The 65,498-nt window shown below is 58.3% G+C and overlaps 2 protein-coding genes and 13 non-coding genes across 16 annotated transcripts; 11 read left to right on the top strand and 4 right to left on the bottom strand.

The window, feature by feature from the left end:
* The first annotated feature begins 2,048 nt into the window (after nt 1-2,048).
* Nucleotides 2,049-2,121, top strand: TRNAK-UUU (transfer RNA lysine (anticodon UUU)). The gene has a single exon. It is a non-coding gene; the product is annotated as a tRNA-Lys (tRNA).
* A 3,239-nt stretch (nt 2,122-5,360) lies between these two features.
* On the top strand, nt 5,361-5,433 carry TRNAK-UUU (transfer RNA lysine (anticodon UUU)). The gene has a single exon. It is a non-coding gene; the product is annotated as a tRNA-Lys (tRNA).
* A 3,237-nt stretch (nt 5,434-8,670) lies between these two features.
* Nucleotides 8,671-8,743, top strand: TRNAK-UUU (transfer RNA lysine (anticodon UUU)). The gene has a single exon. It is a non-coding gene; the product is annotated as a tRNA-Lys (tRNA).
* Nucleotides 8,744-11,980: 3,237 nt separating this feature from the next.
* On the top strand, nt 11,981-12,053 carry TRNAK-UUU (transfer RNA lysine (anticodon UUU)). Its single transcript has one exon. It is a non-coding gene; the product is annotated as a tRNA-Lys (tRNA).
* Nucleotides 12,054-15,290: 3,237 nt separating this feature from the next.
* Nucleotides 15,291-15,363, top strand: TRNAK-UUU (transfer RNA lysine (anticodon UUU)). Its single transcript has one exon. It is a non-coding gene; the product is annotated as a tRNA-Lys (tRNA).
* Nucleotides 15,364-18,604: 3,241 nt separating this feature from the next.
* On the top strand, nt 18,605-18,677 carry TRNAK-UUU (transfer RNA lysine (anticodon UUU)). Its single transcript has one exon. It is a non-coding gene; the product is annotated as a tRNA-Lys (tRNA).
* A 3,238-nt stretch (nt 18,678-21,915) lies between these two features.
* TRNAK-UUU (transfer RNA lysine (anticodon UUU)) lies at nt 21,916-21,988 on the top strand. The gene has a single exon. It is a non-coding gene; the product is annotated as a tRNA-Lys (tRNA).
* A 3,238-nt stretch (nt 21,989-25,226) lies between these two features.
* Nucleotides 25,227-25,299, top strand: TRNAK-UUU (transfer RNA lysine (anticodon UUU)). Its single transcript has one exon. It is a non-coding gene; the product is annotated as a tRNA-Lys (tRNA).
* Nucleotides 25,300-28,537: 3,238 nt separating this feature from the next.
* TRNAK-UUU (transfer RNA lysine (anticodon UUU)) lies at nt 28,538-28,610 on the top strand. Its single transcript has one exon. It is a non-coding gene; the product is annotated as a tRNA-Lys (tRNA).
* Nucleotides 28,611-31,849: 3,239 nt separating this feature from the next.
* TRNAK-UUU (transfer RNA lysine (anticodon UUU)) lies at nt 31,850-31,922 on the top strand. Its single transcript has one exon. It is a non-coding gene; the product is annotated as a tRNA-Lys (tRNA).
* A 2,492-nt stretch (nt 31,923-34,414) lies between these two features.
* Nucleotides 34,415-37,036, bottom strand: LOC138067903 (PHD finger protein 7-like). 2 transcript variants are annotated; one of them, XM_068951240.1, is made up of 5 exons: nt 36,838-37,036; nt 36,143-36,249; nt 35,542-35,664; nt 35,014-35,132; nt 34,415-34,835 (listed from the first exon to the last, which is right to left on the bottom strand). In XM_068951240.1, exons 1-5 carry the CDS (start codon nt 36,922-36,924, stop codon nt 34,663-34,665), a joined length of 609 nt encoding a protein of 202 aa, XP_068807341.1. In that variant the 5' UTR covers nt 36,925-37,036; the 3' UTR covers nt 34,415-34,662. The 2 variants fall into 2 exon arrangements, with proteins under 2 accessions (XP_068807341.1, XP_068807340.1); XM_068951239.1 differs by lacking the exon at nt 35,014-35,132.
* Nucleotides 37,037-51,103: 14,067 nt separating this feature from the next.
* LOC138067879 (PHD finger protein 7-like) lies at nt 51,104-55,540 on the top strand. Its single transcript, XM_068951188.1, has 9 exons — nt 51,104-51,137; nt 51,889-51,980; nt 52,242-52,343; nt 52,629-52,753; nt 53,209-53,371; nt 53,960-54,066; nt 54,539-54,661; nt 55,071-55,189; nt 55,368-55,540. The coding sequence occupies exons 1-9, from the start codon at nt 51,104-51,106 to the stop codon at nt 55,538-55,540; spliced, it is 1,038 nt and encodes a 345-aa protein (XP_068807289.1).
* A 2,740-nt stretch (nt 55,541-58,280) lies between these two features.
* Nucleotides 58,281-58,353, bottom strand: TRNAK-UUU (transfer RNA lysine (anticodon UUU)). The gene has a single exon. It is a non-coding gene; the product is annotated as a tRNA-Lys (tRNA).
* A 3,237-nt stretch (nt 58,354-61,590) lies between these two features.
* On the bottom strand, nt 61,591-61,663 carry TRNAK-UUU (transfer RNA lysine (anticodon UUU)). The gene has a single exon. It is a non-coding gene; the product is annotated as a tRNA-Lys (tRNA).
* Nucleotides 61,664-64,899: 3,236 nt separating this feature from the next.
* On the bottom strand, nt 64,900-64,972 carry TRNAK-UUU (transfer RNA lysine (anticodon UUU)). The gene has a single exon. It is a non-coding gene; the product is annotated as a tRNA-Lys (tRNA).
* Nucleotides 64,973-65,498: the final 526 nt, after the last annotated feature.

Below are 65,498 nucleotides of genomic sequence, written 5' to 3'. Positions count from 1 at the left end.
GTGGGTGCCTCTGTCCCCCCTGCAGCAGGGAGTCCCCCACTACTAGCAGTCGCCACTCCCTCCGGCTGTTCCGGCGTGGCGCAGGGTCCCTCGGGCCAGATGCTTCATGTGAAAGCATGCCCAGCTCCAGGTGAGAAGAGACAGCACTAGCATTCTTCCTTGGAAATGTGTGAAGTTGCTCAAAGCTCATGCTGGCGACTTACTCATTAAAGCGAAGAAGCCCATCTGGAAGAGTTCCATTGGCGAAGGCTCCTATAGGCCTTGCATTGCTCAAGGCCACATGCCTGTTGTCGCCTTTTTCGCCCTCCTTTCCCTTGCTCTTGTTGTCGGCCTTTCCGACCTTGCTTTCCTGAGGTACTCGTTGGGTGCTTCTGCTGCAAGACAGCCGCCGCTTTCCTCTAGAGTGACCAATGCCTGCTGAATTTAAAGCCCCATGTCCTAGGGGAGCTCCAGAAGCTGTCAGTTGTGTGTCCGCCAGGTTGGCATTGCCTGGCAATCGATGTTTTCACTGAAGGCATGACAAGATACCAGGGTCCCAGCACTGCCGTATGAAGTTTTCTGTGCACAAAGGCTGTGCGTTGCCTGACGCCTTGCACAGGTGACGCCTGTCTCGCTGTTGCCTTGGCTGACACAAAGTTCTTGTGGCTTTTGTGGCCTCTCAGCACAAATCTTCCACTTGCTCGCCCGGAAAGTAAATTATTGGGTTATTGGGTGAGCGGGGAAGCACTGTGGGATGAGATGAGCATGGGGAAGAGGACCAGGTGGGGAGCGCTGCTGACAAGGGCTGACTGGTCAGTTGTCTGATATGAATCGTGCTTGTGTTTTGTTCCCTTCTGCGTGGGTCCTCTCTTCTCCCGACTTACGGCTTGTGTCCTTCCTTACTGATTTGTCTTGAGCCTTTGCCTGAGTGCTTCCTGCTCGTCCTGCTTCCTTCGTTAGCGGTGTCGTTTGTGCATTTGGGGCCAAAGCGCCCGCATGCGCGATGTTGGCGGGCAGCAGGGGCAGGGCCCGCAGCCCTGCCGCTACTGCTCCCTGGGGACGGGAGGGGGCCTGGGGAAATGGGAGCCCCTTGCCCTGCACCTGGCCCCAGCTGGGCCACCTGCCCTCATGCCTGGGCGACCAAATGCTGCTCATTGGCTGCTTTGGGATTTCTCTGTCTTCCTGAGCTGCTCGTTCTTCTCTGTGTATCCTCAAGAGAGTGCAATTTTTCGTTTACTTTTATTTGTCGTCCTAGTCACTCCTCCGTGTGCAACGCATTCAGAGAGATCCCCTCCAGAACGGAGAGGTGCTATTCCTGAGAGAGCTGTGTGCTGCCAAAGCCTGCACCAGCCCAGTGACCCAGCCTGCCCACTCCGAAGCAGGAGGCCCTGGGCCGGGGGAGGAGGGGGTGGGGGTGATCCCTGCCCCAGGGCAGACAGTTGATACAGAGGTGCCTGAGTCTCTGCCATGGTGCTGCCCAGGGTGGAGATGCTCAGGGCTGTGGAGAGACCTGGGAGCTACCTGTCCTGGGTGAGCTGTGTGTGAAGGAGGGCCTGCTTGTGTTGCCTGCCCCACTGAAAAGGCGCTACAGCACGCACAGATGGTGGTGCTGCAGGGCCGCAGCAGCATCACTGCAGGCACCAGGAGGGGCTCAGGAGGCACCCGGTCTCCCTGGACCTGGTATGGGAGCAGAGGAAAGCGGCAAGAGACCCCCCCCCACCACCCCCAGGGCTGGCATCGGGATTAGTGGTTTGTTAACAGCCGAGCAGCCCAGGGTTTCGCCTTGAAAGAGCCACAGCATTCCTACTTCTTGTCGTGCACTGCTGAGTGCGAGCAAACTCCTCCTGAGACTGCAGGGCTCACGCCCAGCCTGGCGGCAAGCAGGTGCTTCGGAACAAAAGTGCCAAAGGGCAATGTTAACCCAGTCGGTCCGGCAAGGTGTTAATGAATTGCTGATCTCAGGAGTTGCCTCTCTCTCTCTCTCTCTCTCCGTAGACCTTCTTAGAAAGCCCTTGGTCTGCTAATTAGGGCTGCGCTCTGGAGCTGGGCTCTGTTTTTCCCCTCAGGGAGCCTGGGTAGCTCAGCTGGGAGAGCATCAGACTTTTAATCTGAGGGTCCAGGGTTCAAGCCCCTGTTCAGGCGGCGCGCGTTCCTATTTACTCAGTGCTTTCACCTTTGCACAAGAAGTGGCACTGCCAAAACGGAGGAAAGGCAGGGGGATCTGCAGAGCCACGGGGAAGCTCTTTGCATCCAACTCCTGTCTCCCACAAAAGAGGCAATCTCTCGCCTTCCTCCTAGGCAGAGCCTCAGAGAGTTACTCTCGCAGGACGCGAGCCTAACAAACTCAGGACGCCCCAAGGAAGGCATTCCGTAGCTCTGCCTTTCTGGTACCCTGAACAAGCAGGGCCCCTGCCCCATTCCGCAGCGGGCCCGCTTTTGCCCTACTCTTCCTTTTGCGACTGATTTCGTTAAAGAAGCTGTCCTTGTTGTCCTTGACATCTCCCACCAGATTAAACTCCAGAGGGGGCGGAGCCCTTCCCAGCCCCTCGGATTGCTGGTGCCTTGCTAAGGTGGCCCGCCAGCAGCTGTCGGGGTGGTTCAAGTCCCTCGTGAGGCCCAAGGCCTGTGACTGTGAGGCTACTTCCAGCTGTCCGTAGAAGGCCTCATCCACTTCTCCTTCCTCATCAGGTGGCCTGTAGCAAACACCCACAACAGTGTCACCCATGTTAGTCTGCCCTTCGATCCTTACCCGTAAGCTCTGGGTAAGGACCCATTCCAGCCGCCCTGTCACAGAAAGGACGACCCCCCTCCTCCTCCCCCCCGGCCATCCTGGTCTGTCCTTCCTCAAGAGCAGTTTAAAGCCCTCCTTACAAGGTTGGCCAGCCTGTTGGCAAAGACGCCTGTGCCTCGCTTAGCGAGGGCGGGTGCGGGGGGGGAATCCCACCTCTCCCGAGCAGATGTTGTTCTTCAAACAGGGTCCCTTGGTCACAGAAGGCAAAACCCTGTTGCCCACACCAGCTGCGCAGCCAACTGCTGACTTGCAGCATCCGTCTACTCCGCGGCACATCCTTCGCCCTCGCTGGCAGGACCAAGGAGAAAAGCGCCTGGGCCCTCGTAGTCCTGCCAGCTGTCCGCCGAGCTCTGCGGTCACCTTTGATAGGTTCCAAGTTGCCCCTGGCAGTGTGGTTGGTGCCCACATGGAGGAGCAGCTGGGGCGGGGGTGGGGCATAGTCAGAGGAGCGGACAAGCTTTGGCAGTCTCTCCGCACCATCCTAGACCTGAGCCCCTCCCCCGTCCCAGCAAGCCTCTCTGCCCAGGAGGTCAGGTCGGCAGGTGGGTGCCTCTGTCCCCCCTGCAGCAGGGAGTCCCCCACTACTAGCAGTCGCCACTCCCTCCGGCTGTTCCGGCGTGGCGCAGGGTCCCTCGGGCCAGATGCTTCATGTGAAAGCATGCCCAGCTCCAGGTGAGAAGAGACAGCACTAGCATTCTTCCTTGGAAATGTGTGAAGTTGCTCAAAGCTCATGCTGGCGACTTACTCATTAAAGCGAAGAAGCCCATCTGGAAGAGTTCCATTGGCGAAGGCTCCTATAGGCCTTGCATTGCTCAAGGCCACATGCCTGTTGTCGCCTTTTTCGCCCTCCTTTCCCTTGCTCTTGTTGTCGGCCTTTCCGACCTTGCTTTCCTGAGGTACTCGTTGGGTGCTTCTGCTGCAAGACAGCCGCCGCTTTCCTCTAGAGTGACCAATGCCTGCTGAATTTAAAGCCCCATGTCCTAGGGGAGCTCCAGAAGCTGTCAGTTGTGTGTCCGCCAGGTTGGCATTGCCTGGCAATCGATGTTTTCACTGAAGGCATGACAAGATACCAGGGTCCCAGCACTGCCGTATGAAGTTTTCTGTGCACAAAGGCTGTGCGTTGCCTGACGCCTTGCACAGGTGACGCCTGTCTCGCTGTTGCCTTGGCTGACACAAAGTTCTTGTGGCTTTTGTGGCCTCTCAGCACAAATCTTCCACTTGCTCGCCCGGAAAGTAAATTATTGGGTTATTGGGTGAGCGGGGAAGCACTGTGGGATGAGATGAGCATGGGGAAGAGGACCAGGTGGGGAGCGCTGCTGACAAGGGCTGACTGGTCAGTTGTCTGATATGAATCGTGCTTGTGTTTTGTTCCCTTCTGCGTGGGTCCTCTCTTCTCCCGACTTACGGCTTGTGTCCTTCCTTACTGATTTGTCTTGAGCCTTTGCCTGAGTGCTTCCTGCTCGTCCTGCTTCCTTCGTTAGCGGTGTCGTTTGTGCATTTGGGGCCAAAGCGCCCGCATGCGCGATGTTGGCGGGCAGCAGGGGCAGGGCCCGCAGCCCTGCCGCTACTGCTCCCTGGGGACGGGAGGGGGCCTGGGGAAATGGGAGCCCCTTGCCCTGCACCTGGCCCCAGCTGGGCCACCTGCCCTCATGCCTGGGCGACCAAATGCTGCTCATTGGCTGCTTTGGGATTTCTCTGTCTTCCTGAGCTGCTCGTTCTTCTCTGTGTATCCTCAAGAGAGTGCAATTTTTCGTTTACTTTTATTTGTCGTCCTAGTCACTCCTCCGTGTGCAACGCATTCAGAGAGATCCCCTCCAGAACGGAGAGGTGCTATTCCTGAGAGAGCTGTGTGCTGCCAAAGCCTGCACCAGCCCAGTGACCCAGCCTGCCCACTCCGAAGCAGGAGGCCCTGGGCCGGGGGAGGAGGGGGTGGGGGTGATCCCTGCCCCAGGGCAGACAGTTGATACAGAGGTGCCTGAGTCTCTGCCATGGTGCTGCCCAGGGTGGAGATGCTCAGGGCTGTGGAGAGACCTGGGAGCTACCTGTCCTGGGTGAGCTGTGTGTGAAGGAGGGCCTGCTTGTGTTGCCTGCCCCACTGAAAAGGCGCTACAGCACGCACAGATGGTGGTGCTGCAGGGCCGCAGCAGCATCACTGCAGGCACCAGGAGGGGCTCAGGAGGCACCCGGTCTCCCTGGACCTGGTATGGGAGCAGAGGAAAGCGGCAAGAGACCCCCCCCCACCACCCCCAGGGCTGGCATCGGGATTAGTGGTTTGTTAACAGCCGAGCAGCCCAGGGTTTCGCCTTGAAAGAGCCACAGCATTCCTACTTCTTGTCGTGCACTGCTGAGTGCGAGCAAACTCCTCCTGAGACTGCAGGGCTCACGCCCAGCCTGGCGGCAAGCAGGTGCTTCGGAACAAAAGTGCCAAAGGGCAATGTTAACCCAGTCGGTCCGGCAAGGTGTTAATGAATTGCTGATCTCAGGAGTTGCCTCTCTCTCTCTCTCTCTCTCCGTAGACCTTCTTAGAAAGCCCTTGGTCTGCTAATTAGGGCTGCGCTCTGGAGCTGGGCTCTGTTTTTCCCCTCAGGGAGCCTGGGTAGCTCAGCTGGGAGAGCATCAGACTTTTAATCTGAGGGTCCAGGGTTCAAGCCCCTGTTCAGGCGGCGCGCGTTCCTATTTACTCAGTGCTTTCACCTTTGCACAAGAAGTGGCACTGCCAAAACGGAGGAAAGGCAGGGGGATCTGCAGAGCCACGGGGAAGCTCTTTGCATCCAACTCCTGTCTCCCACAAAAGAGGCAATCTCTCGCCTTCCTCCTAGGCAGAGCCTCAGAGAGTTACTCTCGCAGGACGCGAGCCTAACAAACTCAGGACGCCCCAAGGAAGGCATTCCGTAGCTCTGCCTTTCTGGTACCCTGAACAAGCAGGGCCCCTGCCCCATTCCGCAGCGGGCCCGCTTTTGCCCTACTCTTCCTTTTGCGACTGATTTCGTTAAAGAAGCTGTCCTTGTTGTCCTTGACATCTCCCACCAGATTAAACTCCAGAGGGGGCGGAGCCCTTCCCAGCCCCTCGGATTGCTGGTGCCTTGCTAAGGTGGCCCGCCAGCAGCTGTCGGGGTGGTTCAAGTCCCTCGTGAGGCCCAAGGCCTGTGACTGTGAGGCTACTTCCAGCTGTCCGTAGAAGGCCTCATCCACTTCTCCTTCCTCATCAGGTGGCCTGTAGCAAACACCCACAACAGTGTCACCCATGTTAGTCTGCCCTTCGATCCTTACCCGTAAGCTCTGGGTAAGGACCCATTCCAGCCGCCCTGTCACAGAAAGGACGACCCCCCTCCTCCTCCCCCCCGGCCATCCTGGTCTGTCCTTCCTCAAGAGCAGTTTAAAGCCCTCCTTACAAGGTTGGCCAGCCTGTTGGCAAAGACGCCTGTGCCTCGCTTAGCGAGGGCGGGTGCGGGGGGGGAATCCCACCTCTCCCGAGCAGATGTTGTTCTTCAAACAGGGTCCCTTGGTCACAGAAGGCAAAACCCTGTTGCCCACACCAGCTGCGCAGCCAACTGCTGACTTGCAGCATCCGTCTACTCCGCGGCACATCCTTCGCCCTCGCTGGCAGGACCAAGGAGAAAAGCGCCTGGGCCCTCGTAGTCCTGCCAGCTGTCCGCCGAGCTCTGCGGTCACCTTTGATAGGTTCCAAGTTGCCCCTGGCAGTGTGGTTGGTGCCCACATGGAGGAGCAGCTGGGGCGGGGGTGGGGCATAGTCAGAGGAGCGGACAAGCTTTGGCAGTCTCTCCGCACCATCCTAGACCTGAGCCCCTCCCCCGTCCCAGCAAGCCTCTCTGCCCAGGAGGTCAGGTCGGCAGGTGGGTGCCTCTGTCCCCCCTGCAGCAGGGAGTCCCCCACTACTAGCAGTCGCCACTCCCTCCGGCTGTTCCGGCGTGGCGCAGGGTCCCTCGGGCCAGATGCTTCATGTGAAAGCATGCCCAGCTCCAGGTGAGAAGAGACAGCACTAGCATTCTTCCTTGGAAATGTGTGAAGTTGCTCAAAGCTCATGCTGGCGACTTACTCATTAAAGCGAAGAAGCCCATCTGGAAGAGTTCCATTGGCGAAGGCTCCTATAGGCCTTGCATTGCTCAAGGCCACATGCCTGTTGTCGCCTTTTTCGCCCTCCTTTCCCTTGCTCTTGTTGTCGGCCTTTCCGACCTTGCTTTCCTGAGGTACTCGTTGGGTGCTTCTGCTGCAAGACAGCCGCCGCTTTCCTCTAGAGTGACCAATGCCTGCTGAATTTAAAGCCCCATGTCCTAGGGGAGCTCCAGAAGCTGTCAGTTGTGTGTCCGCCAGGTTGGCATTGCCTGGCAATCGATGTTTTCACTGAAGGCATGACAAGATACCAGGGTCCCAGCACTGCCGTATGAAGTTTTCTGTGCACAAAGGCTGTGCGTTGCCTGACGCCTTGCACAGGTGACGCCTGTCTCGCTGTTGCCTTGGCTGACACAAAGTTCTTGTGGCTTTTGTGGCCTCTCAGCACAAATCTTCCACTTGCTCGCCCGGAAAGTAAATTATTGGGTTATTGGGTGAGCGGGGAAGCACTGTGGGATGAGATGAGCATGGGGAAGAGGACCAGGTGGGGAGCGCTGCTGACAAGGGCTGACTGGTCAGTTGTCTGATATGAATCGTGCTTGTGTTTTGTTCCCTTCTGCGTGGGTCCTCTCTTCTCCCGACTTACGGCTTGTGTCCTTCCTTACTGATTTGTCTTGAGCCTTTGCCTGAGTGCTTCCTGCTCGTCCTGCTTCCTTCGTTAGCGGTGTCGTTTGTGCATTTGGGGCCAAAGCGCCCGCATGCGCGATGTTGGCGGGCAGCAGGGGCAGGGCCCGCAGCCCTGCCGCTACTGCTCCCTGGGGACGGGAGGGGGCCTGGGGAAATGGGAGCCCCTTGCCCTGCACCTGGCCCCAGCTGGGCCACCTGCCCTCATGCCTGGGCGACCAAATGCTGCTCATTGGCTGCTTTGGGATTTCTCTGTCTTCCTGAGCTGCTCGTTCTTCTCTGTGTATCCTCAAGAGAGTGCAATTTTTCGTTTACTTTTATTTGTCGTCCTAGTCACTCCTCCGTGTGCAACGCATTCAGAGAGATCCCCTCCAGAACGGAGAGGTGCTATTCCTGAGAGAGCTGTGTGCTGCCAAAGCCTGCACCAGCCCAGTGACCCAGCCTGCCCACTCCGAAGCAGGAGGCCCTGGGCCGGGGGAGGAGGGGGTGGGGGTGATCCCTGCCCCAGGGCAGACAGTTGATACAGAGGTGCCTGAGTCTCTGCCATGGTGCTGCCCAGGGTGGAGATGCTCAGGGCTGTGGAGAGACCTGGGAGCTACCTGTCCTGGGTGAGCTGTGTGTGAAGGAGGGCCTGCTTGTGTTGCCTGCCCCACTGAAAAGGCGCTACAGCACGCACAGATGGTGGTGCTGCAGGGCCGCAGCAGCATCACTGCAGGCACCAGGAGGGGCTCAGGAGGCACCCGGTCTCCCTGGACCTGGTATGGGAGCAGAGGAAAGCGGCAAGAGACCCCCCCACCACCCCCAGGGCTGGCATCGGGATTAGTGGTTTGTTAACAGCCGAGCAGCCCAGGGTTTCGCCTTGAAAGAGCCACAGCATTCCTACTTCTTGTCGTGCACTGCTGAGTGCGAGCAAACTCCTCCTGAGACTGCAGGGCTCACGCCCAGCCTGGCGGCAAGCAGGTGCTTCGGAACAAAAGTGCCAAAGGGCAATGTTAACCCAGTCGGTCCGGCAAGGTGTTAATGAATTGCTGATCTCAGGAGTTGCCTCTCTCTCTCTCTCTCTCTCCGTAGACCTTCTTAGAAAGCCCTTGGTCTGCTAATTAGGGCTGCGCTCTGGAGCTGGGCTCTGTTTTTCCCCTCAGGGAGCCTGGGTAGCTCAGCTGGGAGAGCATCAGACTTTTAATCTGAGGGTCCAGGGTTCAAGCCCCTGTTCAGGCGGCGCGCGTTCCTATTTACTCAGTGCTTTCACCTTTGCACAAGAAGTGGCACTGCCAAAACGGAGGAAAGGCAGGGGGATCTGCAGAGCCACGGGGAAGCTCTTTGCATCCAACTCCTGTCTCCCACAAAAGAGGCAATCTCTCGCCTTCCTCCTAGGCAGAGCCTCAGAGAGTTACTCTCGCAGGACGCGAGCCTAACAAACTCAGGACGCCCCAAGGAAGGCATTCCGTAGCTCTGCCTTTCTGGTACCCTGAACAAGCAGGGCCCCTGCCCCATTCCGCAGCGGGCCCGCTTTTGCCCTACTCTTCCTTTTGCGACTGATTTCGTTAAAGAAGCTGTCCTTGTTGTCCTTGACATCTCCCACCAGATTAAACTCCAGAGGGGGCGGAGCCCTTCCCAGCCCCTCGGATTGCTGGTGCCTTGCTAAGGTGGCCCGCCAGCAGCTGTCGGGGTGGTTCAAGTCCCTCGTGAGGCCCAAGGCCTGTGACTGTGAGGCTACTTCCAGCTGTCCGTAGAAGGCCTCATCCACTTCTCCTTCCTCATCAGGTGGCCTGTAGCAAACACCCACAACAGTGTCACCCATGTTAGTCTGCCCTTCGATCCTTACCCGTAAGCTCTGGGTAAGGACCCATTCCAGCCGCCCTGTCACAGAAAGGACGACCCCCCTCCTCCTCCCCCCCGGCCATCCTGGTCTGTCCTTCCTCAAGAGCAGTTTAAAGCCCTCCTTACAAGGTTGGCCAGCCTGTTGGCAAAGACGCCTGTGCCTCGCTTAGCGAGGGCGGGTGCGGGGGGGGAATCCCACCTCTCCCGAGCAGATGTTGTTCTTCAAACAGGGTCCCTTGGTCACAGAAGGCAAAACCCTGTTGCCCACACCAGCTGCGCAGCCAACTGCTGACTTGCAGCATCCGTCTACTCCGCGGCACATCCTTCGCCCTCGCTGGCAGGACCAAGGAGAAAAGCGCCTGGGCCCTCGTAGTCCTGCCAGCTGTCCGCCGAGCTCTGCGGTCACCTTTGATAGGTTCCAAGTTGCCCCTGGCAGTGTGGTTGGTGCCCACATGGAGGAGCAGCTGGGGCGGGGGTGGGGCATAGTCAGAGGAGCGGACAAGCTTTGGCAGTCTCTCCGCACCATCCTAGACCTGAGCCCCTCCCCCGTCCCAGCAAGCCTCTCTGCCCAGGAGGTCAGGTCGGCAGGTGGGTGCCTCTGTCCCCCCTGCAGCAGGGAGTCCCCCACTACTAGCAGTCGCCACTCCCTCCGGCTGTTCCGGCGTGGCGCAGGGTCCCTCGGGCCAGATGCTTCATGTGAAAGCATGCCCAGCTCCAGGTGAGAAGAGACAGCACTAGCATTCTTCCTTGGAAATGTGTGAAGTTGCTCAAAGCTCATGCTGGCGACTTACTCATTAAAGCGAAGAAGCCCATCTGGAAGAGTTCCATTGGCGAAGGCTCCTATAGGCCTTGCATTGCTCAAGGCCACATGCCTGTTGTCGCCTTTTTCGCCCTCCTTTCCCTTGCTCTTGTTGTCGGCCTTTCCGACCTTGCTTTCCTGAGGTACTCGTTGGGTGCTTCTGCTGCAAGACAGCCGCCGCTTTCCTCTAGAGTGACCAATGCCTGCTGAATTTAAAGCCCCATGTCCTAGGGGAGCTCCAGAAGCTGTCAGTTGTGTGTCCGCCAGGTTGGCATTGCCTGGCAATCGATGTTTTCACTGAAGGCATGACAAGATACCAGGGTCCCAGCACTGCCGTATGAAGTTTTCTGTGCACAAAGGCTGTGCGTTGCCTGACGCCTTGCACAGGTGACGCCTGTCTCGCTGTTGCCTTGGCTGACACAAAGTTCTTGTGGCTTTTGTGGCCTCTCAGCACAAATCTTCCACTTGCTCGCCCGGAAAGTAAATTATTGGGTTATTGGGTGAGCGGGGAAGCACTGTGGGATGAGATGAGCATGGGGAAGAGGACCAGGTGGGGAGCGCTGCTGACAAGGGCTGACTGGTCAGTTGTCTGATATGAATCGTGCTTGTGTTTTGTTCCCTTCTGCGTGGGTCCTCTCTTCTCCCGACTTACGGCTTGTGTCCTTCCTTACTGATTTGTCTTGAGCCTTTGCCTGAGTGCTTCCTGCTCGTCCTGCTTCCTTCGTTAGCGGTGTCGTTTGTGCATTTGGGGCCAAAGCGCCCGCATGCGCGATGTTGGCGGGCAGCAGGGGCAGGGCCCGCAGCCCTGCCGCTACTGCTCCCTGGGGACGGGAGGGGGCCTGGGGAAATGGGAGCCCCTTGCCCTGCACCTGGCCCCAGCTGGGCCACCTGCCCTCATGCCTGGGCGACCAAATGCTGCTCATTGGCTGCTTTGGGATTTCTCTGTCTTCCTGAGCTGCTCGTTCTTCTCTGTGTATCCTCAAGAGAGTGCAATTTTTCGTTTACTTTTATTTGTCGTCCTAGTCACTCCTCCGTGTGCAACGCATTCAGAGAGATCCCCTCCAGAACGGAGAGGTGCTATTCCTGAGAGAGCTGTGTGCTGCCAAAGCCTGCACCAGCCCAGTGACCCAGCCTGCCCACTCCGAAGCAGGAGGCCCTGGGCCGGGGGAGGAGGGGGTGGGGGTGATCCCTGCCCCAGGGCAGACAGTTGATACAGAGGTGCCTGAGTCTCTGCCATGGTGCTGCCCAGGGTGGAGATGCTCAGGGCTGTGGAGAGACCTGGGAGCTACCTGTCCTGGGTGAGCTGTGTGTGAAGGAGGGCCTGCTTGTGTTGCCTGCCCCACTGAAAAGGCGCTACAGCACGCACAGATGGTGGTGCTGCAGGGCCGCAGCAGCATCACTGCAGGCACCAGGAGGGGCTCAGGAGGCACCCGGTCTCCCTGGACCTGGTATGGGAGCAGAGGAAAGCGGCAAGAGACCCCCCCACCACCCCCAGGGCTGGCATCGGGATTAGTGGTTTGTTAACAGCCGAGCAGCCCAGGGTTTCGCCTTGAAAGAGCCACAGCATTCCTACTTCTTGTCGTGCACTGCTGAGTGCGAGCAAACTCCTCCTGAGACTGCAGGGCTCACGCCCAGCCTGGCGGCAAGCAGGTGCTTCGGAACAAAAGTGCCAAAGGGCAATGTTAACCCAGTCGGTCCGGCAAGGTGTTAATGAATTGCTGATCTCAGGAGTTGCCTCTCTCTCTCTCTCTCTCTCCGTAGACCTTCTTAGAAAGCCCTTGGTCTGCTAATTAGGGCTGCGCTCTGGAGCTGGGCTCTGTTTTTCCCCTCAGGGAGCCTGGGTAGCTCAGCTGGGAGAGCATCAGACTTTTAATCTGAGGGTCCAGGGTTCAAGCCCCTGTTCAGGCGGCGCGCGTTCCTATTTACTCAGTGCTTTCACCTTTGCACAAGAAGTGGCACTGCCAAAACGGAGGAAAGGCAGGGGGATCTGCAGAGCCACGGGGAAGCTCTTTGCATCCAACTCCTGTCTCCCACAAAAGAGGCAATCTCTCGCCTTCCTCCTAGGCAGAGCCTCAGAGAGTTACTCTCGCAGGACGCGAGCCTAACAAACTCAGGACGCCCCAAGGAAGGCATTCCGTAGCTCTGCCTTTCTGGTACCCTGAACAAGCAGGGCCCCTGCCCCATTCCGCAGCGGGCCCGCTTTTGCCCTACTCTTCCTTTTGCGACTGATTTCGTTAAAGAAGCTGTCCTTGTTGTCCTTGACATCTCCCACCAGATTAAACTCCAGAGGGGGCGGAGCCCTTCCCAGCCCCTCGGATTGCTGGTGCCTTGCTAAGGTGGCCCGCCAGCAGCTGTCGGGGTGGTTCAAGTCCCTCGTGAGGCCCAAGGCCTGTGACTGTGAGGCTACTTCCAGCTGTCCGTAGAAGGCCTCATCCACTTCTCCTTCCTCATCAGGTGGCCTGTAGCAAACACCCACAACAGTGTCACCCATGTTAGTCTGCCCTTCGATCCTTACCCGTAAGCTCTGGGTAAGGACCCATTCCAGCCGCCCTGTCACAGAAAGGACGACCCCCCTCCTCCTCCCCCCCGGCCATCCTGGTCTGTCCTTCCTCAAGAGCAGTTTAAAGCCCTCCTTACAAGGTTGGCCAGCCTGTTGGCAAAGACGCCTGTGCCTCGCTTAGCGAGGGCGGGTGCGGGGGGGGAATCCCACCTCTCCCGAGCAGATGTTGTTCTTCAAACAGGGTCCCTTGGTCACAGAAGGCAAAACCCTGTTGCCCACACCAGCTGCGCAGCCAACTGCTGACTTGCAGCATCCGTCTACTCCGCGGCACATCCTTCGCCCTCGCTGGCAGGACCAAGGAGAAAAGCGCCTGGGCCCTCGTAGTCCTGCCAGCTGTCCGCCGAGCTCTGCGGTCACCTTTGATAGGTTCCAAGTTGCCCCTGGCAGTGTGGTTGGTGCCCACATGGAGGAGCAGCTGGGGCGGGGGTGGGGCATAGTCAGAGGAGCGGACAAGCTTTGGCAGTCTCTCCGCACCATCCTAGACCTGAGCCCCTCCCCCGTCCCAGCAAGCCTCTCTGCCCAGGAGGTCAGGTCGGCAGGTGGGTGCCTCTGTCCCCCCTGCAGCAGGGAGTCCCCCACTACTAGCAGTCGCCACTCCCTCCGGCTGTTCCGGCGTGGCGCAGGGTCCCTCGGGCCAGATGCTTCATGTGAAAGCATGCCCAGCTCCAGGTGAGAAGAGACAGCACTAGCATTCTTCCTTGGAAATGTGTGAAGTTGCTCAAAGCTCATGCTGGCGACTTACTCATTAAAGCGAAGAAGCCCATCTGGAAGAGTTCCATTGGCGAAGGCTCCTATAGGCCTTGCATTGCTCAAGGCCACATGCCTGTTGTCGCCTTTTTCGCCCTCCTTTCCCTTGCTCTTGTTGTCGGCCTTTCCGACCTTGCTTTCCTGAGGTACTCGTTGGGTGCTTCTGCTGCAAGACAGCCGCCGCTTTCCTCTAGAGTGACCAATGCCTGCTGAATTTAAAGCCCCATGTCCTAGGGGAGCTCCAGAAGCTGTCAGTTGTGTGTCCGCCAGGTTGGCATTGCCTGGCAATCGATGTTTTCACTGAAGGCATGACAAGATACCAGGGTCCCAGCACTGCCGTATGAAGTTTTCTGTGCACAAAGGCTGTGCGTTGCCTGACGCCTTGCACAGGTGACGCCTGTCTCGCTGTTGCCTTGGCTGACACAAAGTTCTTGTGGCTTTTGTGGCCTCTCAGCACAAATCTTCCACTTGCTCGCCCGGAAAGTAAATTATTGGGTTATTGGGTGAGCGGGGAAGCACTGTGGGATGAGATGAGCATGGGGAAGAGGACCAGGTGGGGAGCGCTGCTGACAAGGGCTGACTGGTCAGTTGTCTGATATGAATCGTGCTTGTGTTTTGTTCCCTTCTGCGTGGGTCCTCTCTTCTCCCGACTTACGGCTTGTGTCCTTCCTTACTGATTTGTCTTGAGCCTTTGCCTGAGTGCTTCCTGCTCGTCCTGCTTCCTTCGTTAGCGGTGTCGTTTGTGCATTTGGGGCCAAAGCGCCCGCATGCGCGATGTTGGCGGGCAGCAGGGGCAGGGCCCGCAGCCCTGCCGCTACTGCTCCCTGGGGACGGGAGGGGGCCTGGGGAAATGGGAGCCCCTTGCCCTGCACCTGGCCCCAGCTGGGCCACCTGCCCTCATGCCTGGGCGACCAAATGCTGCTCATTGGCTGCTTTGGGATTTCTCTGTCTTCCTGAGCTGCTCGTTCTTCTCTGTGTATCCTCAAGAGAGTGCAATTTTTCGTTTACTTTTATTTGTCGTCCTAGTCACTCCTCCGTGTGCAACGCATTCAGAGAGATCCCCTCCAGAACGGAGAGGTGCTATTCCTGAGAGAGCTGTGTGCTGCCAAAGCCTGCACCAGCCCAGTGACCCAGCCTGCCCACTCCGAAGCAGGAGGCCCTGGGCCGGGGGAGGAGGGGGTGGGGGTGATCCCTGCCCCAGGGCAGACAGTTGATACAGAGGTGCCTGAGTCTCTGCCATGGTGCTGCCCAGGGTGGAGATGCTCAGGGCTGTGGAGAGACCTGGGAGCTACCTGTCCTGGGTGAGCTGTGTGTGAAGGAGGGCCTGCTTGTGTTGCCTGCCCCACTGAAAAGGCGCTACAGCACGCACAGATGGTGGTGCTGCAGGGCCGCAGCAGCATCACTGCAGGCACCAGGAGGGGCTCAGGAGGCACCCGGTCTCCCTGGACCTGGTATGGGAGCAGAGGAAAGCGGCAAGAGACCCCCCCACCACCCCCAGGGCTGGCATCGGGATTAGTGGTTTGTTAACAGCCGAGCAGCCCAGGGTTTCGCCTTGAAAGAGCCACAGCATTCCTACTTCTTGTCGTGCACTGCTGAGTGCGAGCAAACTCCTCCTGAGACTGCAGGGCTCACGCCCAGCCTGGCGGCAAGCAGGTGCTTCGGAACAAAAGTGCCAAAGGGCAATGTTAACCCAGTCGGTCCGGCAAGGTGTTAATGAATTGCTGATCTCAGGAGTTGCCTCTCTCTCTCTCTCTCTCTCCGTAGACCTTCTTAGAAAGCCCTTGGTCTGCTAATTAGGGCTGCGCTCTGGAGCTGGGCTCTGTTTTTCCCCTCAGGGAGCCTGGGTAGCTCAGCTGGGAGAGCATCAGACTTTTAATCTGAGGGTCCAGGGTTCAAGCCCCTGTTCAGGCGGCGCGCGTTCCTATTTACTCAGTGCTTTCACCTTTGCACAAGAAGTGGCACTGCCAAAACGGAGGAAAGGCAGGGGGATCTGCAGAGCCACGGGGAAGCTCTTTGCATCCAACTCCTGTCTCCCACAAAAGAGGCAATCTCTCGCCTTCCTCCTAGGCAGAGCCTCAGAGAGTTACTCTCGCAGGACGCGAGCCTAACAAACTCAGGACGCCCCAAGGAAGGCATTCTGTAGCTCTGCCTTTCTGGTACCCTGAACAAGCAGGGCCCCTGCCCCATTCCGCAGCGGGCCCGCTTTTGCCCTACTCTTCCTTTTGCGACTGATTTCGTTAAAGAAGCTGTCCTTGTTGTCCTTGACATCTCCCACCAGATTAAACTCCAGAGGGGGCGGAGCCCTTCCCAGCCCCTCGGATTGCTGGTGCCTTGCTAAGGTGGCCCGCCAGCAGCTGTCGGGGTGGTTCAAGTCCCTCGTGAGGCCCAAGGCCTGTGACTGTGAGGCTACTTCCAGCTGTCCGTAGAAGGCCTCATCCACTTCTCCTTCCTCATCAGGTGGCCTGTAGCAAACACCCACAACAGTGTCACCCATGTTAGTCTGCCCTTCGATCCTTACCCGTAAGCTCTGGGTAAGGACCCATTCCAGCCGCCCTGTCACAGAAAGGACGACCCCCCTCCTCCTCCCCCCCGGCCATCCTGGTCTGTCCTTCCTCAAGAGCAGTTTAAAGCCCTCCTTACAAGGTTGGCCAGCCTGTTGGCAAAGACGCCTGTGCCTCGCTTAGCGAGGGCGGGTGCGGGGGGGGAATCCCACCTCTCCCGAGCAGATGTTGTTCTTCAAACAGGGTCCCTTGGTCACAGAAGGCAAAACCCTGTTGCCCACACCAGCTGCGCAGCCAACTGCTGACTTGCAGCATCCGTCTACTCCGCGGCACATCCTTCGCCCTCGCTGGCAGGACCAAGGAGAAAAGCGCCTGGGCCCTCGTAGTCCTGCCAGCTGTCCGCCGAGCTCTGCGGTCACCTTTGATAGGTTCCAAGTTGCCCCTGGCAGTGTGGTTGGTGCCCACATGGAGGAGCAGCTGGGGCGGGGGTGGGGCATAGTCAGAGGAGCGGACAAGCTTTGGCAGTCTCTCCGCACCATCCTAGACCTGAGCCCCTCCCCCGTCCCAGCAAGCCTCTCTGCCCAGGAGGTCAGGTCGGCAGGTGGGTGCCTCTGTCCCCCCTGCAGCAGGGAGTCCCCCACTACTAGCAGTCGCCACTCCCTCCGGCTGTTCCGGCGTGGCGCAGGGTCCCTCGGGCCAGATGCTTCATGTGAAAGCATGCCCAGCTCCAGGTGAGAAGAGACAGCACTAGCATTCTTCCTTGGAAATGTGTGAAGTTGCTCAAAGCTCATGCTGGCGACTTACTCATTAAAGCGAAGAAGCCCATCTGGAAGAGTTCCATTGGTGAAGGCTCCTATAGGCCTTGCATTGCTCAAGGCCACATGCCTGTTGTCGCCTTTTTCGCCCTCCTTTCCCTTGCTCTTGTTGTCGGCCTTTCCGACCTTGCTTTCCTGAGGTACTCGTTGGGTGCTTCTGCTGCAAGACAGCCGCCGCTTTCCTCTAGAGTGACCAATGCCTGCTGAATTTAAAGCCCCATGTCCTAGGGGAGCTCCAGAAGCTGTCAGTTGTGTGTCCGCCAGGTTGGCATTGCCTGGCAATCGATGTTTTCACTGAAGGCATGACAAGATACCAGGGTCCCAGCACTGCCGTATGAAGTTTTCTGTGCACAAAGGCTGTGCGTTGCCTGACGCCTTGCACAGGTGACGCCTGTCTCGCTGTTGCCTTGGCTGACACAAAGTTCTTGTGGCTTTTGTGGCCTCTCAGCACAAATCTTCCACTTGCTCGCCCGGAAAGTAAATTATTGGGTTATTGGGTGAGCGGGGAAGCACTGTGGGATGAGATGAGCATGGGGAAGAGGACCAGGTGGGGAGCGCTGCTGACAAGGGCTGACTGGTCAGTTGTCTGATATGAATCGTGCTTGTGTTTTGTTCCCTTCTGCGTGGGTCCTCTCTTCTCCCGACTTACGGCTTGTGTCCTTCCTTACTGATTTGTCTTGAGCCTTTGCCTGAGTGCTTCCTGCTCGTCCTGCTTCCTTCGTTAGCGGTGTCGTTTGTGCATTTGGGGCCAAAGCGCCCGCATGCGCGATGTTGGCGGGCAGCAGGGGCAGGGCCCGCAGCCCTGCCGCTACTGCTCCCTGGGGACGGGAGGGGGCCTGGGGAAATGGGAGCCCCTTGCCCTGCACCTGGCCCCAGCTGGGCCACCTGCCCTCATGCCTGGGCGACCAAATGCTGCTCATTGGCTGCTTTGGGATTTCTCTGTCTTCCTGAGCTGCTCGTTCTTCTCTGTGTATCCTCAAGAGAGTGCAATTTTTCGTTTACTTTTATTTGTCGTCCTAGTCACTCCTCCGTGTGCAACGCATTCAGAGAGATCCCCTCCAGAACGGAGAGGTGCTATTCCTGAGAGAGCTGTGTGCTGCCAAAGCCTGCACCAGCCCAGTGACCCAGCCTGCCCACTCCGAAGCAGGAGGCCCTGGGCCGGGGGAGGAGGGGGTGGGGGTGATCCCTGCCCCAGGGCAGACAGTTGATACAGAGGTGCCTGAGTCTCTGCCATGGTGCTGCCCAGGGTGGAGATGCTCAGGGCTGTGGAGAGACCTGGGAGCTACCTGTCCTGGGTGAGCTGTGTGTGAAGGAGGGCCTGCTTGTGTTGCCTGCCCCACTGAAAAGGCGCTACAGCACGCACAGATGGTGGTGCTGCAGGGCCGCAGCAGCATCACTGCAGGCACCAGGAGGGGCTCAGGAGGCACCCGGTCTCCCTGGACCTGGTATGGGAGCAGAGGAAAGCGGCAAGAGACCCCCCCACCACCCCCAGGGCTGGCATCGGGATTAGTGGTTTGTTAACAGCCGAGCAGCCCAGGGTTTCGCCTTGAAAGAGCCACAGCATTCCTACTTCTTGTCGTGCACTGCTGAGTGCGAGCAAACTCCTCCTGAGACTGCAGGGCTCACGCCCAGCCTGGCGGCAAGCAGGTGCTTCGGAACAAAAGTGCCAAAGGGCAATGTTAACCCAGTCGGTCCGGCAAGGTGTTAATGAATTGCTGATCTCAGGAGTTGCCTCTCTCTCTCTCTCTCTCTCTCTCCGTAGACCTTCTTAGAAAGCCCTTGGTCTGCTAATTAGGGCTGCGCTCTGGAGCTGGGCTCTGTTTTTCCCCTCAGGGAGCCTGGGTAGCTCAGCTGGGAGAGCATCAGACTTTTAATCTGAGGGTCCAGGGTTCAAGCCCCTGTTCAGGCGGCGCGCGTTCCTATTTACTCAGTGCTTTCACCTTTGCACAAGAAGTGGCACTGCCAAAACGGAGGAAAGGCAGGGGGATCTGCAGAGCCACGGGGAAGCTCTTTGCATCCAACTCCTGTCTCCCACAAAAGAGGCAATCTCTCGCCTTCCTCCTAGGCAGAGCCTCAGAGAGTTACTCTCGCAGGACGCGAGCCTAACAAACTCAGGACGCCCCAAGGAAGGCATTCCGTAGCTCTGCCTTTCTGGTACCCTGAACAAGCAGGGCCCCTGCCCCATTCCGCAGCGGGCCCGCTTTTGCCCTACTCTTCCTTTTGCGACTGATTTCGTTAAAGAAGCTGTCCTTGTTGTCCTTGACATCTCCCACCAGATTAAACTCCAGAGGGGGCGGAGCCCTTCCCAGCCCCTCGGATTGCTGGTGCCTTGCTAAGGTGGCCCGCCAGCAGCTGTCGGGGTGGTTCAAGTCCCTCGTGAGGCCCAAGGCCTGTGACTGTGAGGCTACTTCCAGCTGTCCGTAGAAGGCCTCATCCACTTCTCCTTCCTCATCAGGTGGCCTGTAGCAAACACCCACAACAGTGTCACCCATGTTAGTCTGCCCTTCGATCCTTACCCGTAAGCTCTGGGTAAGGACCCATTCCAGCCGCCCTGTCACAGAAAGGACGACCCCCCTCCTCCTCCCCCCCGGCCATCCTGGTCTGTCCTTCCTCAAGAGCAGTTTAAAGCCCTCCTTACAAGGTTGGCCAGCCTGTTGGCAAAGACGCCTGTGCCTCGCTTAGCGAGGGCGGGTGCGGGGGGGGAATCCCACCTCTCCCGAGCAGATGTTGTTCTTCAAACAGGGTCCCTTGGTCACAGAAGGCAAAACCCTGTTGCCCACACCAGCTGCGCAGCCAACTGCTGACTTGCAGCATCCGTCTACTCCGCGGCACATCCTTCGCCCTCGCTGGCAGGACCAAGGAGAAAAGCGCCTGGGCCCTCGTAGTCCTGCCAGCTGTCCGCCGAGCTCTGCGGTCACCTTTGATAGGTTCCAAGTTGCCCCTGGCAGTGTGGTTGGTGCCCACATGGAGGAGCAGCTGGGGCGGGGGTGGGGCATAGTCAGAGGAGCGGACAAGCTTTGGCAGTCTCTCCGCACCATCCTAGACCTGAGCCCCTCCCCCGTCCCAGCAAGCCTCTCTGCCCAGGAGGTCAGGTCGGCAGGTGGGTGCCTCTGTCCCCCCTGCAGCAGGGAGTCCCCCACTACTAGCAGTCGCCACTCCCTCCGGCTGTTCCGGCGTGGCGCAGGGTCCCTCGGGCCAGATGCTTCATGTGAAAGCATGCCCAGCTCCAGGTGAGAAGAGACAGCACTAGCATTCTTCCTTGGAAATGTGTGAAGTTGCTCAAAGCTCATGCTGGCGACTTACTCATTAAAGCGAAGAAGCCCATCTGGAAGAGTTCCATTGGCGAAGGCTCCTATAGGCCTTGCATTGCTCAAGGCCACATGCCTGTTGTCGCCTTTTTCGCCCTCCTTTCCCTTGCTCTTGTTGTCGGCCTTTCCGACCTTGCTTTCCTGAGGTACTCGTTGGGTGCTTCTGCTGCAAGACAGCCGCCGCTTTCCTCTAGAGTGACCAATGCCTGCTGAATTTAAAGCCCCATGTCCTAGGGGAGCTCCAGAAGCTGTCAGTTGTGTGTCCGCCAGGTTGGCATTGCCTGGCAATCGATGTTTTCACTGAAGGCATGACAAGATACCAGGGTCCCAGCACTGCCGTATGAAGTTTTCTGTGCACAAAGGCTGTGCGTTGCCTGACGCCTTGCACAGGTGACGCCTGTCTCGCTGTTGCCTTGGCTGACACAAAGTTCTTGTGGCTTTTGTGGCCTCTCAGCACAAATCTTCCACTTGCTCGCCCGGAAAGTAAATTATTGGGTTATTGGGTGAGCGGGGAAGCACTGTGGGATGAGATGAGCATGGGGAAGAGGACCAGGTGGGGAGCGCTGCTGACAAGGGCTGACTGGTCAGTTGTCTGATATGAATCGTGCTTGTGTTTTGTTCCCTTCTGCGTGGGTCCTCTCTTCTCCCGACTTACGGCTTGTGTCCTTCCTTACTGATTTGTCTTGAGCCTTTGCCTGAGTGCTTCCTGCTCGTCCTGCTTCCTTCGTTAGCGGTGTCGTTTGTGCATTTGGGGCCAAAGCGCCCGCATGCGCGATGTTGGCGGGCAGCAGGGGCAGGGCCCGCAGCCCTGCCGCTACTGCTCCCTGGGGACGGGAGGGGGCCTGGGGAAATGGGAGCCCCTTGCCCTGCACCTGGCCCCAGCTGGGCCACCTGCCCTCATGCCTGGGCGACCAAATGCTGCTCATTGGCTGCTTTGGGATTTCTCTGTCTTCCTGAGCTGCTCGTTCTTCTCTGTGTATCCTCAAGAGAGTGCAATTTTTCGTTTACTTTTATTTGTCGTCCTAGTCACTCCTCCGTGTGCAACGCATTCAGAGAGATCCCCTCCAGAACGGAGAGGTGCTATTCCTGAGAGAGCTGTGTGCTGCCAAAGCCTGCACCAGCCCAGTGACCCAGCCTGCCCACTCCGAAGCAGGAGGCCCTGGGCCGGGGGAGGAGGGGGTGGGGGTGATCCCTGCCCCAGGGCAGACAGTTGATACAGAGGTGCCTGAGTCTCTGCCATGGTGCTGCCCAGGGTGGAGATGCTCAGGGCTGTGGAGAGACCTGGGAGCTACCTGTCCTGGGTGAGCTGTGTGTGAAGGAGGGCCTGCTTGTGTTGCCTGCCCCACTGAAAAGGCGCTACAGCACGCACAGATGGTGGTGCTGCAGGGCCGCAGCAGCATCACTGCAGGCACCAGGAGGGGCTCAGGAGGCACCCGGTCTCCCTGGACCTGGTATGGGAGCAGAGGAAAGCGGCAAGAGACCCCCCCCACCACCCCCAGGGCTGGCATCGGGATTAGTGGTTTGTTAACAGCCGAGCAGCCCAGGGTTTCGCCTTGAAAGAGCCACAGCATTCCTACTTCTTGTCGTGCACTGCTGAGTGCGAGCAAACTCCTCCTGAGACTGCAGGGCTCACGCCCAGCCTGGCGGCAAGCAGGTGCTTCGGAACAAAAGTGCCAAAGGGCAATGTTAACCCAGTCGGTCCGGCAAGGTGTTAATGAATTGCTGATCTCAGGAGTTGCCTCTCTCTCTCTCTCTCTCTCCGTAGACCTTCTTAGAAAGCCCTTGGTCTGCTAATTAGGGCTGCGCTCTGGAGCTGGGCTCTGTTTTTCCCCTCAGGGAGCCTGGGTAGCTCAGCTGGGAGAGCATCAGACTTTTAATCTGAGGGTCCAGGGTTCAAGCCCCTGTTCAGGCGGCGCGCGTTCCTATTTACTCAGTGCTTTCACCTTTGCACAAGAAGTGGCACTGCCAAAACGGAGGAAAGGCAGGGGGATCTGCAGAGCCACGGGGAAGCTCTTTGCATCCAACTCCTGTCTCCCACAAAAGAGGCAATCTCTCGCCTTCCTCCTAGGCAGAGCCTCAGAGAGTTACTCTCGCAGGACGCGAGCCTAACAAACTCAGGACGCCCCAAGGAAGGCATTCCGTAGCTCTGCCTTTCTGGTACCCTGAACAAGCAGGGCCCCTGCCCCATTCCGCAGCGGGCCCGCTTTTGCCCTACTCTTCCTTTTGCGACTGATTTCGTTAAAGAAGCTGTCCTTGTTGTCCTTGACATCTCCCACCAGATTAAACTCCAGAGGGGGCGGAGCCCTTCCCAGCCCCTCGGATTGCTGGTGCCTTGCTAAGGTGGCCCGCCAGCAGCTGTCGGGGTGGTTCAAGTCCCTCGTGAGGCCCAAGGCCTGTGACTGTGAGGCTACTTCCAGCTGTCCGTAGAAGGCCTCATCCACTTCTCCTTCCTCATCAGGTGGCCTGTAGCAAACACCCACAACAGTGTCACCCATGTTAGTCTGCCCTTCGATCCTTACCCGTAAGCTCTGGGTAAGGACCCATTCCAGCCGCCCTGTCACAGAAAGGACGACCCCCCTCCTCCTCCCCCCCGGCCATCCTGGTCTGTCCTTCCTCAAGAGCAGTTTAAAGCCCTCCTTACAAGGTTGGCCAGCCTGTTGGCAAAGACGCCTGTGCCTCGCTTAGCGAGGGCGGGTGCGGGGGGGGAATCCCACCTCTCCCGAGCAGATGTTGTTCTTCAAACAGGGTCCCTTGGTCACAGAAGGCAAAACCCTGTTGCCCACACCAGCTGCGCAGCCAACTGCTGACTTGCAGCATCCGTCTACTCCGCGGCACATCCTTCGCCCTCGCTGGCAGGACCAAGGAGAAAAGCGCCTGGGCCCTCGTAGTCCTGCCAGCTGTCCGCCGAGCTCTGCGGTCACCTTTGATAGGTTCCAAGTTGCCCCTGGCAGTGTGGTTGGTGCCCACATGGAGGAGCAGCTGGGGCGGGGGTGGGGCATAGTCAGAGGAGCGGACAAGCTTTGGCAGTCTCTCCGCACCATCCTAGACCTGAGCCCCTCCCCCGTCCCAGCAAGCCTCTCTGCCCAGGAGGTCAGGTCGGCAGGTGGGTGCCTCTGTCCCCCCTGCAGCAGGGAGTCCCCCACTACTAGCAGTCGCCACTCCCTCCGGCTGTTCCGGCGTGGCGCAGGGTCCCTCGGGCCAGATGCTTCATGTGAAAGCATGCCCAGCTCCAGGTGAGAAGAGACAGCACTAGCATTCTTCCTTGGAAATGTGTGAAGTTGCTCAAAGCTCATGCTGGCGACTTACTCATTAAAGCGAAGAAGCCCATCTGGAAGAGTTCCATTGGCGAAGGCTCCTATAGGCCTTGCATTGCTCAAGGCCACATGCCTGTTGTCGCCTTTTTCGCCCTCCTTTCCCTTGCTCTTGTTGTCGGCCTTTCCGACCTTGCTTTCCTGAGGTACTCGTTGGGTGCTTCTGCTGCAAGACAGCCGCCGCTTTCCTCTAGAGTGACCAATGCCTGCTGAATTTAAAGCCCCATGTCCTAGGGGAGCTCCAGAAGCTGTCAGTTGTGTGTCCGCCAGGTTGGCATTGCCTGGCAATCGATGTTTTCACTGAAGGCATGACAAGATACCAGGGTCCCAGCACTGCCGTATGAAGTTTTCTGTGCACAAAGGCTGTGCGTTGCCTGACGCCTTGCACAGGTGACGCCTGTCTCGCTGTTGCCTTGGCTGACACAAAGTTCTTGTGGCTTTTGTGGCCTCTCAGCACAAATCTTCCACTTGCTCGCCCGGAAAGTAAATTATTGGGTTATTGGGTGAGCGGGGAAGCACTGTGGGATGAGATGAGCATGGGGAAGAGGACCAGGTGGGGAGCGCTGCTGACAAGGGCTGACTGGTCAGTTGTCTGATATGAATCGTGCTTGTGTTTTGTTCCCTTCTGCGTGGGTCCTCTCTTCTCCCGACTTACGGCTTGTGTCCTTCCTTACTGATTTGTCTTGAGCCTTTGCCTGAGTGCTTCCTGCTCGTCCTGCTTCCTTCGTTAGCGGTGTCGTTTGTGCATTTGGGGCCAAAGCGCCCGCATGCGCGATGTTGGCGGGCAGCAGGGGCAGGGCCCGCAGCCCTGCCGCTACTGCTCCCTGGGGACGGGAGGGGGCCTGGGGAAATGGGAGCCCCTTGCCCTGCACCTGGCCCCAGCTGGGCCACCTGCCCTCATGCCTGGGCGACCAAATGCTGCTCATTGGCTGCTTTGGGATTTCTCTGTCTTCCTGAGCTGCTCGTTCTTCTCTGTGTATCCTCAAGAGAGTGCAATTTTTCGTTTACTTTTATTTGTCGTCCTAGTCACTCCTCCGTGTGCAACGCATTCAGAGAGATCCCCTCCAGAACGGAGAGGTGCTATTCCTGAGAGAGCTGTGTGCTGCCAAAGCCTGCACCAGCCCAGTGACCCAGCCTGCCCACTCCGAAGCAGGAGGCCCTGGGCCGGGGGAGGAGGGGGTGGGGGTGATCCCTGCCCCAGGGCAGACAGTTGATACAGAGGTGCCTGAGTCTCTGCCATGGTGCTGCCCAGGGTGGAGATGCTCAGGGCTGTGGAGAGACCTGGGAGCTACCTGTCCTGGGTGAGCTGTGTGTGAAGGAGGGCCTGCTTGTGTTGCCTGCCCCACTGAAAAGGCGCTACAGCACGCACAGATGGTGGTGCTGCAGGGCCGCAGCAGCATCACTGCAGGCACCAGGAGGGGCTCAGGAGGCACCCGGTCTCCCTGGACCTGGTATGGGAGCAGAGGAAAGCGGCAAGAGACCCCCCCCACCACCCCCAGGGCTGGCATCGGGATTAGTGGTTTGTTAACAGCCGAGCAGCCCAGGGTTTCGCCTTGAAAGAGCCACAGCATTCCTACTTCTTGTCGTGCACTGCTGAGTGCGAGCAAACTCCTCCTGAGACTGCAGGGCTCACGCCCAGCCTGGCGGCAAGCAGGTGCTTCGGAACAAAAGTGCCAAAGGGCAATGTTAACCCAGTCGGTCCGGCAAGGTGTTAATGAATTGCTGATCTCAGGAGTTGCCTCTCTCTCTCTCTCTCTCTCCGTAGACCTTCTTAGAAAGCCCTTGGTCTGCTAATTAGGGCTGCGCTCTGGAGCTGGGCTCTGTTTTTCCCCTCAGGGAGCCTGGGTAGCTCAGCTGGGAGAGCATCAGACTTTTAATCTGAGGGTCCAGGGTTCAAGCCCCTGTTCAGGCGGCGCGCGTTCCTATTTACTCAGTGCTTTCACCTTTGCACAAGAAGTGGCACTGCCAAAACGGAGGAAAGGCAGGGGGATCTGCAGAGCCACGGGGAAGCTCTTTGCATCCAACTCCTGTCTCCCACAAAAGAGGCAATCTCTCGCCTTCCTCCTAGGCAGAGCCTCAGAGAGTTACTCTCGCAGGACGCGAGCCTAACAAACTCAGGACGCCCCAAGGAAGGCATTCCGTAGCTCTGCCTTTCTGGTACCCTGAACAAGCAGGGCCCCTGCCCCATTCCGCAGCGGGCCCGCTTTTGCCCTACTCTTCCTTTTGCGACTGATTTCGTTAAAGAAGCTGTCCTTGTTGTCCTTGACATCTCCCACCAGATTAAACTCCAGAGGGGGCGGAGCCCTTCCCAGCCCCTCGGATTGCTGGTGCCTTGCTAAGGTGGCCCGCCAGCAGCTGTCGGGGTGGTTCAAGTCCCTCGTGAGGCCCAAGGCCTGTGACTGTGAGGCTACTTCCAGCTGTCCGTAGAAGGCCTCATCCACTTCTCCTTCCTCATCAGGTGGCCTGTAGCAAACACCCACAACAGTGTCACCCATGTTAGTCTGCCCTTCGATCCTTACCCGTAAGCTCTGGGTAAGGACCCATTCCAGCCGCCCTGTCACAGAAAGGACGACCCCCCTCCTCCTCCCCCCCGGCCATCCTGGTCTGTCCTTCCTCAAGAGCAGTTTAAAGCCCTCCTTACAAGGTTGGCCAGCCTGTTGGCAAAGACGCCTGTGCCTCGCTTAGCGAGGGCGGGTGCGGGGGGGGAATCCCACCTCTCCCGAGCAGATGTTGTTCTTCAAACAGGGTCCCTTGGTCACAGAAGGCAAAACCCTGTTGCCCACACCAGCTGCGCAGCCAACTGCTGACTTGCAGCATCCGTCTACTCCGCGGCACATCCTTCGCCCTCGCTGGCAGGACCAAGGAGAAAAGCGCCTGGGCCCTCGTAGTCCTGCCAGCTGTCCGCCGAGCTCTGCGGTCACCTTTGATAGGTTCCAAGTTGCCCCTGGCAGTGTGGTTGGTGCCCACATGGAGGAGCAGCTGGGGCGGGGGTGGGGCATAGTCAGAGGAGCGGACAAGCTTTGGCAGTCTCTCCGCACCATCCTAGACCTGAGCCCCTCCCCCGTCCCAGCAAGCCTCTCTGCCCAGGAGGTCAGGTCGGCAGGTGGGTGCCTCTGTCCCCCCTGCAGCAGGGAGTCCCCCACTACTAGCAGTCGCCACTCCCTCCGGCTGTTCCGGCGTGGCGCAGGGTCCCTCGGGCCAGATGCTTCATGTGAAAGCATGCCCAGCTCCAGGTGAGAAGAGACAGCACTAGCATTCTTCCTTGGAAATGTGTGAAGTTGCTCAAAGCTCATGCTGGCGACTTACTCATTAAAGCGAAGAAGCCCATCTGGAAGAGTTCCATTGGCGAAGGCTCCTATAGGCCTTGCATTGCTCAAGGCCACATGCCTGTTGTCGCCTTTTTCGCCCTCCTTTCCCTTGCTCTTGTTGTCGGCCTTTCCGACCTTGCTTTCCTGAGGTACTCGTTGGGTGCTTCTGCTGCAAGACAGCCGCCGCTTTCCTCTAGAGTGACCAATGCCTGCTGAATTTAAAGCCCCATGTCCTAGGGGAGCTCCAGAAGCTGTCAGTTGTGTGTCCGCCAGGTTGGCATTGCCTGGCAATCGATGTTTTCACTGAAGGCATGACAAGATACCAGGGTCCCAGCACTGCCGTATGAAGTTTTCTGTGCACAAAGGCTGTGCGTTGCCTGACGCCTTGCACAGGTGACGCCTGTCTCGCTGTTGCCTTGGCTGACACAAAGTTCTTGTGGCTTTTGTGGCCTCTCAGCACAAATCTTCCACTTGCTCGCCCGGAAAGTAAATTATTGGGTTATTGGGTGAGCGGGGAAGCACTGTGGGATGAGATGAGCATGGGGAAGAGGACCAGGTGGGGAGCGCTGCTGACAAGGGCTGACTGGTCAGTTGTCTGATATGAATCGTGCTTGTGTTTTGTTCCCTTCTGCGTGGGTCCTCTCTTCTCCCGACTTACGGCTTGTGTCCTTCCTTACTGATTTGTCTTGAGCCTTTGCCTGAGTGCTTCCTGCTCGTCCTGCTTCCTTCGTTAGCGGTGTCGTTTGTGCATTTGGGGCCAAAGCGCCCGCATGCGCGATGTTGGCGGGCAGCAGGGGCAGGGCCCGCAGCCCTGCCGCTACTGCTCCCTGGGGACGGGAGGGGGCCTGGGGAAATGGGAGCCCCTTGCCCTGCACCTGGCCCCAGCTGGGCCACCTGCCCTCATGCCTGGGCGACCAAATGCTGCTCATTGGCTGCTTTGGGATTTCTCTGTCTTCCTGAGCTGCTCGTTCTTCTCTGTGTATCCTCAAGAGAGTGCAATTTTTCGTTTACTTTTATTTGTCGTCCTAGTCACTCCTCCGTGTGCAACGCATTCAGAGAGATCCCCTCCAGAACGGAGAGGTGCTATTCCTGAGAGAGCTGTGTGCTGCCAAAGCCTGCACCAGCCCAGTGACCCAGCCTGCCCACTCCGAAGCAGGAGGCCCTGGGCCGGGGGAGGAGGGGGTGGGGGTGATCCCTGCCCCAGGGCAGACAGTTGATACAGAGGTGCCTGAGTCTCTGCCATGGTGCTGCCCAGGGTGGAGATGCTCAGGGCTGTGGAGAGACCTGGGAGCTACCTGTCCTGGGTGAGCTGTGTGTGAAGGAGGGCCTGCTTGTGTTGCCTGCCCCACTGAAAAGGCGCTACAGCACGCACAGATGGTGGTGCTGCAGGGCCGCAGCAGCATCACTGCAGGCACCAGGAGGGGCTCAGGAGGCACCCGGTCTCCCTGGACCTGGTATGGGAGCAGAGGAAAGCGGCAAGAGACCCCCCCCACCACCCCCAGGGCTGGCATCGGGATTAGTGGTTTGTTAACAGCCGAGCAGCCCAGGGTTTCGCCTTGAAAGAGCCACAGCATTCCTACTTCTTGTCGTGCACTGCTGAGTGCGAGCAAACTCCTCCTGAGACTGCAGGGCTCACGCCCAGCCTGGCGGCAAGCAGGTGCTTCGGAACAAAAGTGCCAAAGGGCAATGTTAACCCAGTCGGTCCGGCAAGGTGTTAATGAATTGCTGATCTCAGGAGTTGCCTCTCTCTCTCTCTCTCTCTCCGTAGACCTTCTTAGAAAGCCCTTGGTCTGCTAATTAGGGCTGCGCTCTGGAGCTGGGCTCTGTTTTTCCCCTCAGGGAGCCTGGGTAGCTCAGCTGGGAGAGCATCAGACTTTTAATCTGAGGGTCCAGGGTTCAAGCCCCTGTTCAGGCGGCGCGCGTTCCTATTTACTCAGTGCTTTCACCTTTGCACAAGAAGTGGCACTGCCAAAACGGAGGAAAGGCAGGGGGATCTGCAGAGCCACGGGGAAGCTCTTTGCATCCAACTCCTGTCTCCCACAAAAGAGGCAATCTCTCGCCTTCCTCCTAGGCAGAGCCTCAGAGAGTTACTCTCGCAGGACGCGAGCCTAACAAACTCAGGACGCCCCAAGGAAGGCATTCCGTAGCTCTGCCTTTCTGGTACCCTGAACAAGCAGGGCCCCTGCCCCATTCCGCAGCGGGCCCGCTTTTGCCCTACTCTTCCTTTTGCGACTGATTTCGTTAAAGAAGCTGTCCTTGTTGTCCTTGACATCTCCCACCAGATTAAACTCCAGAGGGGGCGGAGCCCTTCCCAGCCCCTCGGATTGCTGGTGCCTTGCTAAGGTGGCCCGCCAGCAGCTGTCGGGGTGGTTCAAGTCCCTCGTGAGGCCCAAGGCCTGTGACTGTGAGGCTACTTCCAGCTGTCCGTAGAAGGCCTCATCCACTTCTCCTTCCTCATCAGGTGGCCTGTAGCAAACACCCACAACAGTGTCACCCATGTTAGTCTGCCCTTCGATCCTTACCCGTAAGCTCTGGGTAAGGACCCATTCCAGCCGCCCTGTCACAGAAAGGACGACCCCCCTCCTCCTCCCCCCCGGCCATCCTGGTCTGTCCTTCCTCAAGAGCAGTTTAAAGCCCTCCTTACAAGGTTGGCCAGCCTGTTGGCAAAGACGCCTGTGCCTCGCTTAGCGAGGGCGGGTGCGGGGGGGGAATCCCACCTCTCCCGAGCAGATGTTGTTCTTCAAACAGGGTCCCTTGGTCACAGAAGGCAAAACCCTGTTGCCCACACCAGCTGCGCAGCCAACTGCTGACTTGCAGCATCCGTCTACTCCGCGGCACATCCTTCGCCCTCGCTGGCAGGACCAAGGAGAAAAGCGCCTGGGCCCTCGTAGTCCTGCCAGCTGTCCGCCGAGCTCTGCGGTCACCTTTGATAGGTTCCAAGTTGCCCCTGGCAGTGTGGTTGGTGCCCACATGGAGGAGCAGCTGGGGCGGGGGTGGGGCATAGTCAGAGGAGCGGACAAGCTTTGGCAGTCTCTCCGCACCATCCTAGACCTGAGCCCCTCCCCCGTCCCAGCAAGCCTCTCTGCCCAGGAGGTCAGGTCGGCAGGTGGGTGCCTCTGTCCCCCCTGCAGCAGGGAGTCCCCCACTACTAGCAGTCGCCACTCCCTCCGGCTGTTCCGGCGTGGCGCAGGGTCCCTCGGGCCAGATGCTTCATGTGAAAGCATGCCCAGCTCCAGGTGAGAAGAGACAGCACTAGCATTCTTCCTTGGAAATGTGTGAAGTTGCTCAAAGCTCATGCTGGCGACTTACTCATTAAAGCGAAGAAGCCCATCTGGAAGAGTTCCATTGGCGAAGGCTCCTATAGGCCTTGCATTGCTCAAGGCCACATGCCTGTTGTCGCCTTTTTCGCCCTCCTTTCCCTTGCTCTTGTTGTCGGCCTTTCCGACCTTGCTTTCCTGAGGTACTCGTTGGGTGCTTCTGCTGCAAGACAGCCGCCGCTTTCCTCTAGAGTGACCAATGCCTGCTGAATTTAAAGCCCCATGTCCTAGGGGAGCTCCAGAAGCTGTCAGTTGTGTGTCCGCCAGGTTGGCATTGCCTGGCAATCGATGTTTTCACTGAAGGCATGACAAGATACCAGGGTCCCAGCACTGCCGTATGAAGTTTTCTGTGCACAAAGGCTGTGCGTTGCCTGACGCCTTGCACAGGTGACGCCTGTCTCGCTGTTGCCTTGGCTGACACAAAGTTCTTGTGGCTTTTGTGGCCTCTCAGCACAAATCTTCCACTTGCTCGCCCGGAAAGTAAATTATTGGGTTATTGGGTGAGCGGGGAAGCACTGTGGGATGAGATGAGCATGGGGAAGAGGACCAGGTGGGGAGCGCTGCTGACAAGGGCTGACTGGTCAGTTGTCTGATATGAATCGTGCTTGTGTTTTGTTCCCTTCTGCGTGGGTCCTCTCTTCTCCCGACTTACGGCTTGTGTCCTTCCTTACTGATTTGTCTTGAGCCTTTGCCTGAGTGCTTCCTGCTCGTCCTGCTTCCTTCGTTAGCGGTGTCGTTTGTGCATTTGGGGCCAAAGCGCCCGCATGCGCGATGTTGGCGGGCAGCAGGGGCAGGGCCCGCAGCCCTGCCGCTACTGCTCCCTGGGGACGGGAGGGGGCCTGGGGAAATGGGAGCCCCTTGCCCTGCACCTGGCCCCAGCTGGGCCACCTGCCCTCATGCCTGGGCGACCAAATGCTGCTCATTGGCTGCTTTGGGATTTCTCTGTCTTCCTGAGCTGCTCGTTCTTCTCTGTGTATCCTCAAGAGAGTGCAATTTTTCGTTTACTTTTATTTGTCGTCCTAGTCACTCCTCCGTGTGCAACGCATTCAGAGAGATCCCCTCCAGAACGGAGAGGTGCTATTCCTGAGAGAGCTGTGTGCTGCCAAAGCCTGCACCAGCCCAGTGACCCAGCCTGCCCACTCCGAAGCAGGAGGCCCTGGGCCGGGGGAGGAGGGGGTGGGGGTGATCCCTGCCCCAGGGCAGACAGTTGATACAGAGGTGCCTGAGTCTCTGCCATGGTGCTGCCCAGGGTGGAGATGCTCAGGGCTGTGGAGAGACCTGGGAGCTACCTGTCCTGGGTGAGCTGTGTGTGAAGGAGGGCCTGCTTGTGTTGCCTGCCCCACTGAAAAGGCGCTACAGCACGCACAGATGGTGGTGCTGCAGGGCCGCAGCAGCATCACTGCAGGCACCAGGAGGGGCTCAGGAGGCACCCGGTCTCCCTGGACCTGGTATGGGAGCAGAGGAAAGCGGCAAGAGACCCCCCCACCACCCCCAGGGCTGGCATCGGGATTAGTGGTTTGTTAACAGCCGAGCAGCCCAGGGTTTCGCCTTGAAAGAGCCACAGCATTCCTACTTCTTGTCGTGCACTGCTGAGTGCGAGCAAACTCCTCCTGAGACTGCAGGGCTCACGCCCAGCCTGGCGGCAAGCAGGTGCTTCGGAACAAAAGTGCCAAAGGGCAATGTTAACCCAGTCGGTCCGGCAAGGTGTTAATGAATTGCTGATCTCAGGAGTTGCCTCTCTCTCTCTCTCTCTCTCTCCGTAGACCTTCTTAGAAAGCCCTTGGTCTGCTAATTAGGGCTGCGCTCTGGAGCTGGGCTCTGTTTTTCCCCTCAGGGAGCCTGGGTAGCTCAGCTGGGAGAGCATCAGACTTTTAATCTGAGGGTCCAGGGTTCAAGCCCCTGTTCAGGCGGCGCGCGTTCCTATTTACTCAGTGCTTTCACCTTTGCACAAGAAGTGGCACTGCCAAAACGGAGGAAAGGCAGGGGGATCTGCAGAGCCACGGGGAAGCTCTTTGCATCCAACTCCTGTCTCCCACAAAAGAGGCAATCTCTCGCCTTCCTCCTAGGCAGAGCCTCAGAGAGTTACTCTCGCAGGACGCGAGCCTAACAAACTCAGGACGCCCCAAGGAAGGCATTCCGTAGCTCTGCCTTTCTGGTACCCTGAACAAGCAGGGCCCCTGCCCCATTCCGCAGCGGGCCCGCTTTTGCCCTACTCTTCCTTTTGCGACTGATTTCGTTAAAGAAGCTGTCCTTGTTGTCCTTGACATCTCCCACCAGATTAAACTCCAGAGGGGGCGGAGCCCTTCCCAGCCCCTCGGATTGCTGGTGCCTTGCTAAGGTGGCCCGCCAGCAGCTGTCGGGGTGGTTCAAGTCCCTCGTGAGGCCCAAGGCCTGTGACTGTGAGGCTACTTCCAGCTGTCCGTAGAAGGCCTCATCCACTTCTCCTTCCTCATCAGGTGGCCTGTAGCAAACACCCACAACAGTGTCACCCATGTTAGTCTGCCCTTCGATCCTTACCCGTAAGCTCTGGGTAAGGACCCATTCCAGCCGCCCTGTCACAGAAAGGACGACCCCCCTCCTCCTCCCCCCCGGCCATCCTGGTCTGTCCTTCCTCAAGAGCAGTTTAAAGCCCTCCTTACAAGGTTGGCCAGCCTGTTGGCAAAGACGCCTGTGCCTCGCTTAGCGAGGGCGGGTGCGGGGGGGGAATCCCACCTCTCCCGAGCAGATGTTGTTCTTCAAACAGGGTCCCTTGGTCACAGAAGGCAAAACCCTGTTGCCCACACCAGCTGCGCAGCCAACTGCTGACTTGCAGCATCCGTCTACTCCGCGGCACATCCTTCGCCCTCGCTGGCAGGACCAAGGAGAAAAGCGCCTGGGCCCTCGTAGTCCTGCCAGCTGTCCGCCGAGCTCTGCGGTCACCTTTGATAGGTTCCAAGTTGCCCCTGGCAGTGTGGTTGGTGCCCACATGGAGGAGCAGCTGGGGCGGGGGTGGGGCATAGTCAGAGGAGCGGACAAGCTTTGGCAGTCTCTCCGCACCATCCTAGACCTGAGCCCCTCCCCCGTCCCAGCAAGCCTCTCTGCCCAGGAGGTCAGGTCGGCAGGTGGGTGCCTCTGTCCCCCCTGCAGCAGGGAGTCCCCCACTACTAGCAGTCGCCACTCCCTCCGGCTGTTCCGGCGTGGCGCAGGGTCCCTCGGGCCAGATGCTTCATGTGAAAGCATGCCCAGCTCCAGGTGAGAAGAGACAGCACTAGCATTCTTCCTTGGAAATGTGTGAAGTTGCTCAAAGCTCATGCTGGCGACTTACTCATTAAAGCGAAGAAGCCCATCTGGAAGAGTTCCATTGGCGAAGGCTCCTATAGGCCTTGCATTGCTCAAGGCCACATGCCTGTTGTCGCCTTTTTCGCCCTCCTTTCCCTTGCTCTTGTTGTCGGCCTTTCCGACCTTGCTTTCCTGAGGTACTCGTTGGGTGCTTCTGCTGCAAGACAGCCGCCGCTTTCCTCTAGAGTGACCAATGCCTGTTGAATTTAAAGCCCCATGTCCTAGGGGAGCTCCAGAAGCTGTCAGTTGTGTGTCCGCCAGTGGAGGACAGGTTACTTGTGTGAGTATGTTTCTGAGCCTTTCTTCCTGGGGTGCATACAGAAGGGGCCCTTCTTCCTGGGGTGCATACTGTCTCAGCAGAGGGAAAAGCCAAGTCCTGCAGCTGGCCCCATGCCAAGGGAGCTGGAGGATGCGACCTGTGAGCAGCAAGGAGTGGGCAGATGTGCTGGAGCCCCAGCAGGACCCACCAAAGCAGCTGTGGCCAGCACAGCCTGAATTTCAGAGGCCTCCACCTGCAGCCCTGCATTGGGCAGCAGGTCGAAGGATGGGAAAGGCAGTCGTCGGCAGCAAAGCCAAACTTGTCCTCCCTGACAGTCAAGAGACTTCTGAGGAGACGTCTCTGCCCGTGCCTTTTCTCCGGCCTACTGACCAAGCCTGGGGCTACTGCCCCAGCAGGGCCTCCCCCAAGCCTGGCTCCTCGCCCAGCTGCCAGGGCCTTGCGCAGCCGCCCGCGCACCTGCAAGCTGCCCTCCTCTCGTCATCCAAGGGAAGCCCAAGGCTCCCCTGGCTTTGGCTCCCACAGTCTGCTTTGCCTGCCCTCTGGCTCAGCCCACACTGGCTCAGCCCACGCCGCCTCCTGAGAGACAGCAAGGCCACAGGCACATAGAGGAGCGCCTCGCCAAAGCCTGGCCTTAGCCAGAAAGCTCTCGGGAAGCTCCTGGCAGCAACGGTCAAAGAGAGCAGAGGCCCGCAGCTCCCAACCCCCAAACCAGACCCCCAACAGAAAGGCTAAGCAGGAACGAGGCCATTATCAGAGCACAGGACAATCCACACAGCCCCTCGCAGAGCGTCCTTTTCTTTAGCGGCTGACTTTATTGCCCGGCTGCATGCCCTTGGATGAGCCTGGGGGAGGCTCGAGAGCACGGGGTGGTCTCCAAGTCTCCCCTTGCTGGCACAGCGTGGTGCCCTGTCACTGGGAAGGCAGCGTCCCTCTCAGGGTAGGCAGTGCAGCAGGGCTGTAGCATGCAAGCAGCTCCTGCACAGCCAGCCCCGAGGTGTTCCCATCGACTCCCCCTGCCAGGGGCTGGGTGTCAGTGCCATGGCCAGCGGTCCTCAGGGCCGGCTGTAGGGATTTAGGGGCCGGTGCAGGAACCTGGAGTGGCCTGCTCTCCTGTCTCGCCGGGATAGCACTGAGCTGCTGCCCCCAGCATCCGGGGAGCCCTGGGAGGATGCCAACGCTGCCTGGCTGGTGCCAGGGCAGACCAGCTCCGACTGCGCGCTGGATGCTGTAAGGGGAGGCAGAAAGGTCAGCAGATCCACCCCACCCCTCTTGGTGTCAGAGCAGTGCCCCCCCCAACTCTCACCGGGGCGCAGAGGCTGTGCCACCCCCACCCTGACCACCCCCTGCCAGGGCCTGCCTGGCATCCGCCTCTAGCCCTGGCACCCAGGGCCTCGGCCTCTTACCAGTGCTGCGGCCAGCACAGCCGTCACACTCCCACAGGCCCGTGGTATGCCCCATGGCAGAGCATCGGCGGTGGGTCCCGCTGGCAGCGCACGAGGAGCACAGCAGCAGTTGCCATGGGCTGGGGAAGCAAACAGGCTGCTGCCCATGGAAACTATGGAAGCCCCAGCAGGGAGCGATGCCCGGAAGGCAACCAAGGACAGCGTGGCTGGAGAGAGGCAGCGCCCACAGAGCTTCCTGGCCTGGCCTCACCTGGCTGTCAAGTGGCCTGGCTGCCCAAGTTCTTGCTGAGCTCAAAGAGCCTGGGCAGAGCCCAGCAGCATCCTCCACACCTTGGGGGAGCCCTTGGTGCCAACAGTGTTAACAGGAGCGTCCCTCCTCTGGAAGCTCAGCATCCCCATGGGCGAGGTCTGTCCTGCTCCCTCACCCCCCAGCCCTTGGAGGCGGTCCCTCCACCTTTCTGCAAGCCCTTCAGACATCTGGCCACACTGCTCTGAGGAGGCTGCGAAACTGCTCCTGCACAGACTTACCCCTCCTCTTCTGCCTGCTCCCTGCCTCCCCGGTAAAGGCACTGGCTGGCATCGCAGCGGCTATACGTTTCGTATAGCTCTTCAAAGGTCTCCTCCTCCTCCTCCTGCTCCCAAGCCAGCCTTCTGCAGCAGAAGGAAGGAAAGGACATGAGCCTGCCCACCCCCAGCACCCCTGGTCAGGTCCAGGATGTTCCTGGTCTTCTGAACCTCCTCCTTTTCATCACCTCAGTGAAGCAGGGGACAAGACTAACGCACTAGGTCTTCGTTCTGTGCCCACTCCACGCCTAACGTTGTCTGGCTGCAAAATGGGAACCTGATCTCTGCCCTCTGCTCTCAACTGCCTGAGCAGCTTGCCTGAGAAGAGCTTTGCGGGCGAGAAGCTGACCCCAGTTGCCTTCTTGCAAGTCCCACTCCTGGGGCTGGGGCTGGGGCTGGGGCTGGGGCTGGGGCACCCTTGCAGGCAGGCCTGAATCCGCCTCTCCTGCAGGCAGCTGCTCTTGCTGGAAACACAGCCTGCCTGCAGGACTGTGGGCTGGCCTGGCACAGCTCCCTGGGCATTCCTCTCTCTCCCAGGCATGGCGGAAGGGAGAAAGGGACCTACCTGATGGGGATTCGGATGCCCAAGCGCAACAGCTCTGTTAGGAAACGGTCCCCGTCTTTGCACTGAGGGCACCTGAAGTTGCTGAAGCCAGCCCGGAGAGCCTGTCCCTGCAGAGGAGACACAACCAGCCTGAACAGGACACTGCTGCTGGGCACCTCCCGTCCCTAAGCCTAAGGGAGGAGATAATACCCTGGTGGGCCCTGCAATCTGGGCTGGAGTGAATGAGAAGGGAAGGCAGAAGGCCTACTGTGGAGGATTTGGCACAGCTGGGCAACAAGGGAGTAAGAGGCCCTGGGATTCCCTTCAGCTCTGGGCCACAGGCCCCAGGCACAGGAGCAGAGGAGCAGGCAGGCTGCTGGGCCCCGAGCCCCTCAGAGGACTGAGAACATCCAGGGAGGTCTGCTGAGGGGAACCTCTGCAGAAGGCCATGAGGCTGGGGGGATGAGGGGGAGAGGGGCTCCACCCTCCTCATGCCCCCAGAGTGGGCCCTGCACATATGTTCCCATGCCAAGAAAGGTGGGAGGAGAGCGCCCAGGCTGCCTTCCTTTGGCCTCTGGGTGGACATGCCTCAGGAGAAGCTTTGCATGATCACGAGCCGTCTCCACAGTCACAGCAACATCACCTTTGGGTGCCTTCAGCTGTGTCTTGCGCAGAGCAGACAGCCCGGAGAGGCGGGTGAGGGAAGGCTCTCCTACCTGGATGCAGCCACGGTGGAACCAGGCGTGCTTGCAGACGGGGCACACCATGGTGCTGTAGGAGGTCCTGTCCTCCACGGGCTCCATGCAGATGATGCACGTGGTGTCCCCATCCTGGTGCGTCTCCACTCTCTGCTCTGGGCGATGCTCCCAGCAAAACGACCTGGGTGAAGGCGGAAGAGGTGAGCGTGGAGGAACTGCGAGAGTCCTTCCGTGTCTCTGGATGAGGCTCACCTTGGCTGTAAAGTCCCTTTTCCCCTCCGCAGGGCACTGAGCAAAAGTCCCTTTTCCCGTCCCTTTCCTCCCAGCATGCTCCCCACCCAAAAGGGCTCGGCGTGTGCTGGCTGAGGCCTGGGCTCCACCCTGCCTTGAGAGGCCCTGGGGCACTCATGCCAAGCTGGGGGCTTTGCCTGCAGGGTGGAGGCCCTGACAGAGCCCGGTCTTTGCCAGCTGTCAGCCCTTAGGCATTCAGGGCAAGCTGAATTTGTCAGCCTGAATCCCCCCAGGGGGCTGAGACCAAGACAGAGCCCACCGGTTCTGACAGGGCTTGGCCAGTGCTGGCAGCAGGACGGGAATTTAGGCACGGCAGGCTCCAGCCCGAGCAACGGCAGCCCTTACCTGTGGCCCTCTTCCTTCTACAGACACAGCAGGACTGCAAAGAGCACAGCAGCCCCCCCCACTGTTGGAAGGGCCCTTTGGGGCCTTGGAGAGGAAGGGGGCATTGTTGGGTTGTGTGACACAACAGGCACCCAGGGCTGTGATGGGCATGAGGTAGCAGAGCTCCTCCAACCTCGGAGGCTCCCGCTCTCTCCCTGCCCTTGCCTTCCCCTTGCCTCCCTGGCCTCCTGGAGCACAGTGACCTCTGGGCAACCCCTGCCCTCCCCACACAGCCCTCCCTCCCTACACTTCCTTCCCCACACTACAAGCCTCCCTTGCTGAGGACAAGATGGGCCCTGCAATGGGGCGCCTCAGGACTTCCTGCATCCCATTGCCTCTCTCACAGCTCCACACAAAAGCCATCCCCCACCCCCCACCCCCCACAACGCCTTTGCCTGGCCTCTGGTTTCTGGGAGCTGCTGGGATACTTTGTTCTCACCATCCTCCCTGGACTTGCGGGCCTTCCGCTTCATGGCGGAATCCACAGTGCCGATCGGTCCCGAGAGCTCTGAAAAGTCCCTGCCTCAGCTGGGCTGGGCTTTCCCCTCCAGAGGCTGCTCTGCCGACCCTGGGGGACAAGCAGCACAAGAGTGTGACTCCAGCACCACCCCAGGAGCTCAGAGGCATGGGGACCTGCTCCCTCCCTCAGCAGCACCCACCAAGCCTCTCCGATCTCCTGACCCTGGCCTCTCCCCTTTTCTTGAGTAATAAGGACACTGACAGCAGCAGTGGGAGTCCCACACCAGTATGCCTCCCCTCAGCCCTGGACGTGCCATCCCTCGCGTCTGGCCATTCTGGAGCTTCATGCAGTCTTTAGTCCTCTGCGAGCAGGGCCAGGAACAAGCCCAAGAGTGGCAGCCATCTGTCCCCCAGAGCCCGCCCAGAGGGGAGGCCCAGGCATTTCTGACCAGGGGGCTGGTAAGGTAAAGGACTCCAGAGCCCAGCACACAGCTTTGGCCGAGTCAAGGTACTTCAGTCCAATTGTTCCTTGCCTCCCCTGGAGAGCCCTCTCCTCTGACCGAGGAGCTCCCAAAATCACCTGGGGCTGCGTTGCTGGACGAGGTTGTTCCCTGGCAGTGGCAGTGCTTGGCCAGCGCTGGGGACCCCTGGCCGTGCTGGCCTGTGCACCCAGGAGCAGCCTGGCTGTGCCAACCCCTGGCTGATAGGCCCTGCTGCTCCCCTGTGAAAGGATGCAGTGCCCCGCAGCTCTGCTCTGTGAGTGCCCAGTGCTGCCCGGAGCTGATTTTCCACCTTGGGCTATTGGGATCCACGTCTTCCCCGTCACGCCGCCCCAAAAGGCCCAGCGCTCCAGCAAAACAAACGCACGCACGGGAGATTGTGGTCGCCTCCCACAATGCAGCCAGGGTTGGGCCTCAGGCAGTGAGCCTTGGGCTCAATCCCTCCCCACAGAGGCCCCCCTCATCACTAGGGGATGTGCTGGCCACAGCAGGACCCCTCCGTTCCTCTGCCAGTGACCAACACAGACCGGGGAGGTCCCTGGGTCGCAACAACCAGCGCTGCAGCTGAACAGTTATGGCATGACCTTTGGAGACAGCTGCCCTGGCAGCAGGGACTGACAGGCAACCCTGACTCAGAGCTGTCCTCTTCCTGCTCCTCCAAAGCTCACACGCTGCTAAAGGCAGGGTTTCCGCCCCACCAAGGAAAGAGTCACACCAGTTTGGGGCCTTGGTTTAATTCAAGAGAACAAAACTCGGAGCGTGCTGGCACAGCTGGCAGTCACTGGTACCACTCTTCTGGCGTAGTTCGTACTGGTCCTAGTACTGGGGCTTCCCCCGAGTCCTAAGGAGTGAATAGGGAGGGTTCAGTGTGACGCACAGGGAGAAGGCACAGAAAAAGCGCGTGGTGACCTGGACAAGCATGTGCTGGAGTTTCAGTGCCCTCTGTGAGGCGATACCAACCCTCGTGTGCAAAGCCTATTACTGAGTCAGGCAGGCATGACATGTTGGACTGACCAGGTACTGACCCTCAGGGCAAAGTGCCTCAGTCTTGAGACTCTGGGAGGGAAGGATAGACTCTCTGGTTTGAAAAGGGAGAGCCAAACATCTTCTGCTACCCTGGACTTTCATGTCCCTTCTTTCCATCTCATTCTCTGTGCCCAGCAAACACTCTCTGAATATAGGGGTGTCGGATCCACAGCCCTAGGGCTTGTTCGTGGTGAAGCGTGGCTACAGCAGCAATGACAACTTGTCTTTCTCTCTCTCTGGCTGAGACCCTGCCCCAGCCCTGCGTGCATGCTCCCGTTTGTGCCCACAGCCTCTGCAATTCAGGATGAGTTGCAGGCATTTGCTTGGGGCCTCAGAGAGGCCCCTGGCATCGCGGTCGAACCCAGGTCAATTCCATGCTGCAAGAAGCCAGGGGACGCTGTATCCAGCCCCAGGGCTCTGGGATTTGGATCCCTGACACCTCTGTGGGCCACACCACTTGACAGGCCCTGGCCTTTCCTGTGCCTGGCACGCACTTACTTGGCCTTTGGTCTTCCGCCTCCGCCTTTTTCTCTGTTACAGAACTGAAGAGTGAAGTCGTCGTCTTCTCCTCTGCTCATTTCTTCTAGCAGAGGAGGGGTTCCCTGCTTGCCAGCTGTGCTTCCTGGCAGCCCCTCATTGGTCAGGCATCCTCAGTTGGGAACCAGAGGAAGTCGGCGTCAATATCTGGGAGCATTCCAGGACTCGGCTCAAGCTGAAGCACCAAGAGGACAAAACATTTTGCCTTGCCTCTAGCCTCACTCCAACACACTGGAAATTCAGTGCTAGACAAGCCAGGAACTACAGGACCCGTGCAGCCCCACAGACCGTTTTGCTGCCCTGGCCTCCGACACCCCAGTGACAGCAGCTCCCCTGGGGCAGAAACGCTGCAGCACTAACTGGAGAACCAGGAGAACTGCTTCAACATGCCGCAGGGCTACGTCTGTGTCTGAGCAAGGCTTTGCAGCAGTTGCCCTCCAGCACTTCCCACTCAGTCTGAGATCACTCCAGGCCTCACAAACAAGGGGAAGGAACAGCCCTTCGCGGAGCAGGAGCTCTGCTGTGCCACCTTGCCGGGGGCTCAGCAGGCCAGACCGAGCAACCCAAAGCACCCTTTCTGCCCTCAGGCTTCACCCTCAGCATCAGTGCTCACTGCCACTCTCGCTGCTCTTCCAGCAGTGGTTATCCTAGAAATGTGTACTTAATCACACAGGGTCTTTTCTTGACCCAGGGACCCCGTTCCGCATGTTTCTTGGCCTGTTCCCCACACTGCTAGAAAGCAGCGCCACAGCTTTGACAAAGAAGTTGCCAGCATGGGAAGTACGTTTTCCTTTCCTAGAAGAGTTCTTACTTCATCCACTCTGATCCATTTAACGTTCTTCTTTCTTTCCAGTTCAAGAGCCGCCACATCAATGACAGAATCTCCCAGGCATCTTGCCTCATTTCCCAACTGTTAAGCAAGGGAAGCAAAGAGAATGCATTTAGTTGGAGAGGCCACCAGAGGCAGTACCACTAAGCAGCCTGGAAGGCATCTGCTGACTCCACAGCCATCGTCAGGACATGCAGCCCGAAGTCTTTTTCCAACCAATTGAACATTTAAGGCTGCTTCTCTCCAACCACAGAAAGCCAACAGAAACCCTTTTCTTCTTCTTCCTTTTTGTTCTTTTGTTTTGGTTTTTTTAGAAGACTGTGGAGGAAGTCCTCCCAAACATTAGACTCACAAAACCAGACCTTATTATTAAGAACACTACTACTGACCATGCTCATAGAGGTAGAGTAACAAAAAAGACACACACCCCCCCCCCAACCCCCGCCCCAGACTCTGCACTGAAGGCAGCGGTTGCCTAAGTGCACGGAAGGGATGATGAATTCGTGCCCTCCCCACAGCAGATAACCTTTTTTGTCCTGCAGGTTTTACTGGCAGCTTCTGCCTCGTAGTAATGAGCAGGCAAGCAAGCCAAACAACAGTCACACGCCTCGCTGTTTTCTGGCAGCAATGCTCCTATGACTCGGAGACTTGAGCCACCTTTTACACTCAGCTCCTCCACAGGAGGAGAAGACTGTTTGCTCCCAACATTTTACAGTCTTTCCAGTACCTGCGCCCTTTGGAGCTCTTGCCTCTCTCTTCTAGCTTTCAGAGCTGCCGATTCCGATCGCTCTTTCTTACGCTTCTCTTCATGCCGGGAGGCCCAGCGATTGCGTTGGTCCCTTTGCAGGATCAGGTCGTGTATCTCCTGGAGGACCCCAGGAATGCAAGAGCATGCAGAATTCAGCTGGTGGTTTTTCTTCTGGCAGGGGGCGGTATTCTTACTGTAGTTTCTGCCCCTTGCCTGGAGGCTTTCTGTTAGCAGTGCTTTGCTCTAAAGCTCATCACAGCACACCTGAAAAGCCCTTCTCTTCTGACCAATGATCCAAACAACCCACGAACTGAAAAGGACCTCTCCCTTTTCTATCCTGTAAAAGCCTAACAGTTACCTTTTCCACTACAAGTAATGCCTGGCAAAGTGCTCTTCCATGTTTCCTGAGGCCACAGAAGTGAAGAGTTTACTCTAAAAATACCGACTCCCCTGCCCCTCGTAAGGATCCAAAAGCCATACTCCAATGTTAGAATGAACCCACATCAAGGGGGTCTTTTCAGAGTCAATGCTTGCGTAACTGGGCTTCTCTGCAATTAAATGTGACGCAATAATTACACACATCCATACCATGTACCTGTCTGGCTCTCTGATACCCTTCGCAAAGGGGAAGTTTGGTTTTGCGTTTGACTTGAGGTGTTGGTTCCTGCTTGCCTTTCTCTTTCTTCAAGGTGCGCCCTGGGATTGCTGGCAGCAGGCTGAAATACACAGCAGGAAGCGTTGGTATGAGCTCAGCAGTAGCTTGCTCTCCAGTTTGGGCTCACAAGCTCTGCACCAGCTTCTGCAGCAGAAGGCAACTGCGCAGCACAGTTAGGTGTAATCTCTTAATTGTGCTCAAATGAAAACAGAAGAAGAGGGCTAGTCCTGTGCTGTAACACTCAGGCGTGGCGTGACGTTCACAAAGGAAAGGCCAGCATGCCCGGATCTATGCTTTCCCTTGACGTGACAGGACACACCATTCCCCTCAGATAAACACTTGCACCACTCAAGAGCTATCTGAGAGCTTTTGGATCCCTCCCCGCTCTCATGAAAATGTCTATAGACCCTGAACTAGTTTCATCAAACAGAAAGATCCTTTCATATACCTCTGAGGGGAACAAGAAAAAGATCCTGAACTTGTGGAGTCACAACTTGCCTTGAGCTGCCAGAAAGAGCTGTGCCCCGGAAGCAGAGCCAGGAGAGCAATGAAAGCAACACGAGCGTCTCACAAACACCCGCTCTGCATTTGCCATGCAGCAGGAAATCGTGCGTCCTCGTGACCTGTGGTCATGGCCCTTCAAAGCTGACGCGTCAAAGGACACCTCTCACTCGCACCAGAACAACAGCACAGCCTCACCCTCATCCCTTTTGACAAGAGACTCACCCCACAGAGGGCTTTGCTCTCTGCTCTCTTTCTTCCCTCACTTGCTCTCCGGGGAATTGCTTTTGTACCGCTTTGCCTGGTCCATACTCTGAAAAAGACAGCTTGCTGGGAGGAGATGGTGACCTAAGAAAGTCTCTTTGGGGGCAGTAATTTCACACGAGGGGAGCAGAATCTCCGATCTCTGTAACTGGTCTCAGAGGCGTGACTTTGCTGCGGCCAGCCTGAAGATGCTCGTTTTGAAATTCCCAGTTTTGAAAGGGAAATGAAGCTTTGGCGCAGGCCAGCAGCCGCTTGACAGTCATCGCTAGATCATTTTTCTCCTCCAATTAAAACACAGTAGTTCTGTGGGGAGCTACGGCGTTCTTTTTGCCAGTACTTACAACTGAAGGTAAATTTGTTGTTCACGATGCCAATGGATTTTTCCTTATTATTGTGTGCCTACCACACAAACTCCTAAAGCAGAAGAGCAGCTTGCAACACAGGCTTGGGAATGGCGTGCAGTGAGAAAGCGTCCTTGCCCAGCGTCAGCCGCAACCTGTGGGGCGAGCACCACTCTCAGCTGCAATTGGTGGTGCAAGGCTGTTTGGGGCTCCTGGTCCATAACAAGACACCAGAGATTTGCCATGCTGGGGGAAATAAAGTCACAGGAAGGCCATTAGACCATCCCGTACATCCCATTGTGACCTTGGCTCTACTTCCCTCGAGATACAGACAACAGGAGAACCTACGCAGCTCGGAAAGGAGTCCGCTGTTACGTTACCTTTTGGGACCCTCTGATCACTGAGCTCTTCTCTCTTCACCTTTTTCGCTTGAATAGGCTTTGCACTGTCTTTCACAGCAGGTTTCATGGTTCCTCTCTGGGGCTCAATCTGAAGCTGAAACCTGGAAAGAAGGCGACGGCACCAGGTTGAAGTAGGAACGCGCACATTCCCTCTGCACTTTGCATTAGCGATCTAGTCCCAGAGGTATTTCAGAGGTACTGTCAGGTCCATAGTGTTCCAAAGCAGATGATGCAACACGCTTGCAGATTATTTGAGCAAACTGGGTGGCGCAGTAAAATAAAAGTCCAGCGCCTGGAGGGGCATTAGTCTGCCTTCCTGCCGTTGGATACCACCTCTAATCTCTTCTTTGTAGTGTACATGGAGAACGGACGGGTCTCTTTTCCATCGTGAACGCCAGACTTGCCGTCCAGCTCACCCGCAGACCCTCCCTGCCAAATGGCAGTGCCCCTGTAAGGAGTGAACTCCACCCTCTCGGTCGTTAATGGAGTTGCTTTGCAGCAGCTCCTGGGCACATGACAGAGCTCTGCAGAGCCCCGCTACGCAGCAGCTACCCTGAGGTCAAGAAAACACTCCTTCTGCACCCCAGGTCTGTAGCCCGGAAGGAGGCAGTCGGGAGACATTCTACTCCCTCGAGACTCACAGGACACAGGAAAAGGGCACCAAGGGAGGACTTGAATGGATTTGCTCTTTGATCCACTTTCTAAGAGCTGCTTTCCAGGTAAAACGCAACCCACAGGAAATACCAGAATTGATTTTCACGTCTTTTTTCCAATCTCAGCCCTACAGAAAGAGAATGAACGTTGGCGGAAAGTGTTGCTCTTCCATGTTGCTCCTTGTAAAGGCACACATAGTCCAAAGTAAGGAAAAGCATGCATGGGATGCAGGCACTTGAAAGAGTTAGTCTCAGGTAACTTTGTGAGTAGAGAAGCTCTTGCAAGTCAGCCGGGGGCTGCGGAGCCAAACCTACTCACTGTGGAAAGATGATGACGCGGCCACAACGTGTCTGAGAAGCAGCAGTCTCGGTGCCCAACAGCAAAGAGTCCCTCATCCCTGGCATCTGCAGCAGGGACAGAGACAAGTGAGAGGACGCCAAGGAAATGACTGCCTCGCCCACAAAGGCAGCAACCCTCTCTTCTGCTCACACTACGAGCTGGCTCTCAGACAACTCTCAGAAATTTTGCTTTCACTCCCAGTACTCCTCGCTTATAGAGAAGAGAAGTGGCACAGAAAAGTGAGATCAGCTAATAATGCTGCCGGGCTTCTACGAGGGCAAGAAGCACCAGGCTCCGTCCACGAGACCAGCTCTTTCCTGGCGGAAAGGATCAGGCAGGAGCTTTCACATGGACACACAGAAATAGTGTGTGCCACTTGCATTGAACCTGCTGGATTCCCTGCCCCACAGTCCCAGATGGGACCAAAGTGGAAGCAGCGTCAAAAAGCAGTGGGACCCCCCCGTGCTCTGAACGTCAAGGGACACCTTAGCGGGGAGAGGGGGCAGGCAAGTAGGTAGGCAGTACCGGGGACACCTGCCCCGTTCTTGCCCTATTTCCCAAAGGATTCAAGGTTGGGAGGCCAGGCTAGAGGGATCTTTGCCTGCACCCAGCACAGCTCTTCTGAGGTTCCTCTGTGTTGCCAAGACACTGAATGTGAGCCAAGGACACCACAGAGCGCTGGCCTTGCTGCAGACCGCGTCTAGCTCTAGCACCCAGGCAGGCTGTGGCAGGCCAGCAGAAATCCGCTCACTCGTCCTGTGAGAGAACTCCCACATGACTAGAAGCAGCACTGGGAAATGAAACACTTACTTACACTGAGAAGAGCTTTTGGCAGCTTATCAGGCCCATTCAGCCTTTTCAGAAGATCCTTGTAAAATCTCATGTTCACATCTTTCCCCTGGATGATGAGCATGCCAATGTCCTTCAAAACAAAGGCGACGTTCTCGCCTTTCTCCACGTAGTGACAGAAAAGATGCACGGTCTCTTGTATGCAAACCTTCACTGTCCTCTTTGAAGCCATGACGTCCAAGGCTAAGTCAGCATACTTCAGTGGCTCAATTAGTTTCTGGTCTAGCAAGCAACAACAACAGGCAAAAGAACTCACAGGAGATGGACCGTTCAAGAAACTGAAGCCAAGCTTCAGGTGCCCCCAGGCCCCCAGGCAATACCCAGCTTCGGAGCTGTCCTCTTGCAGCCTCTGGCAGATTTCAGACACAAGCTGATTTCCTGCCTTCTGGGAATAAGTTCAAAGCACCATGCACGCTGATGTGCCACACGTGCAGCAGGGACAGAGGAAGAAAGAATCCTAGCTGGCTGCTCTAAACACAAGAGCGGATTTCAGCACAAGCTGGGGACCATGGCCCAGGCCCCATGGCAAGGGGGAGGTGGCTAGGCCGTTGCAGCTGTGCCCCCGCTCTGTGCCCCCTGGGCTCAAAGAGACTCAGCTGTGCCACGTCAGAGGGGTGTCATGAAGAAGGAAAGCACAAGGACTGCACAACACATCTTAGGGTTATTCTGGTCATCGCCCCACAGACCCTCAGAAATGCAGCAGCAGCAGATGCCTGAGCGTTTGGTGCCAGAGTCCTGTCCCTGGGCGGTGCCAGACTGTCCTTCCCAACAAAGAGACGACGGGGTCAAGCCAGGGGAACAGATCACTCCAAACGCGGCCCCGAGCTCTCAGTGCCCCCGCCCACCAGCAATGATGTCACACTGCAGCCACCCTGCTGACAGCACTGGCCAGAAATTATGATAAACACGGTCATCGAACAACCTGCTGTTTCCATTTCTGCCTCAAGCTTGACTACAGAGGACTTAACCCACCTTCAATGGGAACAAGGCTGTAAGAGTAAGCAGGAACCCTGGCATTTGCTTTGACAAGGGCTGCTGCAGCTTAAATGCAGAGCGCCCGCTGATTAGAATAACCAGCGCCTCTCCCCCCCCCCCCCCCCCCAAAACACCAGGGATGTGGCCAGGCGTCAAGCAGGCCAAAGACAAAGAGTCTCATGTTAGGCAGGATTATGATCGGAGGAGTATTAAAAGACGAAGGCAGAAAGGGCCCATTTTAGAAAGTGCTACTTGGTTGGTTGTTTAGGGCGAGCTGATGCTGTTCTTGGGACCTTTTGAAGAAATCCTCATGACTTCTAAACAGCACTTGAGCGCACAGCCCCACTATGGCACAAAGGGAAGGAAAGGTTTTCATCTGTCCCCTTACCAAAATCATATGCTTTATCATCTGCGAGGCCGTGAGCTTCTGCAGTAGTTTTCGCAAGATGAAACCTGGGTCTCCAAACAGTCAAAAGGGCATTCTCTCCACTATCTACTTGCTCTCGAACGACATCAAATGTCCCCAGTCTGGGAATTTTGACACCCTGCAAGCAAAAGAGAAGCCAAAGGAGCAATAGTGAGAGATCTGTAGAGGGGAACATTAACTTAGGATTCGTCGGAGCACAGTGACAGGGCTTTGCGACCGGGCCACTCGCGAGGGGCAAGTCGGGCACTTCAGCAAGCTTTGGAGAAGACCTAGAGATTCCAGGTTTTTTCTCCTTACTCTTCTCTCTCAAAGGAAGATTTGATGAAGTAAAAGCCGAGCAAGCTTCCCCAGCTGGATAAGATCCAAGGGATTGCCAGCAATCAAACGACCCTGGAGAATGTCCCAGCGTCCTGTTTGGTCTTTGCACTCTAGCCGTGTCCAGCGCTTTCTCACGTGGGGCTATGCTCGATAGTTTACCCCTCTGGACAGAGGAGCTGCAGTGTCCTTCCGGGGTGGGGTTTCTGCTTTCAGAGAAGGCGCAGAATAATCGGCACGGGGTGCCAGGATGCCTGAAATCCTCGGGTTTGACAGGAGGAACAGCACACAAGACCCACCTTGCTCAGCAGCAGCTGCCGTATAATGTAGTCAGACACACAGCCCCAGACGGTAAGGACCTCTGGAAGGCAAGCGAAAGACACGTCATGCTCTAAGTCAACAGGCTCACAATCATTCTGCAGCTTCCACTACGTGGAGGAGGAAGGAGACAAGAAGCGCGGGTGCAATCACCTCTTTCCTCCTGCCCGCCAAAAAACACAGCCGTGACAGGCACTAGCAAGTTTAGGCTTTCACTTCAGACTGTGCCCTTCACTTGGGTACCAGGAGAGGTCAGAGCTGAAGCGGAGCCATCAGACATGTGATGGACAAGGGCATCCTGCCGTCTGACATCCACAGCGGGAAGGTGCCTCCGAGCTCAAAGCCAGTCCTGCCAATGTGGAGCCACAAGAACAGCCAGCAGTGGTTGGGCTCCCACACAAGAAGCCAAGTAGAGCCACGGGAAACTCAAAAGTCTCATGCCTAACAAACACATGCATTGCCAGCAGTCTCTCCAGAGCCCAGCCAGAGCTGCACAACACCTCAGCCTTCTCCAGCCAGGACTCCTTTCCGCTCCCTGGGGAAACTTGGCAATGGATCTCCATCCTAGTGAGAGGACGGTGCTGTGCCCACAGGAGTCCGAAGCATCTCCCCAGTGCCCCTCCTGCAGGGGCCATTTCCCTCTTATCAGCTCCTTGCACAGAGACTCTGTACGCCCGCCTGAGCAGCTCCAACTCCTCCACCCAGCCGCAAGCTCAGGGTGGACTATCACCACTGCGAGGCAAGCAACAGCCCTCAAGGCCAGCCACTTCTGCTTGGTGCTGCCCCAGGAAGGCAAGGCCAGAGCCGGGAACAGGACCCTAGAGCCCTGGATGGCAAACTGGCACCTCAGCCCTAAGGGACAGTCACGACTCCCCGTGCAACCCCCAGTCTGTTCTTATCACCACCCCAAGAGGTTTCCACCGCTTCCCACAACTAGTCTTTGAGTTCCTTGACAGCCCTCAAGAAAGAGCTCCTGAAGGCCTCACCTCTCATGCTGAGTGTGGGAAATGTGGGCATGTGCTGTGTCCTGTGGCAAAGGTTGCAGAAGTCCATCTCTGTTTCCCCCGTCCTGTGGCTCAGCACACGCAGTGAGAAGGAGACCAGGAGAATGTTTCTCTTCAGTCTCCTCCTCCTGTTCTTCACTTCACCACGCAGCCTCCAGCGCGATCCCACAACCTCCCCTCGCTTTCTCCTTTGCGCGGCAAAGCAGCTCCTCCAAAGCAGAGCAGTGGTGAAGAGCAGCCTCCAGCACCTGGGCTCACCCCAGCCTCGCAGGGATGTGTGGGGAGAGGCCCGATGGAGCAAGGGAGAGGGCAGCTCTCGCTGTCAGGCCAGGTGTTGCACTGTAAGCCCAGACCGTCTCACAGAGGAGCTGCAGGGACCGCCACGCCCTCGACCCTGCCAGGTGTTGCCCAACAATGGGCAGGGCAGCTGCCCTGGGCATTTTAGGGAGCCGACCCCACCCCACTGCCCCCTCCCCAGGGGGGCCACGGAGCAGGAGCAGGGAGCACAAGGAGCTTTTCTGGGGCTGGAGTTCACTCTGGTGCACGGATCCTTGTCTTAGCCCCAAGCATGGGGCCACTGGGCTACGACTGCTGCGGGGGGCGGGCGGGGCAGGGACACCACTGCATTGCACATGCCTCTAGCATTACAGGAGAAGACCATAGGATAACGCAGGTTGGAAGGGCCCTCAGGCGGTCTCTAGTCACACCTCCTGCTGCAAGCTATGGGGTCAGACCGAGCTGCTCAGGGCTTTATTCAGTCCGGTACTGGAAACCTCCAAGGATGCAGACTGCACAACTTCTCTGGGCAACCAGGCCCACTGCTTGACTGTCCCATGGTGAAAAAGCTTTCCTCATATCCAGTCAGAACCTCTCCCCTTTCAACTTTTCTTCACTGCCTCTCGTCCACCCACTATGCACCACCAAGAGCCTGGCTCTCTCTTCTCAGCAACCTCCCTGGGGCATTGGAGGGCTGCTGCGAAGGCCTCCCTGCAGAGGACGCCTTCTCTTCTCCAGGCTGAACAAGACCAGCTCCTTCAGTCTCTCCCGGACCATTTGGGGGCTGGCTGCTGAACTCGCTACAGATTCCTGACGTCTCTCTTGCATTGCGGGGCCCCAAACTGGACACCGTACCAACGAGGGCTGCGTAGCGGGGCATACTCACTTCTCCCCGTTTACTGGCCCTGCTCCTGGTCACACAGACCAGGGTGCTGTGGGCCTCCTCTGCTGCCAGGGCTCACTGCACACTCCCGTGCAGCTTGCTGCCCACCAAGTCCCCAGAGCTGCTCCCCAGCCAGTCAGGCCCCAGCCTGCATCGCTGCAAGGGGATCTTCCTTCCCACGGGCAGGACTTGGCATTTCTCCTTGCTGCACTGCACAAGGATCCTGTCAGCCCATTCCTCCAGCCTGACTAGGTGCCTCTGGATGGCAGCCCTGCCCTCGCACATGCTGACCCACCCCCGGCAATTTGGTGTTGTCTGCAAACCTGAGCAGAGGGTGCTCTGTTGCCTCCTCTGGCTTCATGGGAAAGGTGTTACACAGGGCAGATGCCAGGGCAGGGCCCTGCCATGCTCCACTTGGCTAAACAGGTGGAGACACCAGGCAGAGTACGACCCATTGACCAGCGTGCTCGGAGCCCCATCACGCACTCAGCTTTTGACCCATTTATGAAAATACCAAGAAAGGGGTTTGGACAACAAACGCTCCCCTCTGGAATTCTCTAAAGGGCAATACGAGCAAAGAGGAGGTGCCAAACTGCTTCACTGAGAGGAGGTGTCATGTAGGAGAGTGGTTTGATAGTAGGAAAGCCTGCCCACAGCAGCCTGGTTTCATCTCGCAGGCTCGGCAGTGCAGCTGACGGCAAAGATTTTTCCTTCTTCCAGGATGAAGTTTGTGGAGCAGACCCAAGGGGACAGCTAGTCATTAAACCCAACTCCAAGAACAGTTATTGCCTTTGTTTTGGTGACCTTGCGAAAAAGCCTCAGGAGCAAAATCCCTGTTTGCCAGGGTAGCCGAGGGCTGTTGTCCCCAGATTCTGGCCCCCAGACTTAGTCTTCACATGGATCCCAGTGACAGACATGGTGTTGATGTCACAGTGGAGGATGCGATGACACGGGTCACAAGGGCCAGGATATAAAGGCCTGCTGGTCTCTGGCTGGCACTGGGTTGCACCTCTGAGCAACCTGGTGAGGTGAGTGGAGGCAGGCGTCCGTCAGAGGGATGGCTTGAGGAGGGGTATGGATCAGGGGGGCCTGCGTGGGAGCGAAAGGTCAGCGGGGGAGACAATCCGCCTTCTCGAGTGACCTGTAGAGCTCAAGGGCTGTCAGCCTCCGGTGCCCATCATCAGCAGTGCCGCTTGTGCTGCTTGTCCCCCAGGGTCGGCAGAGCAGCCTCTGGAGGGGAAAGCCCAGCCCAGCTGAGGCAGGGACTTTTCAGAGCTCTCGGGACCGATCGGCACTGTGGATTCCGCCATGAAGCGGAAGGCCCGCAAGTCCAGGGAGGATGGTGAGAACAAAGTATCCCAGCAGCTCCCAGAAACCAGAGGCCAGGCAAAGGCATTGTGGGGGGTGGGGGGTGGGGGATGGCTTTTGTGTGGAGCTGTGAGAGAGGCAATGGGATGCAGGAAGTCCTGAGGCGCCCCATTGCAGGGCCCATCTTGTCCTCAGCAAGGGAGGCTTGTAGTGTGGGGAAGGAAGTGTAGGGAGGGAGGGCTGTGTGGGGAGGGCAGGGGTTGCCCAGAGGTCGCTGTGCTCCAGGAGGCCGGGGAGGCAAGGGGAAGGCAAGGGCAGGGAGAGAGCGGGAGCCTGTGAGGCTGGGGGAGCTTGGAGGGGCCGTGCTTTGGGCTAGAGCACAGCATGGTCTGGGAGAGGTGGGGGCTGGAATTGACACATTGCTGGGATTTCTGCGGGAGCGGGATGTGCATGGGAGCGGACAGGGACAGGTGTGAAGGCCAAGCCCCATACCCTGCGGGGAGGCGCTCTGACTCCCGAGACCCAGCGACAACCTTGCCCCGGCTGTCTGCCACCTCGTGCCCATCACAGCCCCGGGTGCCTGTCGTGACACACAACCCAACAATGCCCCCTTCCTCTCCAAGGCCCCAAAGGGCCCTTCCAACAGCTCTAGGCCTGGTGCAGCCCATGCCCCAGCAGAGAGAGGATGTGCTCTTGGGGGAATCCCTCAGGGAGACTTTCCTTGGCCCCTCGAGAGGTGCTCAGTGCTGGTGGTGTTTGCTTGCTCCTTCCCTCCCTGCCTCCAGAGTGTGTGCTGTGTCGCCGTGCGCACTCTGACCCGGATGACTACGGGCAGATGTACCGGGAGGACGGCCTCTGCGCACATGAGTTTTGCCTGGTGAGTTCCCCTGGGGCTGCCCACAGCTTTGCCCTGGCACCCCAAGGGCCATGCGTTCACATGAGGCTCGGCCCTCTCCATGCCTTTGTGCTTCCGGTTCAGGGTGAGGTCTAAGGCGAGGCCTACTGCAGCTCGCCCAGCCCCAGCGGAGATGAACACTGCCTTGCCTGGCCCTGCTGTCTCTCAAGGCTCGGGACAATCCATCAAGAATGGTGCCTGTCTTACTGACCTGATGAGCTCCTGCACTTTTCTGTCTTCCAGTATCCCGCCAAGGGCCTTTTCCAGAGAGGCACCGACGGAGAGGGATTCTACCGGTTCCTCCCTGGAGACATCAGGCGGGTAGTGAAGAGGGCAGCTCGGAAGGTGAGGAGCTAGCAGAGAGCGAGGGCTGTGCTGCGGTGACAGGTCCCCCTCATGGCCTTCCCTAGCCAGTCCCAGGAGGTCAAGGGTGCAGCTTGCACTAGTGTCCCAAGTGCTCCTGCATGTGCTCCAGCGAAATCAGAAACGTTAGCCTGCATGTGCAGCTGCCTGCCTTGAGCCAGCCAGGCCCAGAGATCCCTGCTCCCTTCCTGAGGGGCAGGGCAGGTTTTGAGGTCCCTGACCGTGTCACTGATGGGGAGTGGGGGGGGGCTGCTGTGTTCTTTGCAGTCCTGCTGTGTCTGTAGAAGGAAGAGGGCCACCGTTGTGTGCCAGCAGAAGCGGTGTGCCCGCAAGTTCCACTTCCCCTGCGGGTCCGAACGGGGCTGCATCTCGCAGTTCTTTGGGGAGTACAGGTAAGGGCTGCCGTTGCTCGGGCTGGAGCCTGCCGTGCCTAAATTCCCGTCCTGCTGCCAGCACTGGCCAAGCCCTGTCAGAACCGGTGGGCTCTGTCTTGGTCTCAGCCCCCTGGGGGGATTCAGGCTGACAAATTCAGCTTGCCCTGAATGCCTAAGGGCTGACAGCTGGCAAAGACCGGGCTCTGTCAGGGCCTCCACCCTGCAGGCAAAGCCCCCAGCTTGGCATGAGTGCCCCAGGGCCTCTCAAGGCAGGGTGGAGCCCAGGCCTCAGCCAGCACACGCCGAGCCCTTTTGGGTGGGGAGCATGCTGGGAGGAAAGGGACGGGAAAAGGGACTTTTGCTCAGTGCCCTGCGGAGGGGAAAAGGGACTTTACAGCCAAGGTGAGCCTCATCCAGAGACACGGAAGGACTCTCGCAGTTCCTCCACGCTCACCTCTTCCGCCTTCACCCAGGTCGTTTTGCTGGGAGCATCGCCCAGAGCAGAGAGTGGAGACGCACCAGGATGGGGACACCACGTGCATCATCTGCATGGAGCCCGTGGAGGACAGGACCTCCTACAGCACCATGGTGTGCCCCGTCTGCAAGCACGCCTGGTTCCACCGTGGCTGCATCCAGGTAGGAGAGCCTTCCCTCACCCGCCTCTCCGGGCTGTCTGCTCTGCGCAAGACACAGCTGAAGGCACCCAAAGGTGATGTTGCTGTGACTGTGGAGACGGCTCGTGATCATGCAAAGCTTCTCCTGAGGCATGTCCACCCAGAGGCCAAAGGAAGGCAGCCTGGGCGCTCTCCTCCCACCTTTCTTGGCATGGGAACATATGTGCAGGGCCCACTCTGGGGGCATGAGGAGGGTGGAGCCCCTCTCCCCCTCATCCCCCCAGCCTCATGGCCTTCTGCAGAGGTTCCCCTCAGCAGACCTCCCTGGATGTTCTCAGTCCTCTGAGGGGCTCGGGGCCCAGCAGCCTGCCTGCTCCTCTGCTCCTGTGCCTGGGGCCTGTGGCCCAGAGCTGAAGGGAATCCCAGGGCCTCTTACTCCCTTGTTGCCCAGCTGTGCCAAATCCTCCACAGTAGGCCTTCTGCCTTCCCTTCTCATTCACTCCAGCCCAGATTGCAGGGCCCACCAGGGTATTATCTCCTCCCTTAGGCTTAGGGACGGGAGGTGCCCAGCAGCAGTGTCCTGTTCAGGCTGGTTGTGTCTCCTCTGCAGGGACAGGCTCTCCGGGCTGGCTTCAGCAACTTCAGGTGCCCTCAGTGCAAAGACGGGGACCGTTTCCTAACAGAGCTGTTGCGCTTGGGCATCCGAATCCCCATCAGGTAGGTCCCTTTCTCCCTTCCGCCATGCCTGGGAGAGAGAGGAATGCCCAGGGAGCTGTGCCAGGCCAGCCCACAGTCCTGCAGGCAGGCTGTGTTTCCAGCAAGAGCAGCTGCCTGCAGGAGAGGCGGATTCAGGCCTGCCTGCAAGGGTGCCCCAGCCCCAGCCCCAGCCCCAGCCCCAGGAGTGGGACTTGCAAGAAGGCAACTGGGGTCAGCTTCTCGCCCGCAAAGCTCTTCTCAGGCAAGCTGCTCAGGCAGTTGAGAGCAGAGGGCAGAGATCAGGTTCCCATTTTGCAGCCAGACAACGTTAGGCGTGGAGTGGGCACAGAACGAAGACCTAGTGCGTTAGTCTTGTCCCCTGCTTCACTGAGGTGATGAAAAGGAGGAGGTTCAGAAGACCAGGAACATCCTGGACCTGACCAGGGGTGCTGGGGGTGGGCAGGCTCATGTCCTTTCCTTCCTTCTGCTGCAGAAGGCTGGCTTGGGAGCAGGAGGAGGAGGAGGAGACCTTTGAAGAGCTATACGAAACGTATAGCCGCTGCGATGCCAGCCAGTGCCTTTACCGGGGAGGCAGGGAGCAGGCAGAAGAGGAGGGGTAAGTCTGTGCAGGAGCAGTTTCGCAGCCTCCTCAGAGCAGTGTGGCCAGATGTCTGAAGGGCTTGCAGAAAGGTGGAGGGACCGCCTCCAAGGGCTGGGGGGTGAGGGAGCAGGACAGACCTCGCCCATGGGGATGCTGAGCTTCCAGAGGAGGGACGCTCCTGTTAACACTGTTGGCACCAAGGGCTCCCCCAAGGTGTGGAGGATGCTGCTGGGCTCTGCCCAGGCTCTTTGAGCTCAGCAAGAACTTGGGCAGCCAGGCCACTTGACAGCCAGGTGAGGCCAGGCCAGGAAGCTCTGTGGGCGCTGCCTCTCTCCAGCCACGCTGTCCTTGGTTGCCTTCCGGGCATCGCTCCCTGCTGGGGCTTCCATAGTTTCCATGGGCAGCAGCCTGTTTGCTTCCCCAGCCCATGGCAACTGCTGCTGTGCTCCTCGTGCGCTGCCAGCGGGACCCACCGCCGATGCTCTGCCATGGGGCATACCACGGGCCTGTGGGAGTGTGACGGCTGTGCTGGCCGCAGCACTGGTAAGAGGCCGAGGCCCTGGGTGCCAGGGCTAGAGGCGGATGCCAGGCAGGCCCTGGCAGGGGGTGGTCAGGGTGGGGGTGGCACAGCCTCTGCGCCCCGGTGAGAGTTGGGGGGGGCACTGCTCTGACACCAAGAGGGGTGGGGTGGATCTGCTGACCTTTCTGCCTCCCCTTACAGCATCCAGCGCGCAGTCGGAGCTGGTCTGCCCTGGCACCAGCCAGGCAGCGTTGGCATCCTCCCAGGGCTCCCCAGATGCTGGGGGCAGCAGCTCAGTGCTATCCCGGCGAGACAGGAGAGCAGGCCACTCCAGGTTCCTGCACCGGCCCCTAAATCCCTACAGCCGGCCCTGAGGACCGCTGGCCATGGCACTGACACCCAGCCCCTGGCAGGGGGAGTCGATGGGAACACCTCGGGGCTGGCTGTGCAGGAGCTGCTTGCATGCTACAGCCCTGCTGCACTGCCTACCCTGAGAGGGACGCTGCCTTCCCAGTGACAGGGCACCACGCTGTGCCAGCAAGGGGAGACTTGGAGACCACCCCGTGCTCTCGAGCCTCCCCCAGGCTCATCCAAGGGCATGCAGCCGGGCAATAAAGTCAGCCGCTAAAGAAAAGGACGCTCTGCGAGGGGCTGTGTGGATTGTCCTGTGCTCTGATAATGGCCTCGTTCCTGCTTAGCCTTTCTGTTGGGGGTCTGGTTTGGGGGTTGGGAGCTGCGGGCCTCTGCTCTCTTTGACCGTTGCTGCCAGGAGCTTCCCGAGAGCTTTCTGGCTAAGGCCAGGCTTTGGCGAGGCGCTCCTCTATGTGCCTGTGGCCTTGCTGTCTCTCAGGAGGCGGCGTGGGCTGAGCCAGTGTGGGCTGAGCCAGAGGGCAGGCAAAGCAGACTGTGGGAGCCAAAGCCAGGGGAGCCTTGGGCTTCCCTTGGATGACGAGAGGAGGGCAGCTTGCAGGTGCGCGGGCGGCTGCGCAAGGCCCTGGCAGCTGGGCGAGGAGCCAGGCTTGGGGGAGGCCCTGCTGGGGCAGTAGCCCCAGGCTTGGTCAGTAGGCCGGAGAAAAGGCACGGGCAGAGACGTCTCCTCAGAAGTCTCTTGACTGTCAGGGAGGACAAGTTTGGCTTTGCTGCCGACGACTGCCTTTCCCATCCTTCGACCTGCTGCCCAATGCAGGGCTGCAGGTGGAGGCCTCTGAAATTCAGGCTGTGCTGGCCACAGCTGCTTTGGTGGGTCCTGCTGGGGCTCCAGCACATCTGCCCACTCCTTGCTGCTCACAGGTCGCATCCTCCAGCTCCCTTGGCATGGGGCCAGCTGCAGGACTTGGCTTTTCCCTCTGCTGAGACAGTATGCACCCCAGGAAGAAAGGCCCCTTCTGTATGCACCCCAGGAAGAAAGGCTCAGAAACATACTCACACAAGTAACCTGTCCTCCACTGGCGGACACACAACTGACAGCTTCTGGAGCTCCCCTAGGACATGGGGCTTTAAATTCAACAGGCATTGGTCACTCTAGAGGAAAGCGGCGGCTGTCTTGCAGCAGAAGCACCCAACGAGTACCTCAGGAAAGCAAGGTCGGAAAGGCCGACAACAAGAGCAAGGGAAAGGAGGGCGAAAAAGGCGACAACAGGCATGTGGCCTTGAGCAATGCAAGGCCTATAGGAGCCTTCGCCAATGGAACTCTTCCAGATGGGCTTCTTCGCTTTAATGAGTAAGTCGCCAGCATGAGCTTTGAGCAACTTCACACATTTCCAAGGAAGAATGCTAGTGCTGTCTCTTCTCACCTGGAGCTGGGCATGCTTTCACATGAAGCATCTGGCCCGAGGGACCCTGCGCCACGCCGGAACAGCCGGAGGGAGTGGCGACTGCTAGTAGTGGGGGACTCCCTGCTGCAGGGGGGACAGAGGCACCCACCTGCCGACCTGACCTCCTGGGCAGAGAGGCTTGCTGGGACGGGGGAGGGGCTCAGGTCTAGGATGGTGCGGAGAGACTGCCAAAGCTTGTCCGCTCCTCTGACTATGCCCCACCCCCGCCCCAGCTGCTCCTCCATGTGGGCACCAACCACACTGCCAGGGGCAACTTGGAACCTATCAAAGGTGACCGCAGAGCTCAGCGGACAGCTGGCAGGACTACGAGGGCCCAGGCGCTTTTCTCCTTGGTCCTGCCAGCGAGGGCGAAGGATGTGCCGCGGAGTAGACGGATGCTGCAAGTCAGCAGTTGGCTGCGCAGCTGGTGTGGGCAACAGGGTTTTGCCTTCTGTGACCAAGGGACCCTGTTTGAAGAACAACATCTGCTCGGGAGAGGTGGGATTCCCCCCCCCACCTCCCCCTCGCTAAGCGAGGCACAGGCGTCTTTGCCAACAGGCTGGCCAACCTTGTAAGGAGGGCTTTAAACTGCTCTTGAGGAAGGACAGACCAGGATGGCCGGGGGGGAGGAGGAGGGGGGTCGTCCTTTCTGTGACAGGGCGGCTGGAATGGGTCCTTACCCAGAGCTTACGGGTAAGGATCGAAGGGCAGACTAACATGGGTGACACTGTTGTGGGTGTTTGCTACGGGCCACCTGATGAGGAAGGAGAAGTGGATGAGGCCTTCTACGGACAGCTGGAAGTAGCCTCACAGTCACAGGCCTTGGGCCTCACGAGGGACTTGAACCACCCCGACAGCTGCTGGCGGGCCACCTTAGCAAGGCACCAGCAATCCGAGGGGCTGGGAAGGGCTCCGCCCCCTCTGGAGTTTAATCTGGTGGGAGATGTCAAGGACAACAAGGACAGCTTCTTTAACGAAATCAGTCGCAAAAGGAAGAGTAGGGCAAAAGCGGGCCCGCTGCGGAATGGGGCAGGGGCCCTGCTTGTTCAGGGTACCAGAAAGGCAGAGCTACGGAATGCCTTCCTTGGGGCGTCCTGAGTTTGTTAGGCTCGCGTCCTGCGAGAGTAACTCTCTGAGGCTCTGCCTAGGAGGAAGGCGAGAGATTGCCTCTTTTGTGGGAGACAGGAGTTGGATGCAAAGAGCTTCCCCATGGCTCTGCAGATCCCCCTGCCTTTCCTCCGTTTTGGCAGTGCCACTTCTTGTGCAAAGGTGAAAGCACTGAGTAAATAGGAACGCGCGCCGCCTGAACAGGGGCTTGAACCCTGGACCCTCAGATTAAAAGTCTGATGCTCTCCCAGCTGAGCTACCCAGGCTCCCTGAGGGGAAAAACAGAGCCCAGCTCCAGAGCGCAGCCCTAATTAGCAGACCAAGGGCTTTCTAAGAAGGTCTACGGAGAGAGAGAGAGAGAGAGAGGCAACTCCTGAGATCAGCAATTCATTAACACCTTGCCGGACCGACTGGGTTAACATTGCCCTTTGGCACTTTTGTTCCGAAGCACCTGCTTGCCGCCAGGCTGGGCGTGAGCCCTGCAGTCTCAGGAGGAGTTTGCTCGCACTCAGCAGTGCACGACAAGAAGTAGGAATGCTGTGGCTCTTTCAAGGCGAAACCCTGGGCTGCTCGGCTGTTAACAAACCACTAATCCCGATGCCAGCCCTGGGGGTGGTGGGGGGGTCTCTTGCCGCTTTCCTCTGCTCCCATACCAGGTCCAGGGAGACCGGGTGCCTCCTGAGCCCCTCCTGGTGCCTGCAGTGATGCTGCTGCGGCCCTGCAGCACCACCATCTGTGCGTGCTGTAGCGCCTTTTCAGTGGGGCAGGCAACACAAGCAGGCCCTCCTTCACACACAGCTCACCCAGGACAGGTAGCTCCCAGGTCTCTCCACAGCCCTGAGCATCTCCACCCTGGGCAGCACCATGGCAGAGACTCAGGCACCTCTGTATCAACTGTCTGCCCTGGGGCAGGGATCACCCCCACCCCCTCCTCCCCCGGCCCAGGGCCTCCTGCTTCGGAGTGGGCAGGCTGGGTCACTGGGCTGGTGCAGGCTTTGGCAGCACACAGCTCTCTCAGGAATAGCACCTCTCCGTTCTGGAGGGGATCTCTCTGAATGCGTTGCACACGGAGGAGTGACTAGGACGACAAATAAAAGTAAACGAAAAATTGCACTCTCTTGAGGATACACAGAGAAGAACGAGCAGCTCAGGAAGACAGAGAAATCCCAAAGCAGCCAATGAGCAGCATTTGGTCGCCCAGGCATGAGGGCAGGTGGCCCAGCTGGGGCCAGGTGCAGGGCAAGGGGCTCCCATTTCCCCAGGCCCCCTCCCGTCCCCAGGGAGCAGTAGCGGCAGGGCTGCGGGCCCTGCCCCTGCTGCCCGCCAACATCGCGCATGCGGGCGCTTTGGCCCCAAATGCACAAACGACACCGCTAACGAAGGAAGCAGGACGAGCAGGAAGCACTCAGGCAAAGGCTCAAGACAAATCAGTAAGGAAGGACACAAGCCGTAAGTCGGGAGAAGAGAGGACCCACGCAGAAGGGAACAAAACACAAGCACGATTCATATCAGACAACTGACCAGTCAGCCCTTGTCAGCAGCGCTCCCCACCTGGTCCTCTTCCCCATGCTCATCTCATCCCACAGTGCTTCCCCGCTCACCCAATAACCCAATAATTTACTTTCCGGGCGAGCAAGTGGAAGATTTGTGCTGAGAGGCCACAAAAGCCACAAGAACTTTGTGTCAGCCAAGGCAACAGCGAGACAGGCGTCACCTGTGCAAGGCGTCAGGCAACGCACAGCCTTTGTGCACAGAAAACTTCATACGGCAGTGCTGGGACCCTGGTATCTTGTCATGCCTTCAGTGAAAACATCGATTGCCAGGCAATGCCAACCTGGCGGACACACAACTGACAGCTTCTGGAGCTCCCCTAGGACATGGGGCTTTAAATTCAGCAGGCATTGGTCACTCTAGAGGAAAGCGGCGGCTGTCTTGCAGCAGAAGCACCCAACGAGTACCTCAGGAAAGCAAGGTCGGAAAGGCCGACAACAAGAGCAAGGGAAAGGAGGGCGAAAAAGGCGACAACAGGCATGTGGCCTTGAGCAATGCAAGGCCTATAGGAGCCTTCGCCAATGGAACTCTTCCAGATGGGCTTCTTCGCTTTAATGAGTAAGTCGCCAGCATGAGCTTTGAGCAACTTCACACATTTCCAAGGAAGAATGCTAGTGCTGTCTCTTCTCACCTGGAGCTGGGCATGCTTTCACATGAAGCATCTGGCCCGAGGGACCCTGCGCCACGCCGGAACAGCCGGAGGGAGTGGCGACTGCTAGTAGTGGGGGACTCCCTGCTGCAGGGGGGACAGAGGCACCCACCTGCCGACCTGACCTCCTGGGCAGAGAGGCTTGCTGGGACGGGGGAGGGGCTCAGGTCTAGGATGGTGCGGAGAGACTGCCAAAGCTTGTCCGCTCCTCTGACTATGCCCCACCCCCGCCCCAGCTGCTCCTCCATGTGGGCACCAACCACACTGCCAGGGGCAACTTGGAACCTATCAAAGGTGACCGCAGAGCTCGGCGGACAGCTGGCAGGACTACGAGGGCCCAGGCGCTTTTCTCCTTGGTCCTGCCAGCGAGGGCGAAGGATGTGCCGCGGAGTAGACGGATGCTGCAAGTCAGCAGTTGGCTGCGCAGCTGGTGTGGGCAACAGGGTTTTGCCTTCTGTGACCAAGGGACCCTGTTTGAAGAACAACATCTGCTCGGGAGAGGTGGGATTCCCCCCCCGCACCCGCCCTCGCTAAGCGAGGCACAGGCGTCTTTGCCAACAGGCTGGCCAACCTTGTAAGGAGGGCTTTAAACTGCTCTTGAGGAAGGACAGACCAGGATGGCCGGGGGGGAGGAGGAGGGGGGTCGTCCTTTCTGTGACAGGGCGGCTGGAATGGGTCCTTACCCAGAGCTTACGGGTAAGGATCGAAGGGCAGACTAACATGGGTGACACTGTTGTGGGTGTTTGCTACAGGCCACCTGATGAGGAAGGAGAAGTGGATGAGGCCTTCTACGGACAGCTGGAAGTAGCCTCACAGTCACAGGCCTTGGGCCTCACGAGGGACTTGAACCACCCCGACAGCTGCTGGCGGGCCACCTTAGCAAGGCACCAGCAATCCGAGGGGCTGGGAAGGGCTCCGCCCCCTCTGGAGTTTAATCTGGTGGGAGATGTCAAGGACAACAAGGACAGCTTCTTTAACGAAATCAGTCGCAAAAGGAAGAGTAGGGCAAAAGCGGGCCCGCTGCGGAATGGGGCAGGGGCCCTGCTTGTTCAGGGTACCAGAAAGGCAGAGCTACGGAATGCCTTCCTTGGGGCGTCCTGAGTTTGTTAGGCTCGCGTCCTGCGAGAGTAACTCTCTGAGGCTCTGCCTAGGAGGAAGGCGAGAGATTGCCTCTTTTGTGGGAGACAGGAGTTGGATGCAAAGAGCTTCCCCGTGGCTCTGCAGATCCCCCTGCCTTTCCTCCGTTTTGGCAGTGCCACTTCTTGTGCAAAGGTGAAAGCACTGAGTAAATAGGAACGCGCGCCGCCTGAACAGGGGCTTGAACCCTGGACCCTCAGATTAAAAGTCTGATGCTCTCCCAGCTGAGCTACCCAGGCTCCCTGAGGGGAAAAACAGAGCCCAGCTCCAGAGCGCAGCCCTAATTAGCAGACCAAGGGCTTTCTAAGAAGGTCTACGGAGAGAGAGAGAGAGAGAGAGGCAACTCCTGAGATCAGCAATTCATTAACACCTTGCCGGACCGACTGGGTTAACATTGCCCTTTGGCACTTTTGTTCCGAAGCACCTGCTTGCCGCCAGGCTGGGCGTGAGCCCTGCAGTCTCAGGAGGAGTTTGCTCGCACTCAGCAGTGCACGACAAGAAGTAGGAATGCTGTGGCTCTTTCAAGGCGAAACCCTGGGCTGCTCGGCTGTTAACAAACCACTAATCCCGATGCCAGCCCTGGGGGTGGTGGGGGGGTCTCTTGCCGCTTTCCTCTGCTCCCATACCAGGTCCAGGGAGACCGGGTGCCTCCTGAGCCCCTCCTGGTGCCTGCAGTGATGCTGCTGCGGCCCTGCAGCACCACCATCTGTGCGTGCTGTAGCGCCTTTTCAGTGGGGCAGGCAACACAAGCAGGCCCTCCTTCACACACAGCTCACCCAGGACAGGTAGCTCCCAGGTCTCTCCACAGCCCTGAGCATCTCCACCCTGGGCAGCACCATGGCAGAGACTCAGGCACCTCTGTATCAACTGTCTGCCCTGGGGCAGGGATCACCCCCACCCCCTCCTCCCCCGGCCCAGGGCCTCCTGCTTCGGAGTGGGCAGGCTGGGTCACTGGGCTGGTGCAGGCTTTGGCAGCACACAGCTCTCTCAGGAATAGCACCTCTCCGTTCTGGAGGGGATCTCTCTGAATGCGTTGCACACGGAGGAGTGACTAGGACGACAAATAAAAGTAAACGAAAAATTGCACTCTCTTGAGGATACACAGAGAAGAACGAGCAGCTCAGGAAGACAGAGAAATCCCAAAGCAGCCAATGAGCAGCATTTGGTCGCCCAGGCATGAGGGCAGGTGGCCCAGCTGGGGCCAGGTGCAGGGCAAGGGGCTCCCATTTCCCCAGGCCCCCTCCCGTCCCCAGGGAGCAGTAGCGGCAGGGCTGCGGGCCCTGCCCCTGCTGCCCGCCAACATCGCGCATGCGGGCGCTTTGGCCCCAAATGCACAAACGACACCGCTAACGAAGGAAGCAGGACGAGCAGGAAGCACTCAGGCAAAGGCTCAAGACAAATCAGTAAGGAAGGACACAAGCCGTAAGTCGGGAGAAGAGAGGACCCACGCAGAAGGGAACAAAACACAAGCACGATTCATATCAGACAACTGACCAGTCAGCCCTTGTCAGCAGCGCTCCCCACCTGGTCCTCTTCCCCATGCTCATCTCATCCCACAGTGCTTCCCCGCTCACCCAATAACCCAATAATTTACTTTCCGGGCGAGCAAGTGGAAGATTTGTGCTGAGAGGCCACAAAAGCCACAAGAACTTTGTGTCAGCCAAGGCAACAGCGAGACAGGCGTCACCTGTGCAAGGCGTCAGGCAACGCACAGCCTTTGTGCACAGAAAACTTCATACGGCAGTGCTGGGACCCTGGTATCTTGTCATGCCTTCAGTGAAAACATCGATTGCCAGGCAATGCCAACCTGGCGGACACACAACTGACAGCTTCTGGAGCTCCCCTAGGACATGGGGCTTTAAATTCAACAGGCATTGGTCACTCTAGAGGAAAGCGGCGGCTGTCTTGCAGCAGAAGCACCCAACGAGTACCTCAGGAAAGCAAGGTCGGAAAGGCCGACAACAAGAGCAAGGGAAAGGAGGGCGAAAAAGGCGACAACAGGCATGTGGCCTTGAGCAATGCAAGGCCTATAGGAGCCTTCGCCAATGGAACTCTTCCAGATGGGCTTCTTCGCTTTAATGAGTAAGTCGCCAGCATGAGCTTTGAGCAACTTCACACATTTCCAAGGAAGAATGCTAGTGCTGTCTCTTCTCACCTGGAGCTGGGCATGCTTTCACATGAAGCATCTGGCCCGAGGGACCCTGCGCCACGCCGGAACAGCCGGAGGGAGTGGCGACTGCTAGTAGTGGGGGACTCCCTGCTGCAGGGGGGACAGAGGCACCCACCTGCCGACCTGACCTCCTGGGCAGAGAGGCTTGCTGGGACGGGGGAGGGGCTCAGGTCTAGGATGGTGCGGAGAGACTGCCAAAGCTTGTCCGCTCCTCTGACTATGCCCCACCCCCGCCCCAGCTGCTCCTCCATGTGGGCACCAACCACACTGCCAGGGGCAACTTGGAACCTATCAAAGGTGACCGCAGAGCTCGGCGGACAGCTGGCAGGACTATGAGGGCCCAGGCGCTTTTCTCCTTGGTCCTGCCAGCGAGGGCGAAGGATGTGCCGCGGAGTAGACGGATGCTGCAAGTCAGCAGTTGGCTGCGCAGCTGGTGTGGGCAACAGGGTTTTGCCTTCTGTGACCAAGGGACCCTGTTTGAAGAACAACATCTGCTCGGGAGAGGTGGGATTCCCCCCCCGCACCCGCCCTCGCTAAGCGAGGCACAGGCGTCTTTGCCAACAGGCTGGCCAACCTTGTAAGGAGGGCTTTAAACTGCTCTTGAGGAAGGACAGACCAGGATGGCCGGGGGGGAGGAGGAGGGAGGTCGTCCTTTCTGTGACAGGGTGGCTGGAATGGGTCCTTACCCAGAGCTTACGGGTAAGGATCGAAGGGCAGACTAACATGGGTGACACTGTTGTGGGTGTTTGCTACAGGCCACCTGATGAGGAAGGAGAAGTGGATGAGGCCTTCTACGGACAGCTGGAAGTAGCCTCACAGTCACAGGCCTTGGGCCTCACGAGGACTTGAACCACCCCGACAGCTGCTGGCGGGCCACCTTAGCAAGGCACCAGCAATCCGAGGGGCTAGGAAGGGCTCCGCCCCCTCTGGAGTTTAATCTGGTGGGAGATGTCAAGGACAACAAGGACAGCTTCTTTAACGAAATCAGTCGCAAAAGGAAGAGTAGGGCAAAAGCGGGCCCGCTGCGGAATGGGGCAGGGGCCCTGCTTGTTCAGGGTACCAGAAAGGCAGAGCTACGGAATGCCTTCCTTGGGGCGTCCTGAGTTTGTTAGGCTCGCGTCCTGCGAGAGTAACTCTCTGAGGCTCTGCCTAGGAGGAAGGCGAGAGATTGCCTCTTTTGTGGGAGACAGGAGTTGGATGCAAAGAGCTTCCCCGTGGCTCTGCAGATCCCCCTGCCTTTCCTCCGTTTTGGCAGTGCCACTTCTTGTGCAAAGGTGAAAGCACTGAGTAAATAGGAACGCGCGCCGCCTGAACAGGGGCTTGAACCCTGGACCCTCAGATTAAAAGTCTGATGCTCTCCCAGCTGAGCTACCCAGGCTCCCTGAGGGGAAAAACAGAGCCCAGCTCCAGAGCGCAGCCCTAATTAGCAGACCAAGGGCTTTCTAAGAAGGTCTACGGAGAGAGAGAGAGAGGGAGAGAGAGAGAGAGAGGCAACTCCTGAGATCAGCAATTCATTAACACCTTGCCGGACCGACTGGGTTAACATTGCCCTTTGGCACTTTTGTTCCGAAGCACCTGCTTGCCGCCAGGCTGGGCGTGAGCCCTGCAGTCTCAGGAGGAGTTTGCTCGCACTCAGCAGTGCACGACAAGAAGTAGGAATGCTGTGGCTCTTTCAAGGCGAAACCCTGGGCTGCTCGGCTGTTAACAAACCACTAATCCCGATGCCAGCCCTGGGGGTGGTGGGGGGGTCTCTTGCCGCTTTCCTCTGCTCCCATACCAGGTCCAGGGAGACCGGGTGCCTCCTGAGCCCCTCCTGGTGCCTGCAGTGATGCTGCTGCGGCCCTGCAGCACCACCATCTGTGCGTGCTGTAGCGCCTTTTCAGTGGGGCAGGCAACACAAGCAG

This window comes from Struthio camelus, chromosome 7, assembly GCF_040807025.1.
Source record: "Struthio camelus isolate bStrCam1 chromosome 7, bStrCam1.hap1, whole genome shotgun sequence".
Classification (NCBI taxonomy): domain Eukaryota; kingdom Metazoa; phylum Chordata; class Aves; order Struthioniformes; family Struthionidae; genus Struthio; species Struthio camelus.
This window is presented reverse-complemented; position numbering and strand designations above follow the sequence as displayed.

Excerpts from the sequence above, each read along its gene's own strand:
- LOC138067903 (XM_068951239.1), bottom strand. The coding sequence starts at position 36,924 with ATGGAGCCCGTGGAGGACAGGACCTCCTACAGCACCATGGTGTGCCCC. Across the intron at positions 35,665-36,142 it reads GGCATCCGAATCCCCATCAG|AAGGCTGGCTTGGGAGCAGG; the intron begins GTAGGTCCCTTT and ends CTTCTGCTGCAG. Across the intron at positions 34,836-35,541 it reads GAGCAGGCAGAAGAGGAGGG|CATCCAGCGCGCAGTCGGAG; the intron begins GTAAGTCTGTGC and ends CTCCCCTTACAG.
- LOC138067879 (XM_068951188.1), top strand. The coding sequence starts at position 51,104 with ATGAAGCGGAAGGCCCGCAAGTCCAGGGAGGATG. Across the intron at positions 51,981-52,241 it reads GCGCACATGAGTTTTGCCTG|TATCCCGCCAAGGGCCTTTT; the intron begins GTGAGTTCCCCT and ends TCTGTCTTCCAG. Across the intron at positions 55,190-55,367 it reads CTGTGCTGGCCGCAGCACTG|CATCCAGCGCGCAGTCGGAG; the intron begins GTAAGAGGCCGA and ends CTCCCCTTACAG.